The sequence below is a fragment of the Oncorhynchus nerka genome, linkage group LG28 (genome assembly GCF_034236695.1).
Source record: "Oncorhynchus nerka isolate Pitt River linkage group LG28, Oner_Uvic_2.0, whole genome shotgun sequence".
Taxonomy (NCBI): domain Eukaryota; kingdom Metazoa; phylum Chordata; class Actinopteri; order Salmoniformes; family Salmonidae; genus Oncorhynchus; species Oncorhynchus nerka.
Genome location: NC_088423.1, coordinates 82566453 through 82638541, shown reverse-complemented (window position 1 = coordinate 82638541; position 72089 = coordinate 82566453). Strand labels below are relative to the sequence as shown.

The 72089-nt window shown below is 44.9% G+C and overlaps 1 protein-coding gene across 1 annotated transcript; it reads right to left on the bottom strand.

Annotated features, from left to right (window-relative positions):
* Positions 1–27193: 27193 nt before the first annotated feature.
* On the bottom strand, positions 27194–59338 carry LOC115117527 (alpha-ketoglutarate-dependent dioxygenase FTO-like). Its single transcript, XM_065012578.1, has 5 exons — positions 59287–59338; positions 33626–33703; positions 30230–31271; positions 28025–28153; positions 27194–27252 (listed from the first exon to the last, which is right to left on the bottom strand). Exons 1-5 carry the CDS (start codon positions 59326–59328, stop codon positions 27194–27196), a joined length of 1350 nt encoding a protein of 449 aa, XP_064868650.1. The 5' UTR covers positions 59329–59338.
* Between the last annotated feature and the right edge of the window lie 12751 nt (positions 59339–72089).

Sequence of the window (72089 nt, the reverse complement as noted above, 5' to 3'; positions counted from 1 at the left end):
TCAGATCTCATTCCTCATGATGGAGGTCTCATATCAACAAACACTGTCAGATCTCATTCATTCCCTCATGATGGAGGTCTCATATCAACAAACACTGTCAGATCTCATTCATTCCCTCATGATGGAGGTCTCATATCAACAAACACTGTCAGATCTCATTCCCTCATGATGGAGGTCTCATATCAACAAACACTGTCAGATCTCATCCCTCATGATGGAGGTCTCAAACACTGTCAGATCTCATTCATTCCCTCATGATGGAGGTCTCATATCAACAAACACTGTCAGATCTCATTCATTCCCTCATGATGGAGGTCTCATATCAACAAACACTGTCAGATCTCATTCATTCCCTCATGATGGAGGTCTCATATCAACAAACACTGTCAGATCTCATTCCTCATGATGGAGGTCTCATATCAACAAACACTGTCAGATCTCATTCCCTCATGATGGAGGTCTCATATCAACAAACACTGTCAGATCTCATTCATTCCCTCATGATGGAGGTCTCATATCAACAAACACTGTCAGATCTCATTCATTCCCTCATGATGGAGGTCTCATATCAACAAACACTGTCAGATCTCATTCCCTCATGATGGAGGTCTCATATCAACAAACACTGTCAGATCTCATTCATTCCCTCATGATGGAGGTCTCATATCAACAAACACTGTCAGATCTCATTCATTCCCTCATGATGGAGGTCTCATATCAACAAACACTGTCAGATCTCATTCATTCCCTCATGATGGAGGTCTCATATCAACAAACACTGTCAGATCTCATTCCCTCATGATAGAGGTCTCATATCAACAAACACTGTCAGATCCAATTCCTCAGAGGTCTCATATCAACAAACACTGTCAGATTCCTCATGATGGAGGTCTCATATCAACAAACACTGTCAGATCTCATTCCCTCATGATGGAGGTCTCATATCAACAAACACTGTCAGATCTCATTCTCATGATAGAGGTCTCATATCAACAAACACTGTCAGATCTCATTCCTCATGATGGAGGTCTCATATCAACAAACACTGTCAGATCTCATTCCCTCATGATGGAGGTCTCATATCAACAAACACTGTCAGATCTCATTCCCTCATGATGGAGGTCTCATATCAACAAACACTGTCAGATCTCATTCAATCCCTCATGATGGAGGTCTCATATCAACAAACACTGTCAGATCTCATTCAATCCCTCATTATGGAGGTCTCATATCAACAAACACTGTCAGATCTCATTCCCTCATGATGGAGGTCTCATATCAACAAACACTGTCAGATCTCATTCCTCATGATGGAGGTCTCATATCAACAAACACTGTCAGATCTCATTCATTCCCTCATGATGGAGGTCTCATATCAACAAACACTGTCAGATCTCATTCATTCCCTCATGATGGAGGTCTCATATCAACAAACACTGTCAGATCTCATTCCCTCATGATGGAGGTCTCATATCAACAAACATTTATTCCCTCATGATGGAGGTCTCATATCAACAAACACTGTCAGATCTCATTCATTCCCTCATGATGGAGGTCTCATATCAACAAACACTGTCAGATCTCATTCATTCCCTCATGATGGAGGTCTCATATCAACAAACACTGTCAGATCTCATTCCTCATGATGGAGGTCTCATATCAACAAACACTGTCAGATCTCATTCATTCCCTCATGATGGAGGTCTCATATCAACAAACACTGTCAGATCTCATTCCTCATGATGGAGGTCTCATATCAACAAACACTGTCAGATCTCATTCCTCATGATGGAGGTCTCATATCAACAAACACTGTCAGATCCATCTCATGATGGAGGTCTCATATCAACAAACACTCATGATGGAGGTCTCATATCAACAAACACTGTCAGATCTCATTCCTCATGATGGAGGTCTCATATCAACAAACACTGTCAGATCTCATTCCTCATGATGGAGGTCTCATATCAACAAACACTGTCAGATCTCATTCCTCATGATGGAGGTCTCATATCAACAAACACTGTCAGATCTCATTCCCTCATGATGGAGGTCTCATATCAACAAACACTGTCAGATCTCATTCATTCCCTCATGATGGAGGTCTCATATCAACAAACACTGTCAGATCTCATTCATTCCCTCATGATGGAGGTCTCATATCAACAAACACTGTCAGATCTCATTCAACAAACATTCCCTCATGATGGTCTCATATCAACAAACACTGTCAGTCATTCCTCATGATAGAGGTCTCATATCAACAAACACTGTCAGATCTCATTCATTCCCTCATGATGGAGGTCTCATATCAACAAACACTGTCAGATCTCATTCCTCATGATGGAGGTCTCATATCAACAAACACTGTCAGATCTCATTCATTCCCTCATGATGGAGGTCTCATATCAACAAACACTGTCAGATCTCATTCCCTCATGATGGAGGTCTCATATCAACAAACACTGTCAGATCTCATTCATTCCCTCATGATGGAGGTCTCATATCAACAAACACTGTCAGATCTCATTCCTCATGATAGAGGTCTCATATCAACAAACACTGTCAGATCTCATTCCTCATGATAGAGGTCTCATATCAACAAACACTGTCAGATCTCATTCCTCATGATGGAGGTCTCATATCAACAAACACTGTCAGATCTCATTCATTCCCTCATGATGGAGGTCTCATATCAACAAACACTGTCAGATCTCATTCATTCCCTCATGATGGAGGTCTCATATCAACAAACACTGTCAGATCTCATTCATTCCCTCATGATGGAGGTCTCATATCAACAAACACTGTCAGATATCATTCATTCCCTCATGATGGAGGTCTCATATCAACAAACACTGTCAGATCTCATTCAATCCCTCATTATGGAGGTCTCATATCAACAAACACTGTCAGATCTCATTCCCTCATGATGGAGGTCTCATATCAACAAACACTGTCAGATCTCATTCCTCATGATAGAGGTCTCATATCAACAAACACTGTCAGATCTCATTCCTCATGATAGAGGTCTCATATCAACAAACACTGTCAGATCTCATTCATTCCCTCATGATGGAGGTCTCATATCAACAAACACTGTCAGATCTCATTCCTCATGATAGAGGTCTCATATCAACAAACACTGTCAGATCTCATTCAATCCCTCATGATGGAGGTCTCATATCATCAAACACTGTCAGATCTCATTCCCTCATGATGGAGGTCTCATATCAACAAACACTGTCAGATCTCATTCAATCCCTCATGATGGAGGTCTCATATCAACAAACACTGTCAGATCTCATTCCCTCATGATGGAGGTCTCATATCAACAAACACTGTCAGATCTCATTCATTCCTCATGATGGAGGTCTCATATCAACAAACACTGTCAGATCTCATTCATTCCCTCATGATGGAGGTCTCATATCAACAAACACTGTCAGATCTCATTCATTCCCTCATGATGGAGGTCTCATATCAACAAACACTGTCAGATCTCATTCAATCCCTCATGATGGAGGTCTCATATCAACAAACACTGTCAGATCTCATCCCTCATGATGGAGGTCTCATATCAACAAACACTGTCAGATCTCATTCATTCCCTCATGATGGAGGTCTCATATCAACAAACACTGTCAGATCTCATTCATTCCCTCATGATGGAGGTCTCATATCAACAAACACTGTCAGATCTCATTCATTCCCTCATGATGGAGGTCTCATATCAACAAACACTGTCAGATCTCATTCCTCATGATGGAGGTCTCATATGCAGGTAGCCTAGTGGTCAGAGCGTTGGACTTCAACAAACACTGAATCCCCAGGTAAAAATCTCATTCTGCCCCTGAACAAGGCAGTTAACCCACTGTTCCTAAACCAAATTGAACATGTTTCATTATTTATTTGAGGCTAAATTGATTTTATTAAGTGTTCATGATGAGGTCTCATATCAACAAACACTCAGGTCTCATATCAACGAACACAGTCATATCTCATTTATTCCCTCATGATGGAGGTCTCATATCAACAAACACTGTCAGATCTCATTCCTCATGATGGAGGTCTCATATCAACAAACACTGTCAGATCTCATTCATTCCCTCATGATGGAGGTCTCATGATAGAGGTCTCATATCAACAAACACTGTCAGATCTCATTCATTCCCTCATGATGGAGGTCTCATATCAACAAACACTGTCAGATCTCATTCCTCATGATAGAGGTCTCATATCAACAAACACTGTCAGATCTCATTCATCCCTCATGATGGAGGTCTCATATCAACAAACACTGTCAGATCTCATTCCTCATGATAGAGGTCTCATATCAACAAACACTGTCAGATCTCATTCCTCATGATGGAGGTCTCATATCAACAAACACTGTCAGATCTCATTCATTCCCTCATGATGGAGGTCTCATATCAACAAACACTGTCAGATCTCATTCATTCCCTCATGATGGAGGTCTCATATCAACAAACACTGTCAGATCTCATTCCTCATGATAGAGGTCTCATATCAACAAACACTGTCAGATCTCATTCCTCATGATAGAGGTCTCATATCAACAAACACTGTGATCCAATTCCTCATGATAGAGGTCTCATATCAACAAACACTGTCAGATCATTCATTCCCTCATGATGGAGGTCTCATATCAACAAACACTGTCAGATCTCATTCATTCCCTCATGATGGAGGTCTCATATCAACAAACACTGTCAGATCTCATTCATTCCCTCATGATGGAGGTCTCATATCAACAAACACTGTCAGATCTCATTCCTCATGATAGAGGTCTCATATCAACAAACACTGTCAGATCTCATTCATTCCCTCATGATGGAGGTCTCATATCAACAAACACTGTCAGATCTCATTCCTCATGATAGAGGTCTCATATCAACAAACACTGTCAGATGGATCTGTCAGATTCATTCATTCCCTCATGATGGAGGTCTCATATCAACAAACACTGTCAGATCTCATTCATTCCCTCATGATGGAGGTCTCATATCAACAAACACTGTCAGATCTCATTCATTCCCTCATGATAGAGGTCTCATATCAACAAACACTGTCAGATCTCATTCCTCATGATAGAGGTCTCATATCAACAAACACTGTCAGATCAAATTCCTCATGATAGAGGTCTCATATCAACAAACACTGTCAGATCCAATTCCTCATGATGGAGGTCTCATATCAACAAACACTGTCAGATCTCATTCATTCCCTCATGATGGAGGTCTCATATCAACAAACACTGTCAGATCTCATTCATTCCCTCATGATGGAGGTCTCATATCAACAAACACTGTCAGATCTCATTCATTCCCTCATGATGGAGGTCTCATATCAACAAACACTGTCAGATCTCATTCATTCCCTCATGATGGAGGTCTCATATCAACAAACACTGTCAGATCTCATTCCCTCATTACGGAGGTCTCATATCAACAAACACTGTCAGATCTCATTCCCTCATGATGGAGGTCTCATATCAACAAACACTGTCAGATCTCATTCCTCATGATAGAGGTCTCATATCAACAAACACTGTCAGATCTCATTCCTCATGATAGAGGTCTCATATCAACAAACACTGTCAGATCTCATTCATTCCCTCATGATGGAGGTCTCATATCAACAAACACTGTCAGATCTCATTCCTCATGATAGAGGTCTCATATCAACAAACACTGTCAGATCTCATTCAATCCCTCATGATGGAGGTCTCATATCATCAAACACTGTCAGATCTCATTCCCTCATGATGGAGGTCTCATATCAACAAACACTGTCAGATCTCATTCAATCCCTCATGATGGAGGTCTCATATCAACAAACACTGTCAGATCTCATTCCCTCATGATGGAGGTCTCATATCAACAAACACTGTCAGATCTCATTCATTCCCTCATGATGGAGGTCTCATATCAACAAACACTGTCAGATCTCATTCATTCCCTCATGATGGAGGTCTCATATCAACAAACACTGTCAGATCTCATTCAATCCCTCATGATGGAGGTCTCATATCAACAAACACTGTCAGATCTCATTCATTCCCTCATGATGGAGGTCTCATATCAACAAACACTGTCAGATCTCATTCATTCCCTCATGATGGAGGTCTCATATCAACAAACACTGTCAGATCTCATTCATTCCCTCATGATGGAGGTCTCATATCAACAAACACTGTCAGATCTCATTCATTCCCTCATGATGGAGGTCTCATATCAACAAACACTGTCAGATCTCATTCCTCATGATGGAGGTCTCATATGGGGCCAGGTAGCCAGTGGTCAGATGGACTTGTAACCGAAAGGTTGCAAGATCGAATCCCCAAGCTGACAACAAAAATCTGTCGTTCTGCCCCTGAACAAGGCAGTTCACTGTTCCTAAACCAAATTGAACATGTTTCATTATTTATTTGAGGCTAAATTGATTTTATTAAGTGTTCATGATGAGGTCTCATATCATCAAACACTGTCATATCTCATTTATTCCCTCATGGTGGAGGTCTCATATCAACAAACACTGTCAGATCTCATTCATCATGATGGAGGTCTCATATCAACAAACACTGTCAGATCTCATTCATACCCTCATGATGGAGGTCTCATATCAACAAACACTGTCAGATCTCATTAATTCCCTCATGATAGAGGTCTCATATCAACAAACACTGTCAGATCTCATTCCTCATGATAGAGGTCTCATATCAACAAACACTGTCAGATCTCATTCATACCCTCATGATGGAGGTCTCATATCAACAAACACTGTCAGATCTCATTCCTCATGATAGAGGTCTCATATCAACAAACACTGTCAGATCTGAGATCTGTCAGATCTCATTCATTCCCTCATGATGGAGGTCTCATATCAACAAACACTGTCAGATCTCATTCATTCCCTCATGATGGGGGTCTCATATCAACAAACACTGTCAGATCTCATTCATTCCCTCATGATAGAGGTCTCATATCAACAAACACTGTCAGATCTCATTCCTCATGATAGAGGTCTCATATCAACAAACACTGTCAGATCCAATTCCTCATGATAGAGGTCTCATATCAACAAACACTGTCAGATCCAATTCCTCATGATAGAGGTCTCATATCAACAAACACTGTCAGATCTCATTCATTCCCTCATGATGGAGGTCTCATATCAACAAACACTGTCAGATCTCATTCCTCATGATGGAGGTCTCATATCAACAAACACTGTCAGATCTCATTCCTCATGATAGAGGTCTCATATCAACAAACACTGTCAGATCTCATTCCTCATGATAGAGGTCTCATATCAACAAACACTGTCAGATCTCATTCCTCATGATGGAGGTCTCATATCAACAAACACTGTCAGATCTCATTCATTCCCTCATGATGGAGGTCTCATATCAACAAACACTGTCAGATCTCATTCATTCCCTCATGATGGAGGTCTCATATCAACAAACACTGTCAGATCTCATTCAATCCCTCATTATGGACGTCTCATATCAACAAACACTGTCAGATCTCATTCCTCATGATAGAGGTCTCATATCAACAAACACTGTCAGATCTCATTCATTCCCTCATGATGGAGGTCTCATATCAACCAACAACAAACACATGATGGAGGTCTCAGATCAACAAACACTGTCAGATCTCATTCCCTCATGATGGAGGTCTCATATCAACAAACACTGTCAGATCTCATTCATTCCCTCATGATGGAGGTCTCATATCAAACAAGATCTCATTCCTCATGATGGAGGTCTCAGATCTCAAACACTTCAGATCGCATTCATTCCCTCATGATGGAGGTCTCATATCAACAAACACTGTCAGATCTCATTCATTCCCTCATGATGGAGGTCTCATATCAACAAACACTGTCAGATCTCATTCATTCCCTCATGATGGAGGTCTCATATCAACAAACACTGTCAGATCTCATTCCTCATGATAGAGGTCTCATATCAACAAACACTGTCAGATCCAATTCCTCATGATAGAGGTCTCATATCAACAAACACTGTCAGATCCAATTCCTCATGATGGAGGTCTCATATCAACAAACACTGTCAGATCTCATTCCTCATGATGGAGGTCTCATATCAACAAACACTGTCAGATCTCATTCCTCATGATAGAGGTCTCATATCAACAAACACTGTCAGATCTCATTCCTCATGATAGAGGTCTCATATCAACAAACACTGTCAGATCTCATTCCTCATGATGGAGGTCTCATATCAACAAACACTGTCAGATCTCATTCAATCCCTCATTATGGAGGTCTCATATCAACAAACACTGTCAGATCTCATTCATTCCCTCATGATGGAGGTCTCATATCAACAAACACTGTCAGATCTCATTCAATCCCTCATTATGGAGGTCTCATATCAACAAACACTGTCAGATCTCATTCCCTCATGATGGAGGTCTCATATCAACAAACACTGTCAGATCTCATTCCCTCATGATGGAGGTCTCATATCAACAAACACTGTCAGATCTCATTCATTCCTCATGATGGAGGTCTCATATCAACAAACACTGTCAGATCTCATTCATTCCTCATGATGGAGGTCTCATATCAACAAACACTGTCAGATCTCATTCCCTCATGATGGAGGTCTCATATCAACAAACACTGTCAGATCTCATTCATTCCCTCATGATGGAGGTCTCATATCAACAAACACTGTCAGATCTCATTCCTCATGATGGAGATCTCATATCAACAAACACTGTCAGATCGCATTCATTCCCTCATGATGGAGGTCTCATATCAACAAACACTGTCAGATCGCATTCATTCCCTCATGATGGAGGTCTCATATCAACAAACACTGTCAGATCTCATTCATTCCCTCATGATGGAGGTCTCATATCAACAAACACTGTCAGATCTCATTCCTCATGATAGAGGTCTCATATCAACAAACACTGTCAGATCTCATTCCTCATGATGGAGGTCTCATATCAACAAACACTGTCAGATCTCATTCATTCCCTCATGATGGAGGTCTCATATCAACAAACACTGTCAGATCATGATGGAGGTCTCATATCAACAAACACTCCTCATGATAGAGGTCTCATATCAACAAACACTGTCAGATCTCATTAATTCCCTCATGATGGAGGTCTCATATCAACAAACACTGTCAGATCTCATTCCTCATGATAGAGGTCTCATATCAACAAACACTGTCAGATCTCATTCATACCCTCATGATGGAGGTCTCATATCAACAAACACTGTCAGATTTCATTCCTCATGATAGAGGTCTCATATCAACAAACACTGTCAGATCTCATTCATTCCCTCATGATGGAGGTCTCATATCAACAAACACTGTCAGATCTCATTCATTCCCTCATGATGGAGGTCTCATATCAACAAACACTGTCAGATCTCATTCATTCCCTCATGATAGAGGTCTCATATCAACAAACACTGTCAGATCTCATTCCTCATGATAGAGGTCTCATATCAACAAACACTGTCAGATCTCATTCCCTCATGATGGAGGTCTCATATCAACAAACACTGTCAGATCTCATTCATTCCCTCATGATGGAGGTCTCATATCAACAAACACTGTCAGATCTCATTCCTCATGATGGAGGTCTCATATCAACAAACACTGTCAGATCTCATTCCTCATGATAGAGGTCTCATATCACAACAAACACTGTCAGATCTCATTCCTCATGATAGAGGTCTCATATCAACAAACACTGTCAGATCTCATTCCTCATGATGGAGGTCTCATATCAACAAACACTGTCAGATCTCATTCAATCCCTCATGATGGAGGTCTCATATCAACAAACACTGTCAGATCTCATTCATTCCCTCATGATGGAGGTCTCATATCAACAAACACTGTCAGATCTCATTCCCTCATGATGGAGGTCTCATATCAACAAACACTGTCAGATCTCATTCCTCATGATAGAGGTCTCATATCAACAAACACTGTCAGATCTCATTCATTCCCTCATGATGGAGGTCTCATATCAACCAACACTGTCAGATCTCATTCATTCCCTCATGATGGAGGTCTCATATCAACAAACACTGTCAGATCTCATTCCCTCATGATGGAGGTCTCATATCAACAAACACTGTCAGATCTCATTCATTCCCTCATGATGGAGGTCTCATATCAACAAACACTGTCAGATCTCATTCCTCATGATGGAGGTCTCATATCAACAAACACTGTCAGATCGCATTCATTCCCTCATGATGGAGGTCTCATATCAACAAACACTGTCAGATCGCATTCATTCCCTCATGATAGAGGTCTCATATCAACAAACACTGTCAGATCTCATTCCTCATGATGGAGGTCTCATATCAACAAACACTGTCAGATCTCATTCATTCCCTCATGATGGAGGTCTCATATCAACAAACACTGTCAGATCTCATTCCTCATGATAGAGGTCTCATATCAACAAACACTGTCAGATCCAATTCCTCATGATAGAGGTCTCATATCAACAAACACTGTCAGATCCAATTACTCATGATAGAGGTCTCATATCAACAAACACTGTCAGATCTCATTCATTCCCTCATGATGGAGGTCTCATATCAACAAACACTGTCAGATCTCATTCCTCATGATGGAGGTCTCATATCAACAAACACTGTCAGATCTCATTCCTCATGATAGAGGTCTCATATCAACAAACACTGTCAGATCTCATTCCTCATGATAGAGGTCTCATATCAACAAACACTGTCAGATCTCATTCCTCATGATGGAGGTCTCATATCAACAAACACTGTCAGATCTCATTCATTCCCTCATGATGGAGGTCTCATATCAACAAACACTGTCAGATCTCATTCATACCCTCATGATGGAGGTCTCATATCAACAAACACTCCTCATGATAGAGGTCTCATATCAACAAACACTGTCAGATCTCATTAATTCCCTCATGATGGAGGTCTCATATCAACAAACACTGTCAGATCTCATTCCTCATGATAGAGGTCTCATATCAACAAACACTGTCAGATCTCATTCATTCCCTCATGATGGAGGTCTCATATCAACAAACACTGTCAGATCTCATTCATTCCCTCATGATAGAGGTCTCATATCAACAAACACTGTCAGATCTCATTCCTCATGATAGAGGTCTCATATCAACAAACACTGTCAGATCCAATTCCTCATGATAGAGGTCTCATATCAACAAACACTGTCAGATCCAATTCCTCATGATAGAGGTCTCATATCAACAAACACTGTCAGATCTCATTCATTCCCTCATGATGGAGGTCTCATATCAACAAACACTGTCAGATCTCATTCCTCATGATGGAGGTCTCATATCAACAAACACTGTCAGATCTCATTCCTCATGATAGAGGTCTCATATCAACAAACACTGTCAGATCTCATTCCTCATGATAGAGGTCTCATATCAACAAACACTGTCAGATCTCATTCCTCATGATGGAGGTCTCATATCAACAAACACTGTCAGATCTCATTCAATCCCTCATTATGGAGGTCTCATATCAACAAACACTGTCAGATCTCATTCATTCCCTCATGATGGAGGTCTCATATCAACAAACACTGTCAGATCTCATTCAATCCCTCATTATGGACGTCTCATATCAACAAACACTGTCAGATCTCATTCCCTCATGATGGAGGTCTCATATCAACAAACACTGTCAGATCTCATTCCTCATGATAGAGGTCTCATATCAACAAACACTGTGAGATCTCATTCATTCCCTCATGATGGAGGTCTCATATCAACCAACACTGTCAGATCTCATTCATTCCCTCATGATGGAGGTCTCATATCAACAAACACTGTCAGATCTCATTCCCTCATGATGGAGGTCTCATATCAACAAACACTGTCAGATCTCATTCATTCCCTCATGATGGAGGTCTCATATCAACAAACACTGTCAGATCTCATTCCTCATGATGGAGGTCTCATATCAACAAACACTGTCAGATCTCATTCATTCCCTCATGATGGAGGTCTCATATCAACAAACACTGTCAGACATTCATTCCCTCATGATAGAGGTCTCATATCAACAAACACTGTTAGATCTCATTCATTCCCTCATGATGGAGGTCTCATATCAACAAACACTGTCAGATCTCATTCCTCATGATAGAGGTCTCATATCAACAAACACTGTCAGATCCAATTCCTCATGATAGAGGTCTCATATCAACAAACACTGTCAGATCTCATTCATTCCCTCATGATGGAGGTCTCATATCAACAAACACTGTCAGATCTCATTCCCTCATGATGGAGGTCTCATATCAACAAACACTGTCAGATCTCATTCCTCATGATGGAGGTCTCATATCAACAAACACTGTCAGATCTCATTCATTCCCTCATGATGGAGGTCTCATATCAACAAACACTGTCAGATCTCATTCATTCCCTCATGATGGAGGTCTCATATCAACAAACACTGTCAGATCTCATTCCCTCATGATGGAGGTCTCATATCAACAAACACTGTCAGATCTCATTCATTCCCTCATGATGGAGGTCTCATATCAACAAACACTGTCAGATCTCATTCAATCCCTCATTATGGAGGTCTCATATCAACAAACACTGTCAGATCTCATTCATTCCCTCATGATGGAGGTCTCATATCAACAAACACTGTCAGATCTCATTCAATCCCTCATTATGGACGTCTCATATCAACAAACACTGTCAGATCGCATTCATTCCCTCATGATGGAGGTCTCATATCAACAAACACTGTCAGATCGCATTTATTCCCTCATGATAGAGGTCTCATATCAACAAACACTGTCAGATCTCATTCATTCCCTCATGATGGAGGTCTCATATCAACAAACACTGTCAGATCTCATTCATTCCCTCATGATGGGGGTCTCATATCAACAAACACTGTCAGATCTCATTCATTCCCTCATGATAGAGGTCTCATATCAACAAACACTGTCAGATCTCATTCCTCATGATAGAGGTCTCATATCAACAAACACTGTCAGATCCAATTCCTCATGATAGAGGTCTCATATCAACAAACACTGTCAGATCCAATTCCTCATGATAGAGGTCTCATATCAACAAACACTGTCAGATCTCATTCATTCCCTCATGATGGAGGTCTCATATCAACAAACACTGTCATGATGGAGGATCTCATATCAACAAACACTTCAGATCCTCATGATGGAGGTCTCATATCAACAAACACTGTCAGATCTCATTCCTCATGATAGAGGTCTCATATCAACAAACACTGTCAGTCATTCCTCATGATGGAGGTCTCATATCAACAAACACTGTCAGATCTCATTCAATCCCTCATGATGGAGGTCTCATATCAACAAACACTGTCAGATCTCATTCATTCCCTCATGATGGAGGTCTCATATCAACAAACACTGTCAGATCTCATTCAATCCCTCATTATGGAGGTCTCATATCAACAAACACTGTCAGATCTCATTCCCTCATGATGGAGGTCTCATATCAACAAACACTGTCAGATCTCATTCCTCATGATAGAGGTCTCATATCAACAAACACTGTCAGATCTCATTCATTCCCTCATGATGGAGGTCTCATATCAACAAACACTGTCAGATCTCATTCATTCCCTCATGATGGAGGTCTCATATCAACAAACACTGTCAGATCTCATTCCCTCATGATGGAGGTCTCATATCAACAAACACTGTCAGATCTCATTCATTCCCTCATGATGGAGGTCTCATATCAACAAACACTGTCAGATCTCATTCCTCATGATGGAGGTCTCATATCAACAAACACTGTCAGATCGCATTCATTCCCTCATGATGGAGGTCTCATATCAACAAACACTGTCAGATCGCATTCATTCCCTCATGATAGAGGTCTCATATCAACAAACACTGTCAGATCTCATTCATTCCCTCATGATGGAGGTCTCATATCAACAAACACTGTCAGATCTCATTCCTCATGATAGAGGTCTAATATCAACAAACACTGTCAGATCTCATTCCTCATGATGGAGGTCTCATATCAACAAACACTGTCAGATCCAATTCCTCATGATAGAGGTCTCATATCAACAAACACTGTCAGATCTCATTCATTCCCTCATGATGGAGGTCTCATATCAACAAACACTGTCAGATCTCATTCCTCATGATGGAGGTCTCATATCAACAAACACTGTCAGATCTCATTCCTCATGATAGAGGTCTCTCAACAAACACTGTCAGATCTCATTCCTCATGATAGAGGTCTCATATCAACAAACACTGTCAGATCTCATTCCTCGTGATGGAGGTCTCATATCAACAAACACTGGCAGATCTCATTCCCTCATGATGGAGGTCTCATATCAACAAACACTGTCAGATCTCATTCCTCATGATGGAGGTCTCATATCAACAAACACTGTCAGATCTCATTCATTCCCTCATGATGGAGGTCTCATATCAACAAACACTGTCAGATCTCATTCATTCCCTCATGATGGAGGTCTCATATCAACAAACACTGTCAGATCTCATTCATTCCCTCATGATGGAGGTCTCATATCAACAAACACTGTCAGATCTCATTCCTCATGATGGAGGTCTCATATCAACAAACACTGTCAGATCTCATTCCTCATGATGGAGGTCTCATATCAACAAACACTGTCAGATCTCATTCCTCATGATGGAGGTCTCATATCAACAAACACTGTCAGATCTCATTCCTCATGATGGAGGTCTCATATCAACAAACACTGTCAGATCTCATTCAATCCCTCATGATGGAGGTCTCATATCAACAAACACTGTCAGATCTCATTCATTCCCTCATGATGGAGGTCTCATATCAACAAACACTGTCAGATCTCATTCAATCCCTCATGATGGAGGTCTCATATCAACAAACACTGTCAGATCTCATCCCCCATGATGGAGGTCTCATATCAACAAACATCAGATCTCATTCCTCATGGAGGTCTCATATCAACAAACACTGTCAGATCTCATTCATTCCCTCATGATGGAGGTCTCATATCAACAAACACTGTCAGATCTCATTCATTCCCTCATGATGGAGGTCTCATATCAACAAACACTGTCAGATCTCATTCCCTCATGATGGAGGTCTCATATCAACAAACACTGTCAGATCTCATTCCCTCATGATGGAGGTCTCATATCAACAAACACTGTCAGATCGCATTCATTCCCTCATGATAGAGGTCTCATATCAACAAACACTGTCAGATCTCATTCATTCCCTCATGATGGAGGTCTCATATCAACAAACACTGTCAGATCTCATTCCTCATGATAGAGGTCTCATATCAACAAACACTGTCAGATCCAATTCCTCATGATAGAGGTCTCATATCAACAAACACTGTCAGATCCATTCCTCATGATAGAGGTCTCATATCAACAAACACTGTCAGATGGAGGTCTCTCATATCAACAAACACTGTCAGATCTCATTCCCTCATGATGGAGGTCTCATATCAACAAACACTGTCAGATCTCATTCCTCATGATAGAGGTCTCATATCAACAAACACTGTCAGATCTCATTCATTCCCTCATGATGGAGGTCTCATATCAACCAACACTGTCAGATCTCATTCATTCCCTCATGATGGAGGTCTCATATCAACAAACACTGTCAGATCTCATTCCCTCATGATGGAGGTCTCATATCAACAAACACTGTCAGATCGCATTCATTCCCTCATGATAGAGGTCTCATATCAACAAACACTGTCAGATCTCATTCATTCCCTCATGATGGAGGTCTCATATCAACAAACACTGTCAGATCTCATTCCTCATGATGGAGGTCTCATATCAACAAACACTGTCAGATCTCATTCCTCATGATAGAGGTCTCATATCAACAAACACTGTCAGATCTCATTCCTCATGATAGAGGTCTCATATCAACAAACACTGTCAGATCTCATTCCTCATGATGGAGGTCTCATATCAACAAACACTGTCAGATCTCATTCAATCCCTCATTATGGAGGTCTCATATCAACAAACACTGTCAGATCTCATTCATTCCCTCATGATGGAGGTCTCATATCAACAAACACTGTCAGATCTCATTCAATCCCTCATGATGGAGGTCTCATATCAACAAACACTGTCAGATCTCATTCCCTCATGATGGAGGTCTCATATCAACAAACACTGTCAGATCTCATTCCTCATGATAGAGGTCTCATATCAACAAACACTGTCAGATCTCATTCATTCCCTCATGATGGAGGTCTCATATCAACCAACACTGTCAGATCTCATTCATTCCCTCATGATGGAGGTCTCATATCAACAAACACTGTCAGATCTCATTCCCTCATGATGGAGGTCTCATATCAACAAACACTGTCAGATCGCATTCATTCCCTCATGATGGAGGTCTCATATCAACAAACACTGTCAGATCGCATTCATTCCCTCATGATAGAGGTCTCATATCAACAAACACTGTCAGATCTCATTCATTCCTCATGATGGAGGTCTCATATCAACAAACACTGTCAGATCGCATTCATTCCCTCATGATGGAGGTCTCATATCAACAAACACTGTCAGATCGCATTCATTCCCTCATGATAGAGGTCTCATATCAACAAACACTGTCAGATCTCATTCATTCCCTCATGATGGAGGTCTCATATCAACAAACACTGTCAGATCTCATTCCTCATGATGGAGGTCTCATATCAACAAACACTGTCAGATCTCATTCCTCATGATAGAGGTCTCATATCAACAAACACTGTCAGATCTCATTCCTCATGATAGATCAACAAACACTGTCAGATCTCATTCCTCATGATGGAGGTCTCATATCAACAAACACTGTCAGATCTCATTTTCCCTCATTATGGAGGTCTCATATCAACAAACACTGTCAGATCTCATTCATTCCCTCATGATGGAGGTCTCATATCAACAAACACTGTCAGATCTCATTCATTCCCTCATTATGGAGGTCTCATATCAACAAACACTGTCAGATCTCATTCCCTCATGATGGAGGTCTCATATCAACAAACACTGTCAGATCTCATTCCTCATGATAGAGGTCTCCATATCAACAAACACTGTCAGATTCCCTCATGATGGAGGTCTCATATCAACAAACACTGTCAGATCTCATTCATTCCCTCATGATGGAGGTCTCATATCAACAAACACTGTCAGATCTCATTCCCTCATGATGGAGGTCTCATATCAACAAACACTGTCAGATCTCATTCATTCCCTCATGATGGAGGTCTCATATCAACAAACACTGTCAGATCATTCATTCCTCATGATGGAGGTCTCATATCAACAAACACTGTCAGATCTCATTCATTCCCTCATGATGGAGGTCTCATATCAACAAACACTGTCAGATCTCATTCCTCATGATAGAGGTCTCATATCAACAAACACTGTCAGATCCAATTCCTCATGATAGAGGTCTCATATCAACAAACACTGTCAGATCCAATTCCTCATGATAGAGGTCTCATATCAACAAACACTGTCAGATCTCATTCATTCCCTCATGATGGAGGTCTCATATCAACAAACACTGTCAGATCTCATTCCTCATGATGGAGGTCTCATATCAACAAACACTGTCAGATCTCATTCCTCATGATAGAGGTCTCATATCAACAAACACTGTCAGATCTCATTCATTCCCTCATGATGGAGGTCTCATATCAACAAACACTGTCAGATCTCATTCATTCCCTCATGATGGAGGTCTCATATCAACAAACACTGTCAGATCTCATTCCCTCATGATGGAGGTCTCATATCAACAAACACTGTCAGATCTCATTCATTCCCTCATGATGGAGGTCTCATATCAATCAAACACTGTCAGATCATTCATGATGGAGGTCTCATATCAACAAACACTGTCAGATCTCATTCCCTCATGATGGAGGTCTCATATCAACAAACACTGTCAGATCTCATTCATTCCCTCATGATGGAGGTCTCATATCAACAAACACTGTCAGATCTCATTCCCTCATGATGGAGGTCTCATATCAACAAACACTGTCAGATCTCATTCATTCCCTCATGATGGAGGTCTCATATCAACAAACACTGTCAGATCTCATTCCTCATGATGGAGGTCTCATATCAACAAACACTGTCAGATCTCATTCATTCCCTCATGATGGAGGTCTCATATCAACAAACACTGTCAGATCGCATTCATTCCCTCATGATAGAGGTCTCATATCAACAAACACTGTCAGATCTCATTCATTCCCTCATGATGGAGGTCTCATATCAACAAACACTGTCAGATCTCATTCCTCATGATAGAGGTCTCATATCAACAAACACTGTCAGATCCAATTCCTCATGATAGAGGTCTCATATCAACAAACACTGTCAGATCCAATTCCTCATGATAGAGGTCTCATATCAACAAACACTGTCAGATTCATTCCCTCATTATGGACGTCTCATATCAACAAACACTGTCAGATCTCATTCCCTCATGATGGAGGTCTCATATCAACAAACACTGTCAGATCTCATTCCTCATGATGGAGGTCTCATATCAACAAACACTGTCAGATCTCATTCATTCCCTCATGATGGAGGTCTCATATCAACAAACACTGTCAGATCTCATTCATTCCCTCATGATGGAGGTCTCATATCAACAAACACTGTCAGATCTCATTCCCTCATGATGGAGGTCTCATATCAACAAACATTTATTCCCTCATGATGGAGGTCTCATATCAACATACACTGTCAGATCTCATTCATTCTCTCATGATGGAGGTCTCATATCAACAAACACTGTCAGATCTCATTCCTCATGATGGAGGTCTCATATCAACAAACACTGTCAGATCTCATTCCTCATGATAGAGGTCTCATATCAACAAACACTGTCAGATCTCATTCCTCATGATAGAGGTCTCATATCAACAAACACTGTCAGATCTCATTCCTCATGATGGAGGTCTCATATCAACAAACACTGTCAGATCTCATTCAATCCCTCATGATGGAGGTCTCATATCAACAAACACTGTCAGATCTCATTCATTCCCTCATGATGGAGGTCTCATATCAACAAACACTGTCAGATCTCATTCAATCCCTCATTATGGACGTCTCATATCAACAAACACTGTCAGATCTCATTCCCTCATGATGGAGGTCTCATATCAACAAACACTGTCAGATCTCATTCCTCATGATAGAGGTCTCATATCAACAAACACTGTCAGATATCATTCATTCCCTCATGATGGAGGTCTCATATCAACAAACACTGTCAGATCTCATTCATTCCCTCATGATGGAGGTCTCATATCAACAAACACTGTCAGATCTCATTCCTCATGATGGAGGTCTCATATCAACAAACACTGTCAGATCTCATTCCCTCATGATGGAGGTCTCATATCAACAAACACTGTCAGATCTCATTCATTCCCTCATGATAGAGGTCTCATATCAACAAACACTGTCAGATCTCATTCATTCCTCATGATGGAGGTCTCATATCAACAAACACTGTCAGATCGCATCTCATTCCTCATGATGGAGGTCTCACTATCAACAAACACTGTCAGATCGCATTCATTCCCTCATGATGGAGGTCTCATATCAACAAACACTGTCAGATCTCATTCATTCCCTCATGATGGAGGTCTCATATCAACAAACACTGTCAGATCTCATTCCTCATGATGGAGGTCTCATATCAACAAACACTGTCAGATCTCATTCCTCATGATAGAGGTCTCATATCAACAAACACTGTCAGATCTCATTCCTCATGATGGAGGTCTCATATCAACAAACACTGTCAGATCTCATTCAATCCCTCATGATGGAGGTCTCATATCAACAAACACTGTCAGATCTCATTCATTCCCTCATGATGGAGGTCTCATATCAACAAACACTGTCAGATCTCATTCAATCCCTCATTATGGAGGTCTCATATCAACAAACACTGTCAGATCTCATTCCCTCATGATGGAGGTCTCATATCAACAAACACTGTCAGATCTCATTCCCTCATGATGGAGGTCTCATATCAACAAACACTGTCAGATCTCATTCATTCCCTCATGATGGAGGTCTCATATCAACAAACACTGTCAGATCTCATTCATTCCCTCATGATGGAGGTCTCATATCAACAAACACTGATCTCATTCCCTCATGATGGAGGTCTCATATCAACAAACACTTCAGATCGCATTCATTCCCTCATGATGGAGGTCTCATATCAACAAACACTGTCAGATCGCATTCATTCCCTCATGATAGAGGTCTCATATCAACAAACACTGTCAGATCTCATTCATTCCCTCATGATGGAGGTCTCATATCAACAAACACTGTCAGATCTCATTCCTCATGATAGAGGTCTCATATCAACAAACACTGTCAGATCCAATTCCTCATGATAGAGGTCTCATATCAACAAACACTGTCAGATCCAATTCCTCATGATAGAGGTCTCATATCAACAAACACTGTCAGATCTCATTCATTCCCTCATGATGGAGGTCTCATATCAACAAACACTGTCAGATCTCATTCCCTCATGATGGAGGTCTCATATCAACAAACACTGTCAGATCTCATTCCTCATGATAGAGGTCTCATATCAACAAACACTGTCAGATCTCATTCATTCCCTCATGATGGAGGTCTCATATCAACAAACACTGTCAGATCTCATTCATTCCCTCATGATGGAGGTCTCATATCAACAAACACTGTCAGATCTCATTCCCTCATGATGGAGGTCTCATATCAACAAACACTGTCAGATCTCATTCATTCTCTCATGATGGAGGTCTCATATCAACAAACACTGTCAGATCTCATTCATTCCCTCATGATGGAGGTCTCATATCAACAAACACTGTCAGATCTCATTCCTCATGATGGAGGTCTCATATCAACAAACACTGTCAGATCTCATTCATTCCCTCATGATGGAGGTCTCATATCAACAAACACTGTCAGATCTCATTCCCTCATGATGGAGGTCTCATATCAACAAACACTGTCAGATCTCAGATTCCCTCATGATGGAGGTCTCATATCAACAAACACTGTCAGATCTCCTCATGATGGAGGTCTCATATCAACAAACACTGTCAGATCGCATTCATTCCCTCATGATGGAGGTCTCATATCAACAAACACTGTCAGATCGCATTCATTCCCTCATGATAGAGGTCTCATATCAACAAACACTGTCAGATCTCATTCATTCCCTCATGATGGAGGTCTCATATCAACAAACACTGTCAGATCTCATTCCTCATGATAGAGGTCTCATATCAACAAACACTGTCAGATCCAATTCCTCATGATAGAGGTCTCATATCAACAAACACTGTCAGATCCAATTCCTCATGATAGAGGTCTCATATCAACAAACACTGTCAGATCTCGTTCATTCCCTCATTATGGACGTCTCATATCAACAAACACTGTCAGATCTCATTCCCTCATGATGGAGGTCTCATATCAACAAACACTGTCAGATCTCATTCCTCATGATAGAGGTCTCATATCAACAAACACTGTCAGATCTCATTCATTCCCTCATGATGGAGGTCTCATATCAACCAACACTGTCAGATCTCATTCATTCCCTCATGATGGAGGTCTCATATCAACAAACACTGTCAGATCTCATTCCCTCATGATGGAGGTCTCATATCAACAAACACTGTCAGATCTCATTCATTCCCTCATGATGGAGGTCTCATATCAACAAACACTGTCAGATCTCATTCCTCATGATGGAGGTCTCATATCAACAAACACTGTCAGATCGCATTCATTCCCTCATGATGGAGGTCTCATATCAACAAACACTGTCAGATCGCATTCATTCCCTCATGATAGAGGTGTCATATCAACAAACACTGTCAGATCTCATTCATTCCCTCATGATGGAGGTCTCATATCAACAAACACTGTCAGATCTCATTCCTCATGATAGAGGTCTCATATCAACAAACACTGTCAGATCCAATTCCTCATGATAGAGGTCTCATATCAACAAACACTGTCAGATCTCATTCATTCCCTCATGATGGAGGTCTCATATCAACAAACACTGTCAGATCTCATTCCTCATGATGGAGGTCTCATATCAACAAACACTGTCAGATCTCATTCCTCATGATAGAGGTCTCATATCAACAAACACTGTCAGATCTCATTCCTCATGATAGAGGTCTCATATCAACAAACACTGTCAGATCTCATTCCTCATGATGGAGGTCTCATATCAACAAACACTGTCAGATCGCATTCATTCCCTCATGATGGAGGTCTCATATCAACAAACACTGTCAGATCGCATTCATTCCCTCATGATAGAGGTCTCATATCAACAAACACTGTCAGATCTCATTCATTCCCTCATGATGGAGGTCTCATATCAACAAACACTGTCAGATCTCATTCCTCATGATGGAGGTCTCATATCAACAAACACTGTCAGATCTCATTCCTCATGATAGAGGTCTCATATCAACAAACACTGTCAGATCTCATTCCTCATGATAGAGGTCTCATATCAACAAACACTGTCAGATCTCATTCCTCATGATGGAGGTCTCATATCAACAAACACTGTCAGATCTCATTCAATCCCTCATTATGGAGGTCTCATATCAACAAACACTGTCAGATCTCATTCATTCCCTCATGATGGAGGTCTCATATTAACAAACACTGTCAGATCTCATTCAATCCCTCATTATGGACGTCTCATATCAACAAACACTGTCAGATCTCATTCCCTCATGATGGAGGTCTCATATCAACAAACACTGTCAGATCTCATTCCTCATGATAGAGGTCTCATATCAACAAACACTGTCAGATCTCATTCATTCCCTCATGATGGAGGTCTCATATCAACAAACACTGTCAGATCTCATTCCCTCATGATGGAGGTCTCATATCAACAAACACTGTCAGATCGCATTCATTCCCTCATGATGGAGGTCTCATATCAACAAACACTGTCAGATCGCATTCATTCCCTCATGATAGAGGTCTCATATCAACAAACACTGTCAGATCTCATTCATTCCCTCATGATGGAGGTCTCATATCAACAAACACTGTCAGATCTCATTCCTCATGATAGAGGTCTCATATCAACAAACACTGTCAGATCCAATTCCTCATGATAGAGGTCTCATATCAACAAACACTGTCAGATCCAATTCCTCATGATAGAGGTCTCATATCAACAAACACTGTCAGATCTCGTTCATTCCCTCATTATGGACGTCTCATATCAACAAACACTGTCAGATCTCATTCCCTCATGATGGAGGTCTCATATCAACAAACACTGTCAGATCTCATTCCTCATGATAGAGGTCTCATATCAACAAACACTGTCAGATCTCATTCATTCCCTCATGATGGAGGTCTCATATCAACCAAACACTGTCAGATCTCATTCATTCCCTCATGATGGAGGTCTCATATCAACAAACACTGTCAGATCTCATTCCCTCATGATGGAGGTCTCATATCAACAAACACTGTCAGATCTCATTCATTCCCTCATGATGGAGGTCTCATATCAACAAACACTGTCAGATCTCATTCCTCATGATGGAGGTCTCATATCAACAAACACTGTCAGATCGCATTCATTCCCTCATGATGGAGGTCTCATATCAACAAACACTGTCAGATCGCATTCATTCCCTCATGATAGAGGTCTCATATCAACAAACACTGTCAGATCTCATTCATTCCCTCATGATGGAGGTCTCATATCAACAAACACTGTCAGATCTCATTCCTCATGATAGAGGTCTCATATCAACAAACACTGTCAGATCCAATTCCTCATGATAGAGGTCTCATATCAACAAACACTGTCAGATCCAATTCCTCATGATAGAGGTCTCATATCAACAAACACTGTCAGATCTCATTCATTCCCTCATGATGGAGGTCTCATATCAACAAACACTGTCAGATCTCATTCCTCATGATGGAGGTCTCATATCAACAAACACTGTCAGATCTCATTCCTCATGATAGAGGTCTCATATCAACAAACACTGTCAGATCTCATTCCTCATGATAGAGGTCTCATATCAACAAACACTGTCAGATCTCATTCCTCATGATGGAGGTCTCATATCAACAAACACTGTCAGATCTCATTCCTCATGATAGAGGTCTCATATCAACAAACACTGTCAGATCTCATTCCTCATGATGGAGGTCTCATATCAACAAACACTGTCAGATCTCATTCAATCCCTCATTATGGAGGTCTCATATCAACAAACACTGTCAGATCTCATTCATTCCCTCATGATGGAGGTCTCATATCAACAAACACTGTCAGATCTCATTCAATCCCTCATTATGGACGTCTCATATCAACAAACACTGTCAGATCTCATTCCCTCATGATGGAGGTCTCATATCAACCAACACTGTCAGATCTCATTCATTCCCTCATGATGGAGGTCTCATATCAACAAACACTGTCAGATCTCATTCCCTCATGATGGAGGTCTCATATCAACAAACACTGTCAGATCTCATTCCTCATGATGGAGGTCTCATATTAACAAACACTGTCAGATCTCATTCATTCCCTCATGATGGAGGTCTCATATCAACAAACACTGTCAGATCTCATTCATTCCCTCACGATGGAGGTCTCATATCAACAAACACTGTCAGATCTCATTCATTCCCTCATGATGGAGGTCTCATATCAACAAACACTGTCAGATCTCATTCCTCATGATGGAGGTCTCATATCAACAAACACTGTCAGATCTCATTCCCTCATGATGGAGGTCTCATATCAACAAACACTGTCAGATCTCATTCATTCCCTCATGATGGAGGTCTCATATCAACAAACACTGTCAGATCTCATTCCTCATGATAGAGGTCTCATATTAACAAACACTGTCAGATCTCATTCCTCATGATGGAGGTCTCATATCAACAAACACTGTCAGATCTCATTCCTCATGATGGAGGTCTCATATCAACAAACACTGTCAGATCTCATTCCCTCATGATGGAGGTCTCATATCAACAAACACTGTCAGGTCTCATATCAACAAACATTTATCCAATAAACAGAGATCCTGATCCGATCCCAACTGCTGTTTCGAGTGTATCAGTCCCGTCAGTCCACCAGCTTGTTTGTGTGTTTAGATGTCGCCCAGCTCTGTTATTATTTGCTCCACAACAAATCATTAATTTAGCCATTACAGAGCTGTCAATCACTGCACATGTGCATATTTACACCCCGCCTTGAGCAGTGTGGCTGGCTAATGCCTTTGATTTGAAAGTCAAACAGTGAAGTGCTTTAGGAAGATAGATATTCTTATGAGGTCGTGAGGGAAAGAACTGAAAAAGAGCATGACAAACAAAACAAGTTCCCCCACTGTTCTGTGTTATCCTCTGATGAGATTGTGAAGGATTAGGTCTCTGGAGGGAATGACTCCCGTCTTTAAAACAGTTTATATCCAATAATAAATGATCTCCATCAATCTGGTCCTCCACAGTCTGATGGCACTGGGGGGACAAACTCAATTTCTGTAATAAATATTTATCTTTCTTTCTCTACCCCCTCAACTGTTGCCACTTGTCCCCTTCCTTTTTCCAGGAAGCAGCAGGCTTTTAAATATATTGGGTCAACTCTTTCTCAGGTCCCTCGTGAGTTGGGAGCTGGAAATCGTATTACCCAACAGGCTCGGTGTCAGACTTGCACTGTTCTTTTTTAACCACACATATTACACACACAACATTAACAGTTCAGAGGTTGAGTCACTGACTAACGGTGCCTAAAAGGAATGATGGTGTTCATTATGGTACACGGGCACGTTCTTTATCAAAACACCACAAAGCCAGGGGCCTCCCGAGTGGTGCAACTGTCTAGAGGCATCACTACAGACCCAGGTTCCATCCCGGGCTGTGTCGCAGCCAGCAGCGACCGGGAGACCCATGAGGCAGTGCACAATTGGCCCAGCCTAGGGGATGGTTTTGCCCCATTGCTCTCTAGCGACTCTTTGTGTCGGGCCGGGCGCACGCATGCTGACTTCGGTCGCCAGCTTTCCTCCGACACATTGGTCCGGCTGGCTTCCGGGTTAAGCGAGCAGTGTGTCAAGAAGCAGTGCAGCTTGGCGGGGTCCTGTTTCGGAGGACGCATCGCTCTCGACCTTCGCCTCTCCGAGTCCGTACGGGAGTTGCAGCGATGGATGGGACAAGACTGTAACTACCAATTGGATATCACAAAATTGGGGAGAAAAAGGGGCAAAAACTACAACAAAATGTTTTAAATAATAATAAAACATTAAAAAAACACCAGAAAGCCACTAGTCAACAGGCATCACAAAGGTAGCTTTTATTTATGTCCCTTGTCGAGGCATGCTATAACATCCAATGAAACACTGTGTGGACTAGTTTCTTGAATGTAGTCTTAGTTGATTACAGTAGTTAGTGTCTGTACTGTGTACCTGATCCAGGTGTAGGACTGAGACAGACTGACTGTGTGAGCTGCTACAGTACCATAGTGATCCTGTAGGGATCTTCCAAACTGGAACATAAATCCCCATTGATCCAGTTCAGTCAGGTCCAATTACAATGGTGTTTCTAGAGCAGGCCATCACTCTGTTATCATGCCTGGACTGAAAGTGACAAATCTCATCCTGTCTGGGTTATGTCCCAAGAGGTCACTCCAACTCATGGTTTCTACTCAAATCAACATGTTTTGAAGTAGAATATGAGTCTGTTCCTGCATGTTCTTGCCTGTGTCTTTGTGTGTGTGTGTGTGTGTCTGTTCGTATGTGTCCAAAACAACTATGCAGTCATATTTCACCAACGATCCCAGACAAATACACACAATGATGTCTTGGAGGTCCTAAGCCATACACAGTGAGGGACATGGTGTGCTGCTGTGATGGTGAAGCTAGAGGTAGCCAGTAATAGCTGTGTAGCCTTGTCCTGTATTGTAGAAGCTAAGAGCAGCTCGACCCAGCAGGCAGAGATGAAAGGGGAAGGCATCTGCTGTAGCCATCAGCATTAAGGTCTGATTTACACCCTCATGGCCCGCTGCCTGTCCTCTCCACTCCATAGAGACACCACCAGCACCGCTGCCACAGCACCGGGTCACAGGACTTCACAAAATAACATTTTGTTTTCTTAACCTCTCTAATGCATGCAATTACATGGAACCTTAGGGTTTCAGATACACAAGCAGGCCAGAGTCCGAGCTACATGCGGAACAGAACAGAACAGGGCTTCTGGTCGGGTTGGATTCAGACTAACACAATGATGAGAGAGCGAGAAATAGAGAGATAGATAAAAGAGAGAGAGAGAGAGAGCAGGAGAAAAGGAGAAGGGAGAAAAGAGAGAGAAAGAGAGAGCGGGAGAAAAGGAGAAGGGAGAAAAGAGAGAGAAAGAGAGAGCGGGAGAAAAGGAGAAGGGAGAAAAGAGAGAGAAAGAGAGAGCGGGAGAAAAGGAGAAGGGAGAGGGAGAAAGGAGAAGAAAAGGAGAAGGGAGAAAAGAGAGAGAAAGAGAGAGCGGAGAAAAGGAGAAGGAGAAAGAGAGAGAAAGAGAGAGCGGGAGAAAAGGAGAAGGGAGAAAAGAGAGAGAAAGAGAGAGCGGGAGAAAAGGAGAAGGGAGAAAAGAGAGAGAAAGAGAGAGCGGGAGAAAAGGAGAAGGGTGAAAAGAGAGAGAAAGAGAGAGCGGGAGAAAAGGAGAAGGGAGAAAAGAGAGAGAAAGAGAGCGAGCGAGAGTCTGGAGTGCATCCTGCTTCTATGGGTCAGTAGGGACACAGTAAACCAAACACACTTGAACATCAAGTGTAAATCTCACACAGACTAGAGATGTCATGTAGAAGGAATGGTGTGCATGCTCTAGTACCTCTAAGGTAGTAGGAGTCTCCGGACTGCAGTGGGAGGGTCAGTCCAGGGGTGTGGATGTCCCAGGCCACCTTTAGACCAATCCTCCAGCAGCCCTTCTCTGCAGGACCCTCCTCCGAGCTCACACCTGCTAAACCCAAACAATCCCACCACTTAGGTCAGTCAGATCAGAAACAAATATACAATAGGAGACAGGGCACATTGTTACATTATCTCTCAGTACAACTTGTGTCTTCATCACAGTTTCTGTACAAGAGGACAGCCTTTTTAATAAAAATATTTGATGTTAGGTAGCTAGTGTGTGTAGGGGCAGCAGACAGACAGGGTAGTGGGGACTATTCTCCTCCCATAGCCAGTCTCTGAGCCTCTCCCCGTCTGTCCTCCATCCGAGGCACGGTGAGAAAACGAGATCTACCCAGCCCCTGTTAGGTCCACACCCTTCAGCATAAATCAATACTAAAGTCTTCCCGGGCCTCTCTCAGCCCCAAGGCAAATCAGGCCTTCTCCTTTGCTCAGCAGAGGACAAATAGTAACTTAATTTCCAGCCAGCGCTTTCTGAGAGAGCCGTTAATGACACTGCTCCTAAAGGACCCAGGTTGGGAATGGTGTTGGAGCTGGAGTAAAGAGCATTGTGGTCTTTCCAGACGGAAAACACTCCGCCGCCAAGCCAGATACCTCCGGATGAGAGCAGCTGGGTGACTCTAAATAAAACCATTCTGAAACACCAGAGCCTTGGGAAAAAGAGACAAATACTAGACTTCTCCCAGACCTGACATGAAAAGTAAGCGTGTCAAAGAAAGACAGGTGTCGTGCAAATAAACATGCTTAGAAGGTTACTGGTTACTGTACGTACCAGACTGGGATGTAAAACAGCTCAATTATTGAGTTGAGAAAGAGAGAGAGAGGGGCTTTGACTGCGGCACAGCCGAGAACAATGTCAAAAAACATGGGCCCCCTCGTAAAAAAAAAACATTCCGCATGGTAACAATTCCATCTCTGTGGTTCTGGGAGTATTCAGAACGATCTGGCCCAAAGTGAACATAGCATTTCTTGAGTAATGCACAGCGGGGTTAGCGAGCAGTGCTGCTAAACTTTGTCAGGTTTGCCTGTGAAGTCTGGTGCTGTGGGGTCAGTTTGGCCTACAAAGGAAAGGCACAGCTGCAGATAGAACAGGCTACCTAGACTATAGCCCTGGCCGGTCGGTCCTGTGCTGTTTGAAGCCAGCGTTCCCAGGGGTCAAGGGTCAGAACAAATCATCTCCACAGACTTTTACTCTACAGCAGGTGGTTCTGTTTAGCCAATCCTTCTGAAATGATGTTGGCCCGCTGCAAAGGTGGCTAAGATATGGGTTGTGCACTGTATTGTCATGTGAAAAGGGGATCGTGCACCTTGGTCGTAAAACAGAGTAAATATTTGATTTAAAAATATGATCATGGTCGATCAATCAGAATGTTGTTAGACGATCACTGATTCAATAGCAATGAACTCCATCAAAAAAGGTACACTCATATCAGCCCTATAAAATCAGGCCGAGACCCCCTATGATAGAACATCAGGCTAAACACTGCCTCAATACTGCCTCAATACTGCTGTACAGTCTAGAACCAGTAATCAAAGCAGACACTCATTATTCCATATCAGATAATTACACATTGATCATTTCTGGAGGAAATTACTTAGATCAGATTGTTGAGCGATAAGGCTGGGCGAGTTGTTGGAGTTTTGTAGTGTGCCGTTCAGCATGTGTTTAGCCCCTGAATGTGTCCCAGAGAGTGTGTGTTGATGATCTTCCCTCATCCCCTGGCCCTGCTAGCGATAAGGCATCCCAGCCTGTCAGAACAGAACAGAGGCAGCCTGTGATGACATTTGATAATGCCCTGACACTATCAGGCTGATAGATCTGATGGCTGGCTCACTGGAGGCCGTGTCTGAGATAAATGCTGTATAGCTGTTGGAAGTGAGCTGCTGTAGGGCCATATACACAACGTTAGCTGTTACCTGCATCTGATAGAGATAGTAGCTCAAAATTACATCACAGTGGAGAAGAAAATAGCTACTTCTAAGGGGTTGTGGGTGGAGTGATAAAAATGGGATAACAAGTGAGACTAAAGGGTGTTTTTGAGGAAGTTTGGGTCTAGTTTGACGGGGATCCACCACTACTGACAGTGATATACAACATCTATACTGTATGACCTTTGACCCTCACCTTTGTCGTCATGACAGCTGTAGCTGTAGACGGCCACAGGAGATAAGCTGACCAGGTTCTCATCATGGTGCCAGCCCACAGCCATCTTACCCATCCCATAATATGGCTCTTCTTTCAGCTGGCTCATAGCTGCTGGGTCCATGTAGTTGAGCAGGGTGACGTTGAACTGGGTCGGGTCAGGACAGGATGTCTTAGCAGGGTTGAGGTTAGAGCATCCCTGGCCACTCTGCTGGTCTTCATCCTCCTCATCTTCAATGTGGTATCCAGAGAGACTGTGTTTTAGCTCAGCCACAGGCTTCTCCTGAGTGCCTAGGTCTGTGGTCTCTGTCTCTGTGCTGCCAGCTGGCCTGTGCTTCCAGCCTGTGTGTTTTCCTTCACTGTGTTGTTTTGACGCCGTTGGACTCCCCAATTCAGTTTGTTTAGTCTTCATGTCTCCCATCTCGTCGCCGTGTCTTGACTCCCACGCTGCATCCTGTTTGGACGATGAGCCTTCCTCTTCACTGTGTTTTGACTCTATGTCCCAATCGTCGCTGTGCTTTGACTCGGTCTCACCCTCCTCACTCTGCTTGGACTCCGAGTCTCCTCCATCATCACTGGGTTTGGACTCCTCGCTATCTTTAGACTCCGTGTCTCCTTCTACACTGGGTTTAGACTCTATAGCACCAACCAACTCTTTCCTGCACTGCTTGAAAACATCCCCCTCCTTCCTGTCTCCGACATCAGAGCAAAAGAAGCAGTTGAGCTCCCAGAGTGCTTTGCAGGCGGCGCTGAGGTCTGGGTCGCAGCAGGTTCCTCTCTGCTCGTCTGTGTGCCAGGGGATGGTGAAGAGCCGCGTGTCCAGATAGCGGTAGGTGGTTCCTGGCTGACCCAGCAGCACCCGGGACACGACGGTGAAGACGTCTCGGTCCCTCACCTTCACCAGGTCCCTCAGGAAACAGCCCCTCCGCCGCAGGGTGAACAGAGCAGCCTCCACCCGACCATGGAGCTCCTCAGGCAGGGAGCAGGACCGCCGCAGAGCCAGGCCAGAGTAACTAGTCTCCCACTGGAACACAGGCAAACACAGATCAATTAGCTGTTGTTCTGATTGCTATGAGTAAAGTGGTCTCTGTCTCCAGAAACAATTGATGGTATGGACTAGTACCAATGGCAGTGGGATGACAGAAGGTCTGGACTAGTACCAATGGCAGTGGGATGACAGAAGGTCTGGACTAGAACCAATGGCAGTGGGATGACAGAAGGTCTGGACTAATACCAATGGCAGTGGGATGACAGAAGGTCTGGACTAGTACCAATGGCAGTGGGATGACAGAAGGTCTGGACTAGTACCAATGGCAGTGGGATGACAGAAGGTCTGGACTAGTACCAATGGGATGGCAGAAGGTCTGGACTAGTACCAATGGCAGAAGGTCTGGACTACTACCAATGGCAGTGGGATGACAGAAGGTCTGGACTAGTACCAATGGCAGTGGGATGACAGAAGGTCTGGACTAGTACCAATGGCAGTGGGATGACAGAAGGTCTGGACTAGTACCAATGGCAGTGGGATGACAGAAGGTCTGGACTAGTACCAATGGGATGGCAGAAGGTCTGGACTAGTACCAATGGCAGAAGGTCTGGACTAGTACCAATGGCAGTGGGATGACAGAAGGTCTGGACTAGTACCAATGGCAGTGGGATGACAGAAGGTCTGGACTAGTACCAATGGCATTGGGATGACAGAAAGTCTGGACTAGTACCAATGGAAATGGGATGACAGAAGGCTTTGGTATGGACTAGTACCAATGGCAGTGGGATGGCAGAAGGTCTGGACTAGTACCAATGGCAGAAGGTCTGGACTAGTACCAATGGCAGTGGGATGACAGAAGGTCTGGACTAGTACCAATGGCAGTGGGATGACAGAAGGTCTGGACTAGTACCAATGGGATGACAGAAGGTCTGGAATAGTACCAATGGAAATGGGATGACAGAAGGCTTTGGTATGGACTAGTACCAATGGCAGTGGGATGGCAGAAGGTCTGGACTAGTACCAATGGCAGAAGGTCTGGACTAGTACCAATGGCAGTGGGATGACAGACGGTCTGGACTATTACCAATGGCAGTGGGATGACAGAAGGTCTGGACTAGTACCAATGGGATGGCAGAAGGTCTGGACTAGTTCCAATGGGATGACAGAAGGTCTGGACTAGTACCAATGGCAGAAGGTCTGGACTAGTACCAATGGCAGTGGGATGACAGAAGGTCTGGACTAGTACCAATGGGATGGCAGAAGGTCTGGACTAGTACCAATGGCAGAAGGTCTGGACTAGTACCAATGGGATGACAGAAGGTCTGGACTAGTACCAATGGCATTGGGATGACAGAAAGTCTGGACTAGTACCAATGGCAGTGGGATGACAGAAGGTCTGGACTAGTACCAATGACAGTGGGATGACAGAAGGTCTGGAATAGTACCAATGGCAGTGGGATGACAGAAGGTCTGGACTAGTACCAATGGCAGTGGGATGACAGAAGGTCTGGACTAGTACCAATGGCAGTGGGATGACAGAAGGTCTGGACTAGTACCAATGGCATTGGGATGACAGAAATGGCAGTGGGATGACAGAAGGTCTGGACTAGTACCAATGGCATTGGGATGACAGAAAGTCTGGACTAGTACCAACGGCAATGAGATGACAGAAAGTCTGGACTAGTACCAATGGCAGTGGGATGACAGAAGGCTTTGGTATGGACTAGTACCAATGGCAGTGGGATGACAGAAGGCTTTGGTATGGACTAGTACCAATGGCAGTGGGATGACAGAAGGCTTTGGTATGGACTAGTACCAATGGCAGTGGGATGACAGAAGATCTGGACTAGTACCAATGGCAGTGGGATGACAGAAGGTCTGGACTAGTACCAATGGCAGTGGGATGACAGAAGGTCTGGACTAGTACCAATGGCATTGGGATGACAGAAAGTCTGGACTAGTACCAACGGCAATGAGATGACAGAAAGTCTGGACTAGTACCAATGGCAGTGGGATGACAGAAGGCTTTGGTATGGACTAGTACCAATGGCAGTGGGATGACAGAAGGCTTTGGTATGGACTAGTACCAATGGCAGTGGGATGACAGAAGGCTTTGGTATGGACTAGTACCAATGGCAGTGGGATGACAGAAGATCTGGACTAGTAACGATGGCAGTGGGATGACAGAAGGCTTTGGTCTGGACTAGTACCAATGGCAGTGGGATGACAGAAGGTCTGGACTAGTACCAATGGCAGTGGGATGACAGAAGGTCTGGACTAGTACCAATGGCAGTGGGATGACAGAAGGTATGGACTAGTACCAATGGCAGTGGGATGACAGAAGGTCAACAGTGGTCTGGACTCTGGACCAGCCTGACTGTCTGACTCACCAGCTGTTGGAAGCCATGGTCTGAGGGCCCGAGGTAGGGGATGCGCTGGTCTCCTAGCTCCTGCAGCAGCCTGCGTCTCTGGAGAAGAGGAGACCAGACACAGGTCAGTACACAAAGGTCAGCAAAGATGCACACATCATGATGAATTTACAGGTAATGACATGTACGATAGAAGAGAAGAGATTAATCCAGGGTTTTGGGAGTTGACGAATGCATTAGCCTACATTTAAACTGAGACTGTGAAGCATCAGCATCCCATTTTATTCAACCTCCCCAGATGATATCCCATAGTCCCCTAGCTTCATTGTCGTCTCACATTTTTATGATTTCTGGGTTCTGCAGTGAGGTTCCTCACAACCTTATAAAGAATGCCCTGCTGCGTTGTGCGTACTGGCTCCCTCCTATAAAGACCCAACCTGGTGGAAGGATCAAAGCCCTTTCATTGGCTCACATTCCATTCCGACCTGTAAATCCAATGGCAACCAGCGTAAAACTGCGATACCCAAATAAATTTCACAAGTGCCGAACCCTCCCCTCCCCTCCATCCATCTCTCCCGTCTGTGTCCCTCCGTCCTTTATTCTCTCCCCACAGCCCCACAGGTGCACACACCCCACACCCCACACCCCTGTCAGCCACTGGCTGGCTGAGAGCCGGCGGGCGAGAGTGCCATGTCAGTGACCCGCTCCTGCCTTTAAACCTTTAAATGTGCTGTGGACACCGGTGTGAACGCTTCGACCCACCCCTTGCCGCACAGCTTCCCCGCATCAGCAGTGAGCAAGCTCAGAGCAGAGTGAAGGCTGTGAGGTTTAAGGACAGCAGGCCTCGTATATATTCCCAGACATTTACTACATGCGTTTCACATTTCTGCCGGCCTAATAATGCCAGAGACCTCATGCGGGACGCGGGGGAATGCGAGAGTCCCGACCGCCAAAATATGTCCTGACTTTTAGAGTGAAATAAAATGTCCTGTTAAGAACATTAAAGTGTACGCTTAAAAAGGTTGTGTCCTGAATGACTCAAAAGAGGGCTGGATCAAAAAGTGGACAAACAGAAAAGGTATGTGCATGAATACAGAGGAAAAGGTGAAATGTCAGTATGGGAGACGGAGACGGAGAACCTATTAGCTTTATGTTTTTAGTAGATTTCCCTTCAGGGGGCTACTGCTTTATCTGCAGACTAAACACCAACACCATCAACTACAACACCAACACCACCCCCACCATCAACTACAACACCACCAAACACCAACAACTACACCACCACCAACAAACAGCTACACCATCAATTACACCAACACCAATAACACCACCGCCACCACCCCCACCATCAACTAAAACACCAAACATCATCACAAGACCATCAAACACCAACAACACCACCACCAAATACACCACCACTACCAACAACACCACCACCAACTACACCAAAACCACCACCACCAAACACCAACACCACCAATAACACCAACAACAACACCACCCCCACCAACAACATCACCACCATCAAAAACATGAACAACAACACAAACAACAACACAATCAGGATGCACAATGGGCTTCCAGACAACCCGGCACTCTAACTTATTCTATTTAGAGTGGAACAAACAAAAGGAGTGGAAAACTGGTCCACAGACAAAGTGAATCTACAACACAAAACAACATACACTATTCATGGCCAGTCTGTGTTCAAAGGGCCAGGAAGAAGAGCAGAGGAGGAAAACTGACAAACTGACACACATTCATTGGTGTCAAATTCCTGCAGAAGCTTCAGGATATTAAACCTGTGTGTGTGTTTCTGTGTGTGTGTCCAGTGTGGGAGTGTTTCTGTGTGATGTGTGAGCATGAGTAAGGGGGCAGTGTGGGAGTGTTTCTGTGTGATGTGTGAGCATGAGTAAGGAGCAGTGTGGGAGTGTTTCTGTGTGATGTGTGAGCATGAGTAAGGAGCAGTGTGGGAGTGTTTCTGTGTGATGTGTGAGCATGAGTAAGGGGGCAGTGTGGGAGTGTTTCTGTGTGATGTGTGAGCATGAGTAAGGGGGCAGTGTGGGAGTGTTTCTGTGTGATGTGTGAGCATGAGTAAGGGGGCAGTGTGGGAGTGTTTCTGTGTGATGTGTGAGCATGAGTAAGGGGGCAGTGTGGGAGTGTTTCTGTGTGATGTGTGAGCATGAGTAAGGGGGCAGTGTGGTGTGTTTCCTGTGTGTGTGTCCAGTGTGGGAGTGTTTCTGTGTGATGTGTGAGCATGAGTAAGGGGGCAGTGTGGTGTGTTTCCTGTGTGTGTGTCCAGTGTGGGAGTGTTTCTGTGTGATGTGTGAGCATGAGTAAGGGGGCAGTGTGGTGTGTTTCCTGTGTGTGTGTCCAGTGTGGGAGTGTTTCTGTGTGATGTGTGAGCATGAGTAAGGGGGCAGTGTGGGAGTGTTTCTGTGTGATGTGTGAGCATGAGTAAGGGGGCAGTGTGGGAGTGTTTCTGTGTGATGTGTGAGCATGAGTAAGGGGGCAGTGTGGGAGTGTTTCTGTGTGATGTGTGAGCATGAGTAAGGGGGCAGTGTGGGAGTGTTTCTGTGTGATGTGTGAGCAAGGGGGCAGTGTGGGAGTGTTTCTGTGTGATGTGTGAGCATGAGTAAGGGGGCAGTGTGGGAGTGTTTCTGTGTGATGTGTGAGCATGAGTAAAGGGGGCAGTGTGGGAGTGTTTCTGTGTGATGTGTGAGCATGAGTAAGGGGGCAGTGTGGGAGTGTTTCTGTGTGATGTGTGAGCATGAGTAAGGGGGCAGTGTGGGAGTGTTTCTGTGTGATGTGTGAGCATGAGTAAGGGGGCAGTGTGGGAGTGTTTCTGTGTGATGTGTGAGCATGAGTAAGGGGGCAGTGTGGGAGTGTTTCTGTGTGATGTGTGAGCATGAGTAAGGGGGCAGTGTGGTGTGTTTCCTGTGTGTGTTGTTCCTGTATGTATGTGTGTACAAGGCTGGTTGGTAGGCCGTTGCCAAATTGACCTTAGAGCACATTGCCCTGTGTGATGTGCATGTAGGCATACACACACACACACACACACACACACACACACACACACACAACTGGGCTGGATAGCACACTTCCTCAGCTCCAATCGCACACAACCAGGCTGTCACGCACATGTCGAATACATCAAGCCACTCAGAAATTCCACAAGAAAAAAAGACAACCCCAGCCCTCTGTAGCAGATGGGCTCTCATTTCCTCCTCTCTTCTCTTGTCTCTCCTCATCTCCTCTCCTCTCTCCTTCTCTCCTCTCATCTCCCTGTATATCAGAGCAGGCTCTCTGTCAGTTAGAGACGCTGGTTTTCCACCCAGCATAAGAAACCAGATTACCAATCCCATAAAAACAATGACATGGATGATTTACTGTAACCAGTCGTCTGTTCTGAGTGATATATCTGATGCTGCTCCTAATCTCTCTCTGTTGACGGGATTAAAATCCCCTTGGCAAGACTGTTTATCACATAAATAGGGGGTCTGTTCTCTCAGATGTGGACATGAGAGGGAAATCAAAAGGCTGGTATTTTTGATTTTTGACACTTTAGTGAGTAGATTCATGTCCAGTGCTTAGATCATTATGGCTCAAAATAACTAAGAAAAGAATGTGTCTACATCAAAATTGCTGGTGGCAGTGGAGAAGAGCTTGTTTCCTCTGAGAAGGTGGTTTGTCTGAGGACTACCCCCATGGGTCCAGCATAACCCTGAGGAACCCTGGGTCCCAATGGACTGGTTTTGACTCGGGTTGCTATGCTGTAACAATCAGAACCAAAGTCGGGGTGTAGGTGGAACCAGACCTCCAACCAGTAGATGGCGTTCTACTGAGAGCCCTGGGGAGTTTAAACCTTGACAGCCAAACCCAGCCCCCTCTCATCCCCACGATGACGCATTGAGAGTTAGCTGCCTAATAGAGTGCTTTGTTTAGGAAGCAAACAATTGGTACTTGTGTGACACCGATTTCAGAAAATGGTCTCCTCCTGCAAAAGTGACGGTGAATCAGCCTCCTGTAGAACATCAGCCTCAAACAGGGAGACAGGCAAAGACATCAAATGCGCTTCCGCCCCATTTTCATTTGGCACCCCATCGCAGAATGTGGGGAGTGGGTGTGGGGCGGCCAGTGGCAAGGAGGATGGCAGGAAGGCCAGGGAGTGCCCACGTCGGACCGGGGGAGGGGAGGGGTGAAGAGAGAGACCAAACGGATGAGGTTCACACCTGAGTCAACAAGCCTGCTGTGAGGAGTAAGGAGCGGGTAGTCACCGGACCTCCACCCCCCCAGCCCCCTGGACCTCCACCCCCCAGGCCCTCCATGCCCCAGACCCCTGGACCTCCACGCCCAGGCCCTCCATGCCCCAGCCCCTGGAACTCCTCCCCCAGGCCCTCCACGCCCCAGACCCCTGGACCTCCACCCCCAGGCCCTCCACGCCCCAGACCCCTGGACCTCCACCCACCAGGCCCTCCACGCCCCAGACCCCTGGACCTCCACCCCTAAGGTCCTCCACGCCCAGCCCCCTGGACCTCCCCAGCCCCATGGACCTCCACCCCATGGACCTCCTCCCCCAGCCCCATGGACCTCCACCCTCCAGGCCCTCCATGCCCCAGCCCCTGGACCTCCACCCCCAGGCCCTCCATGCCCCAGACCCCTGGACCTCCACCCCCAGGCCCTCCATGCCCCAGACCCCTGGACCTCCTCCCCCAGCCCCTGGACCTCCACCCCCAGGCCCTCCATTCCCCAGACCCCTGGACTTCCACCCCCAGGCCCTCCATGCCCCAGACCCCTGGACCTCCTCCCCCAGGCCCCAGGCCCTCCAACCCTCCGGCCCTCCTTCCCCCAGCCCCCTGGACCTCCACCCCCAGGACCTCCACCCCTAAGGTCCTCCATGCCCCAGCCCCTGGACCTCCCCAGCCCCATGGACCTCCACCCCATGGACCTCCTCCCCCAGCTCCCTGGACTTCCACCCCCAGGTCCTCCACGCCCCAGCCCCATGAACCTCCACCCCCAGGCACCTGGACTCCCTCCGCATCAGTGACAAACAGCACGTAGCTACCTCATACACAGGGCATGTCTCTGACTGCTTCGAACCACAGTGAGATTACACATCACCTAGGTGTCATCACACACACACAATCCATCACACACACTTCCTTGCACACTGACACTGTCCCTCCCTCCCCCCTAGGCTACATGGTTGTTTTAACTGACATTTAGGCCCCAGGACATAATAAGCACTATCCATTCAAAGAAAAGCAAAACTTTAACTGCCTTTTGACATTTTGTTTCCGACCAATCGTGGCATAATGCATTCTCAGAACCCCACACACTGGTCAGTGGTCACTGTAATGGTTATGGATGGGAGGTCAGTGATAAGTGACTGAACAGTGTAATAAATGGTTAACTGATTGAAACATCTGTAGAGTGACCTGAGAACCAGGCCACACAGGGCAGTAATAATGTGTAACCCCACACCCACACACTGGACCAGGAGGTGGGGATGCATATTCATCTGTCTGGTTGGAGGACTAGCTGGTTACATCCTGATCAGATCAGGTGGTCACTGCTCATGTACTAAATAGTAGGTGTCAAATATAGTTTTTCTATTGAATATGTCAAAAGGTATTGCAATAGTACACAGCTCCAGTAGAACATGATGAGCCTCGATGCTCCTCCTGCCCAAGAAGAAAAGCTGATCACCAACATGTCTCTTCATCTGTGTCCTCCCTCAGCAGCTCAACTCAGTAGTCTCTATCTCTAAAACACACACACACACACACACACACTGAGGCAGACACACAGACACACACACACACACTGAGGCAGACACACACACGCACACACACTGAGGCAGACACACACACGCACACACACTGAGGCAGACACACACACACACACACACACACACACACACACACACACACTGAGGCAGACACACACACGCACACACTGAGGCAGACACACACACACACACACACACACATGCACACTGAGTAGATATTTTCAGTAGAGATCCATTCAGGTAGATGATGAAAAATGGCCAACTAGTCCTCGTTGACACTCTCCTCACTAATTATTGTTTGGGGCTGAAGGGGGACATCGTTCACTTCACTTAGCGGCAGGTCAGAGAGGGGGTGGAATCATTCATATTAAAATGTGTCCATCCATCTATCTGAACACACTGGGGCCAAGTCATTTAAAGGGCCGGTGTGATGCTGCATGGAGCTGGGCCCGGGTAGACCTTTCACACCCTGTTTAGAACACGGATCTAATAACATTACCAGCACCGCAGGCAGGGTGATCACCAAGGATCATTATTTAAACACACACACATACACACAAACACACTATAGGCCCACACACAGAAACACACACACACTATAGGCACACACAAAACACACACACAAAGCACATAGTACTATAGACAATTATACTGGTTGATATTCAGAAATGTATACACACCCACAATGACAATCACTTTATGGAAGACAGTCAAGTAGTTTAAACAGCCATTCAATTAGCCCTCTGTGTTCTCTCTGTCTCTCTCTCACAGTGTTAAAGCCAATCCGTGACCCAGCCACGGCAGGTGGAACCCTGTCAGGCGTTAGGAGAAAGCAAAAGAGAGAAAGATGAATCACCCCAAAGTATTTACACATACACCTGGGGTAAGCCTAGACACTGACATCTTGGCACATACAAGGCCTGTCCATTTAAGTGCTTTTCAATGTGTCCATGGTGTCAACATCTATTTCACACTCATCTACACCTAGAAGGAGAAAAAGATGTTTCCATGACCTTTACCCAAGGTGTCAAATCTGGAGAGGAGAGCGAGTGAGCGAGCGAGAGAGCGAGAGAGAGAGAGCGAGAGAGAGGAGACCAGAGCAGAACAGATATTTAAGAGGTATGCCCTACCTTACATAAGCAGAAAAGTAAAGGGTGTTCGCCACTTTGGCTTTAATTGTTATTTTGTGGGCAGGCCATAACACTTCCATTACGATTATGTCGATAGAGAAAGCTTTTTAGTTTTCACCTACAAATGACAACATGGTTTCATGAGGTCAGCTGTTTTCCAGGCAGAATTGACCATTTTAACACTAACACACATTCCCTAGGTATTCGGATTCAGACACAGACCAGTTTGTTGGGGGAGAGGTGAGGGAACGAGGGGGAATGAGGGACGGGGGGAGGGGAAGGAGAGCATTGATTGAAAGACTGTGATTAGCAGTTTTCAGCAGGGTGCGCTGGGGCCATCAAGTTGTTCTGACAGCCTGGTCGCGTCCTGAGGTGCAGTCAAGGAGAAGTCAGTGCTTTAGAGAGCGCTCTCTCTCTCCGTGTCTCGCTCTATCAGTCTCTTTCCTCCCTCTCTTTCTTTCTCTCGCTCTCTAGCCAGCCACACTTCTCTGCCCCACCACAAAATCAATATGGCTCTGTAAAGTGCAGGCGGCCCGGGGGAGACTGAGGGCTAGAAGCAGGGCCAAGGTGTCCTCCAGGCCTGTCCCACGGGCCGTGTCAAGGACAGACCCGAGCCAGGATACCGGAGGCTGAGGCTGGGGTCTGCCGTGCCCCCCTCTGCCCCCTCCCCTGTGTCCGCTGACGCGCCTGGAGGACAGGATCGATAAGCAGGTGGAGCGTTAAATACTCTGCCCCAGAGGGTGTCCGCTGCTGGGGCACAGCCAGCCAAGACTCAGCCTCCTGCTCCCTCCTCCTGGAGGACGGACGGTCGGTCTGGTCTGGTCACACCTGAATTGGACGTTTTGTTCTCAGACTGAGAGACAGAGACTGGAGATCTCTGACAATAAACAGTTCAATAACAGTTAGAGAAACATCTCTGCTGTGGAAGGTAGCAGCGTGGCCCACTGGTCACACAATGTATCTCCTTAACAGGACACAGGTCAACAGAAGTCAGCCACAGGGCATGGGCCTGCTCAGGGAATTGGTCACTAAGCTACCTGAACACTCTCCTACAGATAAGACAATACAATGTGTTCATAGCTTTATTATGGACAATATCTAAACCATAATAGAGCAAATAGCAATAGACTACTTATTCTAGCTCGCTGTCAATAATTGTCCTAATTCTGATACAGTGAGTGAAACAGATGGGTGATGTTGAGAGGATTTCCGTCATTCCGAGTGTCTGTGTGTGTGAGTGACTGATCACAGTGGAAGTGGCTTGTGTTGCTAATCCAGAAACCAGTGTACGACAGAGTAAAGAGCCAGCTCTGTGTTCCATCCACAGTGTTAACAGCACAAGCTGATCAACCCCTTCAGATGGCAGCTAGTCCCCTTCCCTGTCCTTAAGGATCTAGTCTAGATGAGCTGCTGCCTGTCTGCAGCTTCGCTGGGGATACAGATGGAGACTAGGGCTAAATCAGGGTAAACCAGGGCTGATTGTGACATCTGAAATGGCATTGTATTAGCTAGAATCCATTTAGTGAAAAAGAAGCATGTTTCCTTTCTATTTCCTTTACTAACCACTATGTACTGGAACAGTATGTTATTAATATCTGAGACTAAAGGGACAGACAAGAACACTTCTTAGGAAGTGATTCAGTGTTGTTACTGAATCACTACAACAGAACAAATCTAACCTATGTGTCTCAACTTTACGATTAAGACTCAGATTGCTATTGAATTACCGGACAGATATTATTTGGGAATGTTTACATGGTTTTTGACTGTCTTCCTGGAATCCACCACAAGATAAATAGTCTACAATGGCATTAGACAAATCCTAAAATATACAGGAGCAGAAGGCATCCCATCCATTCCTATTCACTGTTTATTTATTTTCCTTCCTTCACTCATTGTGAACCAAGGATAATATTCTACCAGGAATTGAACGTCTTAATCCTCTTTACACTCTTCCTAGTAGCCTGGATGGTGACAGATTAACAGACCGGACGTTTCCAAACCCTGGGGGGACAGCCTACTGCATGCATGGCTTTAAGTGTTCTGGAGGGTTAATATGAAGCCAGTAGAAAAGAAAGCAGTGGTGGTGGTACTGAATATTGAGCTCCAGGAGAATGAGCTCCAGGGGAATGGTTGGTGCTGATGAGCTGAGCCAGGGGAATGGTTGGTACTGATGAGCTCCAGCTCCAGGGAATGAGTCCAGGGGAATGGTTGCTGATGAGCTCCAGGGGAATGGTTGGTGCTGATGAGCTCCAGGGGGAATGGTTGAATGGTTGGTGCTGATGAGCTCCAGGGGAAATGATGAGCTCCAGGGAATGGTTGGTGCTGATGAGCTCCAGGAGAATGGTTGGTGCTGATGAGCTCCAGGGGAATGGTTGAGTGCTGATGAGCTCCAGGGGAATGGTTGGTACTGATGAGCTCCAGGGGCATGGTTGGTGCTGATGAGCTCGTGCCAGTGTGGGTCAGACCCAACTCATTTAGCCTAGCCTGAGACAGAAAGTAAAATGGGACTCGGTCACGTACTAGAAGATGTTGGCTGTTCCCAACTTCCACCACCACCTCCACCCACACTGGTCTGAGGGAAGAGGGGGATATCGCCGTGGTTACTGTTCACACTCCTGCTAATTATTAGAGCCAATCAGAGAGGTTAACAGGGCGGAGCCTGAGGAGATCATGTTCTGGGGCATTTAACATCTGGCAGAGATGTAGGTGAATACATTACACACTGGCCTCCTGCAATCCAAATAAAACACTCTTCACATCTGAAGTGTACTTAGCACAGAGGGGAGGGAGGGAGGGAGGGAGGGAGGGAGGGAGGGAGGCGAGAGAGCATCCCATATGGTGATGTCCAAGTGCCACCTAGTGAAAACTATGTGGCTCATCCAGTCAAGTGACGGTCCTCCAGGCTCCAGAGGAGAGGGGGTCTGCCCCAGAAAACAGCTCAGACAGGAGGACCCATCTGGACTGAGACAGCCCTGTCACAGGCCTAGCTACCTATGGCACCAGTCCAACATGGTCAATGCTAAGAAAGATCTACTGCCACCAATGCCAAAAATTTGACTAGGGACCCAATACCACTAACCTACTTTGCAAGAATGTGCAAAGAAAGTCAATTTGCCAAATAAAAAATAACTTTATCCAACTGTTATGATTTCAGGTTATCCAAAGCTTACAATCACGTCAACATGAAGGGTGACACTGAGCCATGGATGTTGACGTGGACGATAATTGTGTAAAGTGATGATGTGGGACGTAGTTACTGTACATAGTTGACATCATATGGTGTTACTGACCTGTACTCTCTCCTAAACCAATACTTGTTCAGAGTGTGCTCTCTCCATCTCTCTCTCCATCTACCTATCCATCTCTCTCTTTCGCGCTCTAGCTCTCCACCTCTCTATCTACCTCTCTCTCCATCTACTTCTCTCTCGCTCTCCATCTACCTCTCTCTCCATCTACCTCTCTCTCGCTCTCCATCTACCTCTCTAGCCCTCTCTCTCCATTAGCTCTCTCTCTCTCTCGTCTCTCGCTCTCCATCTCTCTTGCTCTCCATCTCTCTTGCTCTCTCCATCTCTCTTGCTCTCTCCATCTCTCTCTAATTCAATCTCCAGTAGTATGGTCATTGTTTCTAGCCCTGCTGTTGGTCCTGGCTGCTACGCTGTGTTTGTTGTGATGGAGAAACAGATATGTGTCTATGACTGTGTTTAGTAGCTATGGGCCATCCCCTCCCATCATTAGTGGAGCTAGAAATCACAGCCCTCCCGTGCCCAGAGGTGAGAGAGATGAGAGTGGAGGTGAGCCTGAAATAATGCTGATGTCCCCCAGGGTCAGACCTCCATTATGGCCGCTTCAAAAACTATTAATCTGGCTTGTAGTCACTGGCCTAGAAATAATTACTTCATCTAACCTATGTAATACAGCATGACCAGCAGTCCAGTCAGGTCCAAGTGGGTGGGGGAGAGAGAGGGGTGGGAGAGAGAGGTTGGGGCAGAGAGGGGAGAGAAAGCCACAAATTACAGGCCCGTCTCTGCTGCTACTAGGTGACTGATGTACCAATCACCATCTGGATATGGCCTTTACACTAACACTGATTTAGATACACACACACACACACACACACACACACACTTTAAATTTTTTGCAATGTGTTCACAATATACTCAGCAATCCCTAAACAGGGTCTGACTAAAATAACTTACTAAAGATAACACCCATTCCAACCACTAATCACTAAAGTGAAACAGCCAGGGAACAGAGTCCAGTATATTTACTCTAACCAACCAAAACAACACACCAAACGGAACCCCCGACTTCCTAAGTAGTGCACTACCTCTGACCAGAGCTCTGTGGTCCCTGGTCAAAAGTAGTGCGCTATAGGGTGCCATTTGGGACACAACCAGAGTTTTGTTCTATCTAGTGTGAGGTCAGACAGACATCCACCTCTCTAACCACTGCTCAACACTGCCACCTAGAGATGTAGGAGAAACTGCTAGAGTCATCACCAACACCACTATGATGGTGACATAAACCAGCACAACATCCCACTACACACACACACACACCACACACACACACACACACACACACACACACACACACACACACACACACACACACACACACACACACACACACACACACACACACACACACACCACACACCACACACCACACACACAAACACCATAAAATTCAGTGCAGTCCGTCTCCATAAATGTCACAGTGAAGTATGGAATGACATGAATAAATACAACAACCATGAGTCTCCAGTCAGTCAGTGGAGGCATGGCTACATCGCTGGCTGTCACAGATGGGATCCCAGGTGGAGATTTAATTAGTTAGGGTTGAAGTCAGTCTCCCTTGTTGTCTGGGGGTCCTCGCTCGGCACGTGCTACTGTAAACATGCTCTATATCCTAATCAGGTGTCACCGCCGCGTTTGATCAGTCTGCTAAAACTTGTCACAAATCCCTGGCAGAGAGAGAGACGAGGGGGGGGGGCAGAGGGAAGGAGCGGGGAGAACAAAAGGAAGGAGCTGTCAGAGGGAGAGAGGAGGGGGAGACGGAGGAAAGTTTGCCCATTAGCAGCATTCTCCATCTCTCTCCGGCTGCCCATAGTGAGGAGTCCCCTGGTGACAGACAGCTCCAGGTCTCTGCTATACAACACAGGGACTTCACTTCACCACCGTCAGCACTATACACACTAACACAGCTGATCACTAGAACAACTACTCCAGCTAAACACTCAAGTAGTAAACTAGTTTCTGTTGTTTGCCTACAAGCCGCACCCCTTTTTGGTTTCTGCAAACACTTTCAATAGTGGGTCTTTTTCTTTAAAAGCACCAAATCAGAGACAGACACCTCCCCTCCAGAATGAGAGAAGAGAAGACAGCAGGCAGTGGAGTTGGTATAGGAACACACGCTCCATTAGATACTGTTTACTTTTCATTTATGTTGATATTGAATACATTAGCCGATTGAACCTCCTAAGAACACTGCAGAGTGACAAGCCGGAATCCGTCTTTGCAACTACCATGGCAACGGAGATTACCGCAAATAGAAAAAAATAGAAAACCTCTGAATAGAACGATACATAAATGAATTAAAGGACACAAAAACAAGCAGAGAATTAAAGTTGGAACATCTGTCAGAGACTTAGCTTCCCATCCTAATACCAGTGTTAGAACATTTATACCCTTGAAGTGAATGATCCCTTCTTTAATTGACAGTCAAGGAAAAGTGGTTGCAGCAGCATCCTGTAGCCGCTGATAAGAAAGCTTTCCCCCTCTCCCCCCCAAAAAACAGTTTAAAGAACCTTGGCACTAATCCCTATTGTCATCCCAGTGCAGTGGAAGGACTTACAAATAGCGATAACTCAACAGAGGCTGTCTGTTCCTGAGGAGTTAGGGACAGGGTAGCGGTCGCATGCTGGAGAATCAGTCACTTAGATTAATACAATCCACACGCGGCGTCAGTCAGGCATGACACTAGACTGTCACTACATTTACATCCCAGTCCATCCCTACCGTTCTATATGACAATGTGTTTAAGAAGGTCCACTCACATCACAATGAGCCTCTCTCGCTCTGTGTGTGTTGGTGGATAACACTCCCAGTCATATGATGTGCTTTACTGGTGATCCTGGAAACAACAACTTTGCAAAGCTTTGTATCACAATTTTTACATACGGAATGGGTGCCACTGTCACTCACACAAGTAGGCCAAACACACACACACACACACACACACACACACACACACACACACACACGTAGAAACAGTTGTTTATTGCGATAGGAATAAAAGTTTTCTTGGGCAGAACACAAAGAGAACACCTAGACTAAACTGATGAGCTACAGAAGAGGACTAATCTAACCAAAAACTCCACAGATTATCAAAAACAAACAGCAACATAACTGATCAAACCACAAATAAAATGGTAAGACTATTGTTGCAGAATACAAGGCTAATAGATGGCATCTCAGCCACTGCTGAGCCTCAGTGTTCAGGCTGTACGCCTGTGTGACTCCTCCACTTCAGCAGTCCTGAGACAAATGACAGTGGCTGCCCTCGACATTACAGGGCCAGGGCACGCATGACACTAGGGCTGACAACTGAACACACACAACACACCCCTAGCTGCCTTGATAAACACACACACAGCCCAAAACAGCACTGACACAACCTCTCTCCCTCCACCTCCCTCTCCTCCCACCTCCCTCTCTCTCCATCTCACAGGAGACAACCCTGACTTCAGGCCCTTACCCAGGCAAGTGGATCTGACCTGCTGCCCCCCAGTCAGCCTCATCTGAATACACAGAGACAGGAACAGGAGAGGAAGGGAAATCTGCCTATATTATGATGGGAAGAGAGGAGAAGAAGAGAGGAGAGGGGGGTGAGATGCCGTCAGGGGGCTCTCTTCTTTATGCACGTATGATCATGTGGTTGACAGCACCGGTGGGAAGAATTATGGACTGTTGAACAAAAGGTTGAGGTCTGGCTGGTTGGTGATGTGATGGTACCTGGATGGAGAGGCAGGCAGGCAGCTAGGCAGTGTTGGGGCCTGACAGTGGTGGACTTATGACAAGTACCACCACGCACACACACACACACACACACGGCACCTCCTCGCTATCCGCTCGCACCAAAGTCTGTCACTCAGAATGGGCCAAGAACGCTGCACGTTAGAGTGAGCGTGGGGGGCGGAGAAAGGATTGAGGGGGATTCTGGTCAGAGGTTAAGCGCAGAGAAGACAGCAATGAAAGGCAACTGTCATGCACCAGCGCACGCTGAGGAGCACCTGTCTCATGGAGAACATGCAAAGAAGGAATGCTCTCCGAGTCCTGACAACACCCCTCCTCCACACCCCTATTACCATCACTACCCCACACAGAACACACACAGTACACACACAGTACACACACATAACTCAGCCCCTCTAAAAAAGAGTGGCGGCACTACACCACAGAAGGCAACGCCTGCCTGACAGCATGCCAATTAAACTGGTGACCCCTTCTCTAACATAGCATTTGCATGACTAAAGTTAGCTGGGCTCATGAACAAAAACACAGGCTGAGAGAGAATCACTGAAAGATGAAGAGGCTACCTGGCTGGCATCAACAGGTATCATGGACTATCCAAAGAAATTATCCATCAAATGGTCTTGGCTTATTTTTAAATGAAATAAGCCCTTAATATCTGACGCCAGGTAGAGAAAGGTATTTTATGAATGGTGGTTGGTGGGTAAGGCAAGGTAGAGGCAAGGCACTCCAGCTGGCTAGGTTACACTAGGCTCCAGTGATGGGGCAGGGCACTACCATCCTACTCCCTCCTCAGTCTCCCTCCTCAGTCTCCCCCCTCAGTCTCCCCCCTCAGTCTCCCCCCTCAGTCTCCCCTGGGCAGTGTACTACAGTACTACATGCCAGGTACTTTCATTACACACGTTTATGGAAAATATCTTATGATGTACAAATTAACAGTTACAATTTACAGGGCCTTATGAAAGTGGCCTCCTGCAGTTTTTGTGAATGGAGGCTATTGAAGCAGTCATCAGAAGCAGATGTTGGCCAAGTCTAACGTTAGCTAACTGCTAGGTAGCTCAGCTTTATTGGAAAGGTGAGTCATTACAAAGGAAAATAAATTCACAAATAAACAGCAACACCACCAGTCCTGTAATATAAATGGAGCAGGTGGATTCATAGGGAGAGCAGGCCTTCTGAGAGCTACAATAGGTAGGCTATCTTTACTGCTATAGGACCAAGAGCAAAAGAAAGTTAACCTACATGATGAACGCCAAAGACAGCACGCCAAAGACTGCACCTCAAGTGTTGTCTAGTCACTGTCCTTGTGACAGATGGCATTAGGAAAATTAGATTAAATTAGAGGACTGCTGCAACAGTCTTCTCGTCCTCTCCCTCTCTCATCATTAGTCACTCACTCTCTCTCTCTCTACAGTGTGTCCCCCCCCTCCATACATACGTACAGATTCAAATGAAAATAATGACCTCCCTAGATTGAAGCCTTGAGTGGCTAATGAACTGCCCCGAGTCCCCTCTGTCTGAGGTGAGCGGGTCATTCCCATGTTTATTTAGTACGGCCCCACCACAGCCACACACACACCACCTATTGATCAGATTGATTAGTCCATGTATATCACCGGTGATAGGGCTCTGTGTGACTGATGAACTCTGGGTCACACTGAACGTAAACTCATTGACTCTGACAGCTGAGATGATCCATTGTCACAGCAGCTCGTTTGGGAAAATACGAAGACATCAGCAATAATATGCCACTGCTAATATGAACTGCTAGGTAGAGCTGATGATGACATGGGATCAGTCAACGGAGAGGGTCGCCCACAGCTAACAAGCTAACAGCCTGCTCAGAACAAAACCTGGGACTGGTGGTAAATTTGACTTCTGAAACTGAGCAACTAGGCCGATTTCTGCTGACAATCCAGTTAGGTATTATTTCAAAGAAAATCCTGAATAAATGTAACATTTGTCAATAGTAATAAAGTATGAATAAAGTTATTACTATGTAGCAGACACTAAATCTTTGTTCATCTGCCAGATGACTTGAACATAGCTGTAATATGTAATATTACTGTAATATGTTCATCCTTAGTGTTTTCAACATACACTAAAACCCCAAGCCCTTTAGCCAAACCGTGTGGATGGACATGCTGTGTGAAGTGTCATCTATCATATGGCTGCTGTGATGGCTAACATCAGGAGAGGAACCTAGGCTATATCCCAGAGTGCATCCAAAATGGCACCCTATTCCGTACATAGCGCACTAATTTTTATCAGGGCCATGGTCAAAAGTAATGCACTATATAGGGAATAGGGTGGCATTTGGGATAAATCCTCAAGCTGGTTTTTCCCTCTGGATGTTTAGTAGGATCACAGATGCTCTTAAACACACACATGTCCGTGGGCCCTGGCAGCTAGGGGCGGCTGTAGACATGGGACCTGAGACACCACAGAGAGAGCAGCCAGGCCGGGCTGTAAAAGTTGATATCCTCCCAGATGCAAACCAAATGTAGACATCATGAACCTTTAAATTGTCCTACATTTAAAGCAGACCACTATAAAAGGGGGTCAGGATAAGAGAAGAGATCTGTATGCAGACACACATCTAGATCATTACACATGAAGAGCCATATTATATACTGCACCACTGTGTAGCTGTTGACAGGGATGTAGGACTACTTACTGAGAACCCATATTTCAGATATAAACAGTTAGTAGTGTATCTAACTCCCAGAAAAGGGTACGATAGCTGGTTCCATGTCAGTGCCATTACTGCAAATAAAAATGTGCTATAAATTTGCTCTTTGTTGCCAAGAGATCAAAGAAACCCTGTAGCTGGCAAAAACAATGGAAAAAACAATAGCAACCCAAGTCCCTCTTCCATCACTGACACATTGCCACTGCCAGGCATGTGGCTTAAAGGCTGTAGTGTTGGGTTGGGTTTACCAAGCTGATCTGTAAACAACACAAAAACAGTCCAGATATATCCAGGCTAAGCTCCAATAACTAAGACAAGGTATAAAGAGGGGGGGGGGGCTTATAGCCACAGACTAATCAACCCTCCTCGTCGTTCTCATATCGGATCAATGAACTACCCGGGGCCCTGGGCCCACTGCCACCCCACCGCACAGGCACTACATTACACACAAAACTTCATATTCATTCATTGATTTACTTTTCAGAATAGTATATCATTGAACTCCAATGGGACTAAAAACAGAGTCTGGGGCTGAGGTCAAGCCCACTTGCATGGACAGATGTTTGCACAATATTGATGGCCCAAGCAGAAATAAATGACTAAATATCCCGATCGATACCTAGTTTCCCTAGCCGGCCCTGTGCGACAGCAGATACATAAATACATCTTTATGGCTACAGGAATGGTCCCTAATGAAGAGTGGATAAATGCTCCCCTGAAGGTAAACTCTTTGATTAGCTGAGGCCAGAGGTGACGCCCGGTTGGGGAGGGCAGAGGCGATATGCTGACATGGAAATGCCATACCTTCCATTGCCTGAGGAGTCTAATGGTTAAGAAGGGCTAAGTTACTGAGGGGGCAACAAGGATATGACAGGTCACAAGCCTTGAGCAGGTCGTTCTGTGCTACCTGACCTCCTTTCCATTTGTAATGGTAATAGCATAGATCAGCAGCATTCTCAATCATACTCATAGTCAATAACACACATATTGTTTCAATTCTACATGTAGCCTCTAGCTCTGTTTTGACTGTATCACTGGGCTGGAGAGGATATTGTTGAAACAAATTCTCTGCATTTCATCTCCAGCCACCTCAAGCACGAAGGCCCTAGCTGTCAGTGGTTAAGACGTATGAAAGAGGGGACATGAGACTGTAATCAGGCCAGACCATCATCATCATCATCAGGAGTAGCAGTACTGGGCTCCAGCTCTCTGTCTCCCTCATGGTGAAGAGACAGTGGTGCTGATGACACTAGATAGAGGATCTGGATGAAGCTGCCTGCTCTTATTTACAGCACAGCTCAATTACCCAGGACAACACCAAGCAGGCTCATCACTCAGCTTTCCCTTCACTGCTCTACAGTGACCAACAGGGCCATAAAGAGGGAGGAACCAGATCATTCCCTGCTCCTTAATTAAATGAGAGCAAAGCTGTTGAGCAAAGCCTCTCCGTAAGCAGACCCTCCTCTTCCTCAACAAAGCAGCCCCCACCCAGATTGAGCTGGCCAGCCCTCCAACCAATGAAGACCTCCCGGTCATCATCCCTGCTCGGCCCTAAATCAACAGCTGGATAAACAGCCTCCACGGTGGGTTAGTGCCGGTCCCCATGCAGTCACAAGAGGCCGAGGGCCGGGGGGCTCCAGGGGGCCGAGTCAGGAGCCGGATCGACACCTCAACAGCGATAAGTAATTCTGTGTTGGATTAGCAGCATGATGGCCTGATCAATACAGGGTGATACATTCAGGCCATTAGGAATGCAGGGAGGAAATGGCCCCCTCTGGTAATAAAGCAGGCCTTATGTCTGGCTGTGCCTTCATCAGATCTCTCCATTAGTGTAATGGTACTATTATCAGCCACAGCAAAATACCTATTTTACCAGGGAACCTTTTTTTCAGCCGGACGGACCGCGTCGTGCTGGAGGGGGTCTGAGTCAGGGAGGGAGAGCCATGCAGTGAGGAGTGGAGAAATATCCTCTCTCTCTCGTCCTCCTTCCCCAGGCCCGGATGTAAATCTCCAGCAGCCTACTTCTATGTTCCCTGCCCGGCTCCTAGTGCTCCTTACGTATTCCTAAGTGTGTTTTATGTCAGCTCCCAACACTATTTCTCCATTATTGGCTCATTAATAGAACTAGCAGTGTGTTAGCGGTGGGTAAGGGGGGGGGCCCGCCGGAGCAGGGGAAAGGTGCTGAATGTCATGAAGGTGCTGAATGTGACACCCCCTCTTGCAAAAACAACCAGAGCCGACATGACAGCACACCCGGCATTAGTCGCCATAAATCGTTACCTTAACACTAATTCACTGGGTAACATTTTGTGTGTGTGGGGGGGGGGGGGGGGGGTTGATTAACCATGTCTGGATGTGTGGACACATAATCAGCTTTTACCTCTCTAGTTGAACATTTAACAGAATTGCCAAGGGAAACACAAAACATTTTAATGAGTGTTGAGGAATGAAATACCCTAAACAGCTTGCACTAGCTGCCACAACCAGAGGGAACCAATGAGGCTGATCTGAGCGATGTTCTGGGCTCAGCCAGGACCTCAGCGCAACATCTGGTGACCCTATGTGGTCATTACTTAGCCTGACATTACCCGGAAATATATTTCCACTTTTTCATCAACACTTTATACACGTCATCACATAGACAGCAGCTATCGTCAAAGACAACGTCAAGAAAGTAGGTTGAGGGTCATTTCCATTTATATTCAGTTTACACAGGACATGTATATAAACATCCATATACCTTTATTTCTAAAATAATAGACATGTTTCAAACCATGAATTTCGATTACAATAACCTGCTGGCATTCATGAAAAATCATGCTATTGATCACAGTATATTACAAGTAGGCCTATTAGTTACGGCTTTTTAGTTGATGAGACAGAAAAACATGCTATTGATCACAGTATATTACAAGTAGGCCTATTAGTTACGGCTTTTTAGTTGATGAGACAGAAAAACATGCTATTGATCACAGTATATTACAAGTAGGCCTATTAGTTACGGCTTTTTAGTTGATGCGACAGAAAAACATGCTATTGATCACAGTATATTACAAGTAGGCCTATTAGTTACGGCTTTTTAGTTGATGAGACAGAAAAACATGCTATTGATCACAGTATATTACAAGTAGGCCTATTAGTTACGGCTTTTTAGTTGATGCGACAGAAAAACATGCTATTGATCACAGTATATTACAAGTAGGCCTATTAGTTACGGCTTTTTAGTTGATGAGACAGAAAAACATGCTATTGATCACAGTATATTACAAGTAGGCCTATTAGTTACGGCTTTTTAGTTGATGAGACAGACAAACAGTGCTGCTCTCAGAAACATGGGTAAGCCATTATTGTCCTGCACATTGTATTGGATGTGGTTAAATTGAGAGTCTGCCTTTTTAAAACAGGTTGGGAGTTATGTTCAGTAGGCCTTCATGATAAATAGCTTGCCTTCACTAAACTAGCAAAATGACAGGGGGAAACAACTCACTGATTGAGTCTAACTGCAAACACACTCACTTATGAGACTACAGTCATATCCCCAAATCCCCAGTTATTACATATCATGATAAACTGAACCACTGCACTGTGTCCCTGCCCTATAACAAGCCACTGGGATTAATGCAGCACTTCTAACTTGGGTCTGTTCTGTGGTCTTCCAGCCATTTTACCATAACAACACCTTGTCCTCATTCCTCAATCATCCTTTTATTATTTGTCTAAAAGAGGAAGCAGAACCATTAGCTAGGTCTGAGTCTGCTCTCTCTGTGAGTGTGTGTGTCTGCTCTATGCTGCCTACACCCATGAGAGCGTTCTCGCTCTCATCTGGTCACCATGGCCGCTCTCTCAGCTCTTCATAAACAGGAGGAACCACGTCCTACATAGTTTCTGTGCTGTCAGACATGATCCAAACACATGTGCCATGGCAGACTGTGGCACGGCAAAGGCTGGGAGCTGCTGGGACTGACTGACTTGGAGAGAGCAGACCGGGGTTCAAATACTATTTGAAATCGTTCAAAAACTTTTAGTGATTGCTCTAGCCTGCCTAGAGTGCCAGATGGGTGGGGCTTGCAGTGTTAGGAATATTACATTGGTCCAGTAAGCCAGTCAAGCTCAATCACAGACAAAGTGTTTGAAATGATTTTGAATAGTATTTGAACGCATGTCTGGATGAGCCTGAGCAGAGCAGTCTGCATGGGCCCAGCAGTAGGGGTAGCTAAGGAGGTCTGGATGAGCCTGAGCAGAGCAGTCTGCATGGGCCCAGCAGTAGGGGTAGCTAAGGAGGTCTGGATGAGCCTGAGCAGAGCAGTCTGCATGGGCCCAGCAGTAGGAGTAGCTAGGGAGGTCTGGATGAGCCTGAGCAGAGCAGTCTGCATGGGCCCAGCAGTAGGGGTAGCTAAGGAGGTCTGGATGAGCCTGAGCAGAGCAGTCTGCATGGGCCCAGCAGTAGGGGTAGCTAGGGAGGTCTGGGTGAACCTGAGCAGAGCAGTCGGCATGGGCCCAGCAGTAGAGGTAGCTAAGGAGGTCTGGGTGAGCCTGAGCAGAGCAGTCTGCATGGGCCCAGCAGTAGGGGTAGCTAAGGAGGTCTGGGTGAGCCTGAGCAGAGCAGTCTTCATAGGCCCAGCAGTAGGGGTAGCTAAGGAGGTCTGGGTGAGCCTGAGCAGAGCAGTCTGCATGGGCCCAGCAGTAGGGGTAGCTAAGGAGGTCTGGGTGAGCCTGAGCAGAGCAGTCTGCATGGGCCCAGCAGTAGGGGTAGCTAAGGAGGTCTGGATGAGCCTGAGCAGAGCAGTCTGCATGGGCCCAGCAGTAGGGGTAGCTAAGGAGGTCTGGGTGAGCCTGAACAGAGCAGTCGGCATGGGACCAGCAGTAGGGGTAGCTAAGGAGGTCTGGGTGAGCCTGAGCAGAGCAGTCTGCATGGGCCCAGCAGTAGGGGAAGCTAAGGAGGTCTGGATGAGCCTGAGCAGTCTGCATGGGCCCAGCAGTAGGGGTAGCTAAGGAGGTCTGGATGAGCCTGAGCAGAGCAGTCTGCATGGGCCCAGCAGTAGGGGTAGCTAAGGAGGTCTGGGTGAGCCTGAGCAGAGCAGTCTGCATGGGCCCAGCACTAGGGGTAGCTAAGGAGGTCTGGATGAGCCTGAGCAGAGCAGTCTGCATGGGCCCAGCAGTAGGGGTAGCTAAGGAGGTCTGGGTGAGCCTGAGCAGAGCAGTCTGCATGGGCCCAGCAGTAGGGGTAGGGGTAGCTAAGGAGGTCTGGGTGAGCCTGAGCAGAGCAGTCTGCATGGGCCCAGCAGTAGGGGTAGCTAAGGAGGTCTGGGTGACCTCCCAGAGCGCTAAGAACCTTGGCGTGATCCTGGACAACACCCTGTCGTTCTCAACTAACATCAAGGCGGTGGCCCGTTCCTGTAGGTTCATGCTCTACAACATCCGCAGAGTACGACCCTGCCTCACACAGGAAGCGGCGCAGGTCCTAATCCAGGCACTTGTCATCTCCCGTCTGGATTACTGCAACTCGCTGTTGGCTGGGCTCCCTGCCTGTGCCATTAAACCCCTACAACTCATCCAGAACGCCGCAGCCCGCCTGGTGTTCAACCTTCCCAAGTTCTCTCACGTCACCCCGCTCCTCCGCTCTCTCCACTGGCTTCCAGTTGAAGCTCGCATCCGCTACAAGACCATGGTGCTTGCCTACGGAGCCGTGAGGGGAACGGCACCTCAGTACCTCCAGGCTCTGATCAGGCCCTACACCCAAACAAGGGCACTGCGTTCATCCACCTCTGGCCTGCTCGCCTCCCTACCACTGAGGAAGTACAGTTCCCGCTCAGGCCAGTCAAAACTGTTCGCTGCTCTGGCCCCCCAATGGTGGAACAAACTCCCTCACGACGCCAGGACAGCGGAGTCAATCACCACCTTCCGGAGACACCTGAAACCCCACCTCTTTAAGGAATACCTAGGATAGGATAAAGTAATCCTTCTCACCCCCCCCCTTAAAAGATTTAGATGCACTATTGTAAAGTGGCTGCTCCACTGGATGTCATAAGGTGAATGCACCAATTTGTAAGTCGCTCTGGATAAGAGCGTCTGCTAAATGACTTAAATGTAAATGTAAATGTGAGCCTGAGCAGAGCAGTCTGCATGGGCCCAGCAGTAGGGGTAGCTAAGGAGGTCTGGGTGAGCCTGAGCAGAGCAGTCTGCATGGGCGCAGCAGTAGGGGTAGCTAAGGAGGTCTGGGTGAGCCTGAGCAGAGCAGTCTGCATGGGCCCAGCAGTAGGGGTAGCTAAGGAGGTCTGGATGAGCCTGAGCAGAGGAGTCTGCATGGGCCCAGCAGTAGGGGTAGCTAAGGAGGTCTGGATGAGCCTGAGCAGAGCAGTCTGCATGGGCCCAGCAGTAGGGGTAGCTAAGGAGGTCTGGATGAGCCTGAGCAGAGCAGTCTGCATGGGCCCAGCAGTAGGGGTAGCTAAGGAGGTCTGGATGAGCCTGAGCAGAGCAGTCTGCATGGGCCCAGCAGTAGGGGTAGCTAGGGAGGTCTGGAGAACAGAACAGCCTTTACTTTCCTGCTATTTCTCTCCATCTAATTACACAACCCACAAACACAGCACATCCAGACCAGAACACACCACCACTAATCACAGCAGGCCTCTTCGGCAGTGGGGTCTGCTACCTACTATTTTTTTGTATTATTTTATTTAACCAGGTAGGCTAGTTGAGAACAAGTTCTCATTTACAACTGCGACCTGGCCAAGTTAAAGCCTGGGTCTGCTACCTACTATAAAGCCTGGGTATGCTACCTACTATAAAGCCTGGGTCTGCTACCTACTATAAAGCCTGGGTCTGCTACCTACTATAAAGCCTGGGTCTGCTACCTACTATAAAGCCTGGGTCTGCTACCTACTATAAAGCCTGGGTATGCTACCTACTATAAAGCCTGGGTATGCTACCTACTATAAAGCCTGGGTATGCTACCTACTATAAAGCCTGGGTATGCTACCTACTATAAAGCCTGGGTATGCTACCTACTATAAAGCCTGGGTCTGCTACCTACTATAAAGCCTGGGTATGCTACCTACTATAAAGCCTGGGTCTGCTACCTACTATAAAGCCTGGGTATGCTACCTACTATAAAGCCTGGGTATGCTACCTACTATAAAGCCTGGGTCTGCTACCTACTATAAAGCCTGGGTATGCTACCTACTATAAAGCCTGGGTCTGCTACCTACTATAAAGCCTGGGTCTGCTACCTACTATAAAGCCTGGGTCTGCTACCTACTATAAAGCCTGGGTATGCTACCTACTATAAAGCCTGGGTATGCTACCTACTATAAAGCCTGGGTCTGCTACCTACTATAAAGCCTGGGTCTGCTACCTACTATAAAGCCTGGGTCTGCTACCTACTATAAAGCCTGGGTATGCTACCTACTATAAAGCCTGGGTATGCTACCTACTATAAAGCCTGGGTATGCTACCTACTATAAAGCCTGGGTCTGCTACCTACTATAAAGCCTGGGTCTGCCTACTACCTACTATAAAGCCTGGGTATGCTACCTACTATAAAGCCTGGGTCTGCTACCTACTATAAAGCCTGGGTATGCTACCTACTATAAAGCCTGGGTCTGCTACCTACTATAAAGCCTGGGTCTGCTACCTACTATAAAGCCTGGGTATGCTACCTACTATAAAGCCTGGGTCTGCTACCTACTATAAAGCCTGGGTATGCTACCTACTATAAAGCCTGGGTCTGCTACCTACTATAAAGCCTGGGTCTGCTACCTACTATAAAGCCTGGGTCTGCTACCTACTATAAAGCCTGGGTCTGCTACCTACTATAAAGCCTGGGTATGCTACCTACTATAAAGCCTGGGTCTGCTACCTACTATAAAGCCTGGGTCTGCTACCTACTATAAAGCCTGGGTCTGCTACCTACTATAAAGCCTGGGTCTGCTACCTACTATAAAGCCTGGGTCTGCTACCTACTATAAAGCCTGGGTCTGCTACCTACTATAAAGCCTGGGTCTGCTACCTACTATAAAGCCTGGGTCTGCTACCTACTATAAAGCCTGGGTCTGCTACCTACTATAAAGCCTGGGTCTGCTACCTACTATAAAGCCTGGGTCTGCTACCTACTATAAAGCCTGGGTCTGCTACCTACTATAAAGCCTGGGTCTGCTACCTACTATAAAGCCTGGGTATGCTACCTACTATAAAGCCTGGGTCTGCTACCTACTATAAAGCCTGGGTCTGCTACCTACTATAAAGCCTGGGTCTGCTACCTACTATAAAGCCTGGGTCTGCTACCTACTATAAAGCCTGGGTATGCTACCTACTATAAAGCCTGGGTCTGCTACCTACTATAAAGCCTGGGTATGCCCAAAATGTCACACCTTTACTTTGATCAACTATTTCATTCTCAATCAGATTTTTACACAAACGCCAGTCAATGCTGTTACTATTCATTGTTTTGAACAGCATCCCAGGACAATCCAGCAGCAATCATAGTCCTTTGCGTTTGAGAGATGAGCCTATAATTATTACCTGCAATAGAATTGTACCACTCGCACACAGCCAGAAGCTGCTCTCCTCCAACTCACAGGATAGTTTAAGAACACACTGCAGTCACTTACGTTCCCCCATACAATTTTGGAGTAAGATTATTCTGATTGAGGGAGTATGACTTGAAAATCTAAAATATAGGGGACTTTTACCATGCAACGTGTCTAAATAAATATTCGAGCCTTCATAGCGATCCAATCAGTTTATTGTAGCACAGTCTACACCCATGTCTAAACTGTAATACTGAAAGCAAAAACAGTGTAGGCCTATCTGTAACGATAAAGCTGTTAATAACAGCGATGCTCCATTGTAGGTGAATGAAGAGGAAACCACAATAAAGCCAGAAATCATGCAGGCTGATGTGTAGCTACATAGACAACTGCAACTTTCCAGCCTTCAAAATGACCCAAGCATCACCGCATTTGGAACATAAAGTTCTGAGAGAACGAGTCCACTGTGTATTTGCCAGAGCTAAGGGAGAATAACGCTATGAATACCTTTCTTCTCTTCTCGCTCTCACTGCCACCCGATCGTTTCATGTTTCCTAGAGTTGTGTTTACACACTCGCGTTCACTGCAGCGCATCTTGGTAGTTGTAGTTCCAACAGAATAATTACAATACAACTTATAGCTCTGTTAAATAAACAGAGCATATAAAATGAACGGGTGCCGTGTAATAATAATCTAGATACAAAGAGGGGTTATGAAAGAGTACCTTTCTGATCACAATCTAGCATTCATTTGCTTCGAATGAAAATGGAAAACTTCATATCCCGAAGCACGGAACAGAGGAAATACGTTCCAGCGTAATTTGACTCAGCCGGATGGGGATTCTTGCTGCGTAGTGCGCACAGCAGCTACAATAATACTAGATCTTCAAATCATATGTAAACCATACCATCCTTAAAATAGCGTTGAGATAATTGTATAAATATGGTAAATCTCGCAGCTGCTCTTTTGATGTCGACGAGCGCGTTCAATCTAAAATGCAAACAAGTGCTTTAGCAATTCAACATGGCAAAACAATGGTTTAAAACACAAAATAATACAGCACGTGGATCAATTTAAAACGAATAAAGTAGCTGAAATAATAATAAAGGTAAACTTCAATGAAATGTATTTCCACATGTTGTGACATTGTCACTTTTATATTTTCGAATAGGCCTAGCCAATACATTACAATGAGATTTTATAAGAAATAGAAAAAGGTTTGGGCAGTTTTAACTTTTTTTTTGCTGCTTGGGTTTTTTCTTGTGTAGCCTAAATCAAAAGCAGCGTTTTGTAACTTGTGTAAAAATAGCAATCATGCTTTGAACATGCTCCAAGACTCCAACACTGCCAAGACTCTTTCAACTCTTCCATCTCATATCCAGGTGCTTTGCTGCGAAAATATATTGGCTGCCTCGACATAGACAGACACACATCACTTTCTACTCACCACCAATTGTGAAAGCAAACCATAAACATGCTGTATACAGTATGGGAGCATTTATGTATGGTATCACATGCAGACAAAATGCCCTCTACCTTGGGTTCAACCAAATACCTTGTAACATACTGTGAATAGTGTTGAAATGTGCTCTGTCTGTTATTCTTATCAAAGACAGCACATATGTGAAAGACATGCGCTGCTTCACACACACACACACACACACACACGGGGGGGGGGGGGGGCTGCAAGGTTGGAAACACCTGCTTTGTATTACCATTACAGACTTTGATCAGTGTCTTCATTAGTTTCCTTTGTAATCTCTTTCCTTTTATGGTAGAGCTGAACTAAGTGACCCGGGCACAATGATTTAACACATGTTCCATTCACCTGTCTTGTAAAAAGCTCAAAAGCTGTCCTGCTTTCAAATGTGTTGGTGTCTCTGGCATCCTTTGGCAATAAACAGAAAATGGTCCTTTTGATTCCTATTTATAACCTACATTTCCTCTCTCTATAAATATATTTGGAAACACTTTGACAAAACTGGATCCACGTGCATATTAGAACATAAACATATGGGGGCATATAGGAGGGTTTAGGACAGAGCTAATAGAGAGAACATTTGTTATATATGTTATAAATATCCCTTTTAACTGTAATGTCCCAAACCCCTGTCTTTCCACCATCAACCCAATCCATCATTATGTTCCTCATGTCTGTTAAACTACCTTTCACATACTACCCCTGTCAATCATATCTCTGGATGAAAAACATTTCAAAGACAAGCAGAAGGGATCTCTGACTCCACGTCTCATTTTTCCTAGTCAGATTGTGTGTGTGTGTGTGGGGGGTCACATATTTGTCAGATTGGAACAGCACAGCGGGGGCATTGGAACTGATCCTAATGCTCAGGTCCTTCATGGTAAAACAGACAATTTACAGCCTCCCAACAATAACGGTCATTTGTCATGTAGCCAATCAGGCTATTTACTCCCCACCTCTCCTCTGATGTCCATCTCACAGGGGAAGGGCATCACTGCACAGCACAGGGGAAGGGCATCACTGTACACTCTCAGCTGTGGTAGAAAAAACTGAAAACTAAATTTGAACTCCTGTACCTCATCATACTGTATATCCCTCTTTTCTTTCTATGCTCTGGCTGATATGCTCACGATGGGATGGGGGATGTTTTCTGTTATTGCACATTGCATCAGCTCTGGACGACCCCTTTGACAAGGCTTCTTTTTAGTGATATAATGAATGTATTAAAAAATCTGGGTAGAAATCAAAGGTGAGGAAAGTGCTGTGCCAGAAATGTTAGTTGAGCATATTAAAGGAAGGAAGACAGAAACCATTGTGTGCTGTCTGTATTAAAACCAGAACTACCAACCCTAAAGCCCCTGCAGTCAGCTCTCCCTATGTCTCCCCATGCCTCAAATTATCATTTGGTCTGAAAAAAATCACAAATATACTTCAGTAGAGACAGGCTCCTATGTGAATAATGATATGTTTCCTCTGTGGAGGTTTATATTGGGCCACCTACACGTTATTATTGCATTATCAAATTGTCCTTTTGGTTTCTAGAAGAAAGGCAGGAAGAAAAAACGACTGGAAAAACTGCAAACAATATGCGTCGTGAGTTGTCCAGACTCCAGTACCATACGTGAACTTCACTCAAGGTACATTTAGGCATAGCAAAGGCATATTTCCCCACCACAACCTCCTGCCAGTAACTATCCTTAAGCATATTGTGGTGCATCCAGTATCCATAAAGAAGAGAGTGGTTTTTGATTTGTATTTGTATTGAATGAGCATATGGAGCAAGTATGTGCCTTCCCTGTCAATGATAAGCCTTAGGAAACTGCTATTTGTCAGTGCTATAAAGCAGATTGCTGCCCAGTGGTTTCAATTAACATCAAAGGACTCTTCACAGGCAGTAATAGTTATATCAAAACCTGAGATGTATTATTTAGGTTCCGCGCGGGAGTCCTCCAAAAGATTACGTCCCCTTTCAAAAGAGATTTTCTTTTCTTGCTGACTTTTTACATTCCGCCCTTTTCTATTGCTTTTCTCACCTCTTTGAAGCAACCCCACATCACCCCTAGACAATCCCTTTGTAGCACTAGGGTACCTGGCTGGCTCCGACAGGGTGGCCTATTAGTTGGGTTACGTGTGTACATGAACAATACAGTGCCTGCGGCATACATTAAAAAGGGCCTGTGGTATAGCGCTCTAAATTTGAATGATCGGTAGCTAGTGTAGATAACGTGAAAGAAGATGGAGATATAGTATAGAGTGGAGGAAATATCTTCAGACCTTTTCCTCAATATAATTCATGAGTTTATCCATGTTGACTCCATCACCTTCAGCACACAGTTGATCTGTGTTGACCAATCCAGGACATGTAGGAAAATTCTCATATTTCTGCTTCATATTAGAACAGTCATGTAAGAATAGGTCTACACAGAGCCATGTGTTTAGAGAAATGAATGCATACATTTTAATACATGGCTCTGGGCCTACGTATACCTCGTCCACTATTTTACTTTGCTATACCAATAATACCACAGCTTCTATTTCTTATGCATATTGAAAGGGAAAGGGCATCATTAAGTCCCTGCCAGTAGCTGGCATTTATCTACCCTCTTTTCTTCATCATCATATAAATGAGAATGATGCTTGAACCCCTAAAGGGAGCTTGGAGACTTTATAACTAAAGCTTTTCTCTTTGAATGCTTCGGTGGCCCTCCATTAGCTGGTATGGTGTTAAAACCATCGCTAACCTCTTGGCCAGGGCTTAAAGTGAAGGCAGGGCCCTATAAAAATGATTCACAAAGTACATACACCATTCAATACATGTTGATTAAGCCTCTATAAATGATCACATAGTGCCCGCAGGAAAAAGCGCCATTGTTAGTGAACAGAGAGAGCGTGCAGCCCTAGTCTAAGATGTGGTACACTTCTCTGGCCGGGATCATTTCCAGACACCCGTACAGAGGAAGGGAAGCACTCTGCTATTGCTGTGATTTGAATACCATGATCACGGAACAGTTTTATAGGAAACCCATTAAAAGTGAAGTTTAACATACAAAAGAGCCCCTGTTTAAATCTCATGCACAATGTCAGGCTGAAATACATTATAAAAATGGATATATGCGGAAGCATAGCTAGCTACATCCTCTGTGTGTGTGTGTGTGTCCTTGTCTTGTGCTCTCTCATCTTGAGAGGAAATCCTTTTTGGGGGACAGAAGATGACTCCTTTTTTGGTGGGATATGTGTAGGCGTACTTTATCACTCACAGCCAACCTGGTGCTTAGACCTAATCCTGCGTTTGTTCAGTCTGACACAAATCACTGTCTGAGATTGAGCTTCACTCTAATAAAGATGTCTGTGTAAAATATTCAAATTATAATACATAGGATATAGAAAATATAAGAATTTAATGAAAACCGAATGAGGTCCAATGAGGTAGACACAATGTCCTGACGTGACCCTTAACCTCACCTGTTCCTAACTGTGTTAATAAAGTCCCAACCTTCCTCATCATCATTCCCATTACCCGTAGAGATATAGCCTCCATGCAGATCAAACAGACCCTAAGTGAACAATGGCTGAAATTGCATATTAATATGATATGTAAAAGTTCAACAGATATTGGGAGCGATCCCTTTGAAGGGGACTGTTTAACATTAGGGGATTTTTATTAGCGCTTTTCTAGTCTTTAATGTGCATGTTTTTCCCCTGAGTCAGGCAGTCACTGGGACCAGGTTTGGGTCTTATTGGTGGTTCTCTATTTTAGGACATGCTGCTCAGAGTGTCTTGGTATGCTTATAGATCAGTCATAGCTCCTACTCAATCTCCTACAGCAAGGTTGACTTGTAGCAAGACGTCTTCTAATGCTGTGAATTGTAGATTATGTCACAGATGTAGGATCTTAGTCTGGCCACCCTGTTGTAGGACATTTACAACTTGTAGTGTATATTTGAGGTTTAAAAGGCTTCTGAAGTTTGTGATTTCCACTTTGAAATGTCAGACTTGATTTTCCCTTATGAAAAATGTATCAACCCCTACAAAAATGTCCATTAATTATAATCCACATCCTGTTTCTGCAGGATTATTTTCCTGCTGTAGAAAACTGGCTCAAATTAAGATCCTACATCTGTATTCCATATGTTCTGTAAATCCATAGATAGTGAACAGTGGGTGTGAGACTGGCATTTTTGGCAGTTGACTAGGAATCTGACTAGCACACCCATTGTGTACATAAATAATTTACAGTGAATTTTATTTATTCATATATTTTTAATCTTTCACACGTTGTCATTTGCGGAGTGTGCTTGTGGTGAAAGGTATATTTCACACTGAATCCAGAGCTTCCTACATCTACGTAGTGACCCCTCCTTCACTTTCAATCATATTCAACTGCAAGAAATTGAAGTCTGTGTTTATACATATCCAATATCTGTCACCTCTGCCCGAAGTTAGGGGTTGAATTAGGAGTTTCTGGACAGACGAGCTGTACCCAAAAATGAGTAGGTCAAAGATCTGTTCAGTACCATATGCTGGCTCTCATACTAAGGTGATGAGTCCTGTTCCACCCTGTTCCCCCTAATTTGAACCCGGGAGTTGGTCTAACAGTATAATAGAATAATTGGTTAGTTGGGTGGAGTGGCCTGGTCTCTTTGCACTGTGTATGAAACATAAAGAGAACACTTCTCAGACCTTCCACAGCATCTGTTTAGTTGTCTGTTTGGTTTGGCTTGAGAAAGGCAGCAGCTTCTGGGTATCCTAAGCCCATTAAATAGACTTTGATGTAGGATCCCAAATACACCTTGTTCCAATTGAACTTGTGTTCCATTTGTGTGTTGTTGTTGTTGTTGCAGACGGATTTGAAACACTTAGAACCTTGTGATTTCTGTGTGTGTTGCCTCATTAGCTGAGATTTTCAACAAAATACAACCACACATGTCGATACAGTACAATGTCATAAAAATGATTGAGGATGATACAAAAAAGTTTTAAAATGTATTTCCATTGTGGTCCTCTTGAAAATACATGAAAACTAAATATGCACAAGTTTATAACATTTAAACAAAATATCTCAAATACATCTCATCAATAGGGAGGAAACCGTAAAAAGAATAAAATATCTTACCAAGTAACGTTCATTAATAAAATGATACAAGTTCTTAAGGTTTATCTTAAAGGATAAAGATGACATTGTCATTGTCTTCAACCAGAGGAGAACAACTGCCACCTCTCTTAGAAGCCACGGAAGTTCAAGGCCGACCGCGGTACTGCAGGCATTGTTAGCAGAAAATCGGATCCCTCATTATAGTGAATGAAAAAAGGTCAATCTTCGTGTAAATAAAAAACAAATTTCTAATACACCAGATGTATGTCCTTGAATCGATTATTTTAAAATCGCACATAGAAGAAGTTCCAAGTATAATTTAGTTGCTAATTGCAACCTGCAGTACCCCAGTCGGCCTTTAACTTGAGCTAACCAATGCTGGGCTAGCATACATTGTCACTTCTTGGAGTAGCTCAAACTGCGCATGTTATGTCTCCATGAGACGCCATCTTAACCGGCTTCATTGTGCTGTTGAGTCTTCACATAGGAATGAATGGTGTCACATGATCAATGGCTTTGTCCGTTCACATATACAGTCATTGTCTTCAGCATCATCATCATCCTGGTCACCACCACCTCTCACTCACCACTATGAACTTCAATGTCATTGTTTACATCATCTATACCCTTTTATGGTGATCCTGGCTCATTGATGATCTTGTAGGATAAGTAAAGACTGACAGTAACTGACACATTATCTCCCATACAGTATAACAGCCTTCTCCCAGATGTTAACACAAGGCAGTTTGTTCATAATTAGCCTGGTCTGCATGAGGCAGTTCAGTGAAAGAGAAGGGACAAGACATATAAACATTATCAGGCGTATGTTTGACTGAACATTCTCAGTAATTAGAGCTATCTGTGATGACATCACCATGTCAAACAAATAGTGTGACCGCTGGAAATGTGCTGTGCAACCAATCAGAAGCCTGCCACACACCTTGAGCTAACACTCCGTACACACACACACACTCTCTTTCTGTTCTTTTTCTGACACAAAGCAGCCAGTCTCCAGCCGGTCGTTTTGTTTGAAGCCATCAAGTGGTTTTGCAAATTATGTTGTTTTGTGCTGAAGTGCTGAAGCAGATTAATTAAAGATTGTGTGACTGCATTAGTGTTACTGAAAACAAGCGTCTCGACAACACGGCCTGCCTGCCATCTGTAAACAGCCCCAGTTTTAGACATAGGCATACAGACACACACACACGTGCAGACACACACACACACACACACACACACACGTGTAGATAACAAGTCAGGGAGCCAAGTCTCCCCATTTCAACATTGTGTCAAAGACGGGCTCTTGGGCAGCATCCAAGGGTTTTTGCTTATTTGTCTTTTGTAAAAAAGGACAACTATCCGAGCTGTGCCAAAGCACCCCAGGGCCTTAGATATGTGAAGGGCTGCTCTCCTCTCAGCTGGTACACAGATGTGTGTGCCGAGGGAGTCCGCTGTCTGAACCGAGCACAGATTAGTGATCCTTTTTTTCTATTCCTAATAAAGAAAGCGCAGTGTGTGTGTCGGTGTGTCAGTGTGCGTGCATGTGTGTGTGGCATGTGTGAGGGGAAAATAACACCACCCGCCCGCTGATCAGAAGTGAATGGGGGAGCTTGGTGGCCACATATAATGCTGCTCTTATCATAAAATAACAGAACTTTTCATTTTAATTGTGGTTTACGTCTTAGGGTTTTGCCGAGGAGTTCAAAAAAAATAGTAGTGTTTTTCATATTTTTGACTTTTTCTGAATGTTTGGAGTTAGGTGCTTTAAATAGAGTTTCAATTATGGTCAACCACTTTCTTTCAGCAAATGTTTCCAGATATACAGTTTATTGTTCCAGTCTCACCAGAAAATATTAAAACAACCAATTTACCAGAGGGAGGAATGACAAGTGGTGGCAGCGGATCCATTTCTTTTAAGTTGTTTTTGTATAATGAAGTGTGTGTGTGTATGTGTGCGTGTGGGTGTGCGTGCGTGTGTGCGTGTGTGACCTTGACCGGTCAGACATCAAGGACAGAGTAAGGAAACAGCTGTGTGAGAGAGGTGATAACTTCATAGGCAGGGCCAGGGGTGAGCAGGGAGGTGCCAGGAGTACCCCACACAGGCAGTCTCACTTGAGTGCAGCGAGCCCTAAACACCTTCTGATTAGATATTTCCCAGAGGGTAAAGAGGACAGCTGTGTATTTCAACTGTACCCACAAGCCCAGTACTAATGTCTTCTGATGTCGCCTGAAGTGGGTCATAGGGCTGCATCCCAAATTACACCCTATTCCATTTATAGTGTACTACTTTTGCCCAGGGCGTATAGGGCTCTGGTCAAAAGTAGTGCACTATATACGGAATAGGGCATCATTTGAGATACAAGAGTATATTCATAGGTAGAATCACCACTGTGAGATGTTCTCTGGTACAGTAGGATGATGGCCTGCTATAAGATTTCCTCTGAAAGTTGAGGGGAAAAGCCATGATGAAAGGACCAGCCAATAAGATGACACACCCTGTCTTGATAATTCACTGCTTCACTGTGAAGAGAGGTATTAGTCATCTGTTTTTCACTTAGGAATCATACAATTCTCACCAGACAATAATGTTACGTGCATCAGTCTCCTAAGGTGTTTCACACCCACATCAACAAGGAAACATTATGAAATAGGAACATACTGTACTCTAGAACAGTGGTTCACAAACTGTGGGGCATGTCCCGTGGGGGGTACCAACAGTGGTGTGCAGAAAGACATCTCGGAACGCACAACTCATCAGTCCTTGTCACGGATGGGCTATTGCAGCAGACGACCACACCGGGTTCAACTCCTATCAGCTAAAAAAAAGAGTCCATGGCCTCATCCTGCCTGGTGTCAACAGTGCAGGCTGGTGGTGGTGGTGTAATGGTGTGGGGAATGTTTTCCTGGCACACGTTAGGTCCGTTGATGTCAAATGAACAACGTTTGACCACCACACGTTGTAGAATCCATGCCCCAAAGAATTCGGGCTGTTCTGGAGACAAAGGCGGTTCGACCCAGTACTAGATGGGTGTACCTAATATACTGACCACTGGGTGTATCTTGGTAAAATAGGTCATGTATGTCATGGTATGGAGTCATTTCTTCAATTTGCTTTCTATATATTGCAACTGTAGACATAATAATCTCCTGACCAACATTCTATAGTAAACGTATGGTTATGTTTATTATAGATCTGCAGTTTTAAAAAGAGCACACCCACCATGACCCTTTTCTGGCATCTGACCCAAGTTTCTACATTCTCTATTTTAAATCAACAAGTCATTAAAAGAGCAAGAGAAGCAGTTATTCCAAACATAGAACCACAAAAGCATCAGACAGTGATTTGAGGGGAATCCCAACGCCTTTAGCTGCTAGTAATTAGTCACAGATAGAACATAAAATGTGATTGGGGATGAGAAAATAACACATAGATTGCAGACTGTGGTTTTGAATCCCAGATTCCTCAGGGAGACAGGAGTCTGTCAGGGAAGGAAACACTTGATTTAAGGCGTTGTTTCAGTAAATTACCTCTCTGAGAAAGACAGCACAGGAGTTTTTAATTGCTCACATGAAATTACAGAGCGAAAATGGTGGCGCTTATGTATTTAGGTAGAGACAGACGCTCACAGTTGTATTTTTAGTTCTGATATAGCTACACATGTGTTGCTATTATCGAGGTCTCTACTCTGGGTTTTTCTTGCTCTTTGGGGTCAAGACCGGATTACTATAAAAGCACATTGTGACAGTTGCTGATTTAATAAGGGCACAATTCATTTTGATTAATGTACATTTTTAGCTGATCACTGATGAGTTCTTGCCAATCAGTTGTTCAGTAATATTTCTTATTGCTTCACGTTAGTACAGAAACCTTGTGAAATAGCTGACTCTCAATTTCCATTCAGTGAAACTGATTCAGCGAACAGGTTTCTTCAGCACAACACCCATGAGAATGTTTGATTTATCCTGTTTAGACAAAGGCCTCACTGACAGATGTGAAATAAGACCCTGCTTATGATTTCCAATCAAATCCTTTTGTCTAATTAATATTTTTTCTATGCTAAATGGGATCACCGAAGGGCAGTTGGTATGGCTGAACAACATCTGACAAATAGCTGTATCAGTTCCAATTTGAATCCATTTATTTGTCATTCGATTGCTTCTTTCGTAATCATGAAGGGTGACATTTTATCACTCAACTCCGATCCAAAACGACTCTGCATCAGTTTTTCTTCCCTGTTTGTATATGATGGTGATTTGTTTGTCTGTTTGGACGTTATGGTGGTGGTGCACATCATTCAGTGGCACCAAACAGACGACAGGATTTCTGTTCCTGCTCGTCTGGTGGCAGCTCCAGGGCCTGTGCTGATGATTCTGTGGACAGCTGTATGTGTGTGTGGTATAGAGGGTGTGTGTGGTGTAGAGGGTGTGTGTGGTTTAGAGGGTGTGTGTGACAACTAACCAGCCCTGTTGTGGGGACAGGCTACGTAATGTCAACAAACAGCAACAACAACAGAAGTAGTGCTGCCTGCCTGCCTGCTGGTCTCTGAGCCTCAGCTATGTTGTAATTAGAATGGGATGAGAACACAGAGCCAAGGGTGATGGGCTCTAACCAGAACCAAACTGTTTCTCTGTACTGAGGCACTCTGAGGATTACATACAGTATATCAGAATGGGAATGTGGTCTCTGTGCATTCCCCCACTGACTGCCCTGTCATTGTATGCATCCCAAATGGCACCCTATTGCCTATGGGCCCTCGTAAAAAAATAGTGCACTGTATAGGGAATAGGGTACCATTTGGGACACAACCCTCTGTCTCTGCCTGCCACATGTCTCTGCTTTCTGCCTGGCCACTGGCCTCAGCCTGGTCACTGATCCACTGGCCTCAGCCTGGTCACTGATCCACTGGTCTTAGCCTGGTCACTGATCCACTGGCCTCAGCCTGGTCACTGATCCACTGGTCTCAGCCTGGTCACTGATCCACTGGCCTCAGCCTGGTCACTGATCCACTGGCCTCAGCCTCGTCACTGATACACTGGCCTCAGCCTGGTCACTGATCCACTGGTCTCAGCCTGGTCACTGATCCACTGGCCTCAGCCTGGTCACTGATCCACTGGTCTTAGCCTGGTCACTGATCCACTGGCCTCAGCCTGGTCACTGATCCACTGGTCTTAGCCTGGTCACTGATCCACTGGCCTCAGCCTGGTCACTGATCCACTGGTCTCAAGCCTGGTCACTGATCCACTGGTCTCAGCCTGGTCACTGATCCACTGGCCTCAGCCTGGTCACTGATCCACTGGTCTCAGCCTGGTCACTGATCCACTGGCCTCAGCCTGGTCACTGATCCACTGGCCTCAGCCTGGTCACTGATCCACTGGTCTCAGCCTGGTCACTGATCCACTGGCCTCAGCCTGGTCACTAATCCACTGGTCTCAGCCTGGTCACTGATCCACTGGCCTCAGCCTGGTCACTGATCCACTGGTCTCAGCCTGGTCACTAATCCACTGGCCTCAGCCTGGTCACTGATCCACTGGCCTCAGCCTGGTCACTGATCCACTGGTCTCAGCCTGGTCACTGATCCACTGGCCTCAGCCTGGTCACTGATCCACTGGTCTCAGCCTGGTCACTGATCCACTGGCCTCAGCCTGGTCACTGATCCACTGGTCTCAGCCTGGTCACTGATCCACTGGTCTCAGCCTGGTCACTAATCCACTGGCCTCAGCCTGGTCACTGATCCACTGGTCTCAGCCTGGTCACTGATCCACTGGTCTCAGCCTGGTCACTGATCCACTGGTCTCAGCCTGGTCACTGATCCACTGGTCTCAGCCTGGTCATTGATCCACTGGCCTCAGCCTGGTCACTGATCCACTGGTCTCAGCCTGGTCACTGATCCACTGGTCTCAGCCTGGTCACTGATCCACTGGTCTCAGCCTGGTCACTGATCCACTGGTCTCAGTCTGCATGCTCCTCCTCCTCTCTGCCACTGGCCATCTGATCTGCTCTAATCTGGACTCCAGATGTGTCCTGTTCTTCTCTTTAGTCACCTGCTCAACCACTGCTTAGCTGGCCCTGCGTGTGGAAGTGTGTGTGTTGGTGTATGTGTGTGTATGTTTTTATGTACATGTGTTTGGGAGGAAGAAAGGAAGGGAGTGTATGTGTGTATGTATGGGTGTGTGTGTGTGTGTGTGTGTCCTTTTTCAAACCACATTATCTGCCAGTCTATGCTGCCTCCCACTGGTTGGGTGTGATATTACTAGACATGTTGGCCAGGGTTTTAGGAATACTTTCCCTGGATGCTCCAACAACAACGGAGACTCCCTTGACACTCAATACAGAGAAACCTAGAAGTTATACAATTACAAGGACTTTAGATGTGAATATTTTTTCACTCATCAGCTCTGGTCCATGTGTCCCTAGTCACAGGCGATGACAAACCTTTCAATAAATGGGTGTTCAGTTATGGGCTCCGCCACCATCTCCAACTATGAGAGTATGCGTCCCAAATGGCACCCTATTCCCTATATAGTGCACTAATTTTGACAAGGGAATAGGGTGCCGTTTGGGACACACACACAAACACTACAACAGAGACATCTCTTGTAAACAGCAGACCATAATCATATGTAGCCTAAACTGAGACACGATTAATGGAAATTCCCCTGCCAGAATACACAAGAAATGCCTATGTTTTGGAAAGTGATCAAGATGGGTTTGTGTCTATGTGGAGTCTGGATATACAT

Bases quoted from the DNA above. Each gene is read 5' to 3' on its own strand.
- LOC115117527 (XM_065012578.1), bottom strand. From the start codon at position 59,328: ATGAAACGATCGGGTGGCAGTGAGAGCGAGAAGAGAAGAAAG. The intron at 31,272-33,625 runs GTGAGTCAGACA...CCTGTGTTCCAG, and splicing joins ACCATGGCTTCCAACAGCTG to TGGGAGACTAGTTACTCTGG. The intron at 27,253-28,024 runs GTACTAGAGCAT...GTGCTGTGGCAG, and splicing joins AGACTCCTACTACCTTAGAG to CGGTGCTGGTGGTGTCTCTA.